This window comes from Sardina pilchardus, chromosome 13, assembly GCF_963854185.1.
Source record: "Sardina pilchardus chromosome 13, fSarPil1.1, whole genome shotgun sequence".
Taxonomy (NCBI): domain Eukaryota; kingdom Metazoa; phylum Chordata; class Actinopteri; order Clupeiformes; family Clupeidae; genus Sardina; species Sardina pilchardus.
Genome location: NC_085006.1, coordinates 18,772,314 through 18,844,402, shown reverse-complemented (window position 1 = coordinate 18,844,402; position 72,089 = coordinate 18,772,314). Strand labels below are relative to the sequence as shown.

Below are 72,089 nucleotides of genomic sequence, written 5' to 3'. Positions count from 1 at the left end.
AAGGCCCTCATCTGTTTTGCCAACCTAAAACAAGTAGCAATTTATGAAATGAAAAAAACAAATCCTGAAAGAAATGAAGTGCGTAGGTCTTCGTCGGACAAGTTTACAGACTTCATGCAAGTCTGCCAGTTGATGATGCTTTTTAGGACCTGATACTGCACTTGAAATGTAAGTCTGCAAGTGTCAGATTCTACAAAGTGAATATGGACTCGCCAGCCATTAGATGACATGATTGAAATCAGCATTGGCAACCAACCATACACATGATTCCAAACTTGTAGATTTCCTTCAGAAGACCCAGTCTGCTTCTAATGAAACCCCATGGTATTTTCTAGTGAACATGAACATGAGGTTGTTTGGCACAGCACCTGTGTTTCCAAAAAAACCCTACATGTGGAATGTCAAGACATAGGGCAGAGGTAGTGTTGGGGAATGCTAATGTCATCAGCCGTCATCACCACCAAAACCTTCTCATGTAATCATAAGTTGAGGCAATGAGCACAAGCTGTGTGCGTTCAACTTTGTTACGTGTGGGGAGCCTAATCAAATCTGACATAATTGCTTCGAAGCAGCAGATGTTATGGTTCACAAATATCGTTCTGGCTTACAGATGAAATGAAACACACATATGCACACACATACATACAGGCACACACACACAGACACACACACATAAACACACACACACACACACACACACACACACACACACACACACACACACACACAAAGAGAGAGAACTGTTTCAATGTTTGGATCATTGGAACATGCAGAGCAACAGTCACCAGTCGCCAGTCGTTGCACTGCCACCACCAGTCCAGTCCAGTCCCTTTGTGAAAGGAACACAATCAACAAAACAAATGGCGTCCAAACCCGCCCAGCGCTCCAAAGCGGCACAATGCTCCCCTCCCTCCTTGTCTTTTCCCGACTCAATTAGAGATGAGAAGAGAATGCGTGTTACAGTCATCCATGGGCGGTATCATACTTACCGGCTCTCGTTATCAATCACCGGACGCGTGCCAACGGAGGCGGTCGCGCAGCGTTCTGACCTCCGGCCGTGCCACCCATTCATCAGTTTATGAGATCATTCCCGCGGGCGCGTGCCCACTGCCAGGACGTCGTTTGTGCCATCCTCCGCCCCGTGGAAAAAAAGGCGCAGCGCTTGGCAGAGGTAAATTAAAAAAGCGTAGCGTCGCTCCAGCCTTCTGGTCGCGCCCCGCTTCACCAGCCAGCTGCAGAAGCCAGATGCACCCTGCGTGTCTGCCGCCATACCGCTTCAATAATTCTCATTACATTAATTTCTGCTTAATGTTTTCATAATCCACTGCTTAGAGGCGACCGTTTACCTTTCTGTAACACCACAATCAGCTCCCCGTGGTCTTGTCGTCGTCTGTGCTATGTGTTTTTGTTTATACGTTTTATATTCAGGGCCATAGCAAACTTTGTATTAAAAAAAAAAAACGGAGGAGTTCACAGAATCCAGAATGTTTCCAAATATCCACGATGTGATAGAATAAACATTAGCCGTTTGCAATCAAAAGCTGTTCAATGGAGCGGAGAGACGTGGAAGTGTATAATGTCACTATCTACTGTGACAGGGGCCCTGCTCCCTGTGGAAGCACCACTGTCTTCACTGGGTATCAGAGCTGTTGCAGAGACCGATTTGGACAGAGAGAAAGAGCCAGTGAGTGAGAGAGAGAAAGAGAGAGAGAGAGGGGGGATTGAGAGAGAGAGGGATAGAGAGAGACATAAGCTGGAGGGAGCAGAGAGGGCGGCCAATGGAGTCTGCATTCCACAGTTAATGAGTCCGTCACATGCCCGTTTGTTGGCAACCATCGTGGGCATCTGGTGCCCAGGCAACCATGCACGCTCCCAGAGTTTACTTACATTTTACCTGAGCAATTACTCAAGATGAGTGATTGCCCACTTACAGCCACTCCTGGGGGTGCTTTTCCATCTAAATAGCCACACACATTGGCGCGTGGGATTGCAAAACTAATTACCCCTTAAAAACAATGAGCAGGGAAACTGACTTGAATTCAGACGGCGGCAACATCCCCGCCAGTGTGTGAGGGAACCCATCGAAGTTAGACATGGCGGGCTTGGATTGGATACTTGCTATGGGGGATGGTCGGACTCATACGAAATTCCGATGTACTGTAAACACCAGTTGGCAGATAAACGGAGGCATGTTTCATCACATTATGTGTATTAGCCAAGCAACTGAGATGTCTCTGTAGGAATAGAGACACAGCACAGGACAATGACTCAAATGTAATGTATATACAAGATGTACCTGATGACTGGCACATCCTTTATTATGCTCCATGAGTCAGCCGATCAGTTGATATGGAAGAGGACTAGACACATCAGACACTTTCACCTCAAAGCTGTCATGAAATTGTCCAAATGTTCCATCGTGCTCTTTATTTCAGCACTCCTCTGAAGAACTTTAATCTCTCTGCCTGTTCCGTCTCTGTCACTGGGGTACTCTTTTGACACTCTTCCCCCCATTAAAGTTCGACTCGCTCCCCTCAGCCCTGGACCATGTGTCATTTGTTTTATGGTTTTAATCGAGGGAACAACAGACCCGATTCCTGATAGATTCTCCCCAGTGCTGTTTTTTCCCCCCCTTTGAATTTTATAATGCCATTGATTCAACAGACGCCCGCGTTTACAGCCGCCAGCCACTGTAGGCACGGATGGCACACAGCCTGGTGATGGGCACCCCGCAGGGCTGGGCAGATTGCTTCTTCTTGTCATTTTTCCAACTGGTGCTACACGTTTTTGCAAACTGTATACACACACACACACACAAACACACAGTCACACGTAAAATGCACACACACACACATGCATGTACACACACAGAGACACATGGCTGTATCTCTGATATGCACAAGTAACAACACATGCATAGACATGGACACAGCGACAAACACATGCAGACAGACTCCTCGCCCCATGGTTCTCCCTCCCCCCCTATCACACACACACACACACACACACACACACACACACACACACACACACACACACACACACACACACACACACACACACACACACACATACACACACACACACACACACACACACACACACACACACACACACACATCCCTTCGTAGCTCCAAGACACATTCAGGCAAGCAGAATCACAAACACTTTTGCTGAGACTGACAAACAAAAACGATGCAGTTCTGGAGACAGATAACTCCCCCCCTCCTCTCTCTCTCTCTCTCCCTCCCTCTCTCTCCCACTCTCTCTCTCTCTCTCTCTCTCTCTCTCTCTCTCACACACACACACACACACACTCTCTCTTCAAATCACTTGCTGTCTGTCTTTATGATTACCTGGAATCAATGCTTTCATCTTTTACTGCTACTGTGACATGTTGTAAAACCGTGATGGACCACAAGACTTTGGAGGACATACAGCAATATGCTGATGTTCACTTGGGAAGCAATATGAAAGGATCTGATTCTAGTAGACTCTGACTACAATAGTACTGACCTTTTTCTTTTCACATGGAAACTTTTCACGTGGACACATTATGTCACTAAGGGCACATTCACTCCAGACCATTTGGTCTGAACCAGAGTTCATTTGGACCGATGGTTCTGTGCTTTGTCTTAGTCCTGACCAGAGTCTGCTAGAAACAGTGGTCTGGGGGTACAGTACGGTTCGTTAGAAGCCATTTTTGTAACATTGTCAAGCAATAATGGTAAACAAAGGCTAGTTTTTATGACATGAATGGACCCTGGTATGTGAAGGGACACCAGCTGAGTCAGGGATAGGGGGGAGTAATCACACTAGGGTACGGTCCAGTTATACGCACCCAGTGTGAAGGTTCAAGTTTCAAGTTTCAAGTTTATGTTTATTGTCATGTACTCATAAAAAATAATTTATAAGTAAATTAAATGCATTGTGCTAAAGTGTCCAGAAGTAAAGTTAAAAGAAAAATAAATAAATAGATACTATACAAAAGAGGGGTTGGGGAGCACCAAGGGACCCCTATGGAGGTTCAATTATGGATGGGCATTATCTGAAGGACTGTGACTGTTCTCCAAACAGTGGAACCCAAAACAAGATCAAGCTTTATGATTTAAAGGTGACACTATCTATTCAAAACAACAACTCTCCTACCAAGACGTATAGCCGTTGGAAAGGACAGATTCAAAGAGCCTTTTTAAAGCACAAATAATATATGACTCTTTTAATGGCAATCTCATTTGATAGAGCATTGTGATAGGTCCCATGGCGCTTGGTGTAATAAAGAGTGGCTATCGACCTCACCATCTGTGAATCAGAATACATTTTTCTTCTTTCTTTTCTTCTCTCTCTCACCCCCTGCTCTCATTATCTTATACATGTATTCGTGCAGCCTTCAACTGTTAGCACACTCTGGCTAGAGCCAAGATGCCACAAGGTGATAAGAATAATTATGGCCGTCACTAGCACAGAACGGTCTGGACATAGGCTTTGTTTTGTTTCACGGTCATATAGGTTAAGTTGATTTCCATTTATTTTCCTTGCTGATTTACTGAGTTTTGGTTAATGACCTCCCAATGTCTGGTGGACTGAAAGCAGTTTTTACTGAATAACTTAGCAACTGTTGCACCCAATATTGTGAAATGTTTTTTGGTATGTTGGTCTCAATGAGGCACATCAACACAATCCATTATTGCTCATTTGTGTTGTATAGGGCTACCTGGTGAAAGATGTAAATGCGAACATGTGGCGCTCTTATTGCCAGTATTTTGTGATGGTATAAACCGTACAAAACCATCTTAGCATTTGTGCATTAAAACAGGAGTATGGGAGTATTTACTGTAATGTGCACACACCGTACACACACACACACACACACACACACACACACACACACACACACACACACACACACACACACACAGAGAGATGTAAGCACAAACACACACTCACAGGCACACTTTCAGTGCACACAAGTTTGTACAGGCACACAAACACACACACACACACACACACACACACACACACACACACACACACACACACACACACACACACACACACACACACACAGTATGACCACAGTATAATGACGTTTACTTGGGCAATGCGGTTACAACAGACAGTAGGTGACCTTATAAAGATGAGTATTTCTTTGGAACACACATTTTTGAACAAAATGTAAAAATACAATTTCTATGTAAGCTAGAGATTGAGTTTCAAAAATGATTGAGCAACCAAGAATACAGCATGTAAGACTTTTGACTTCCAAAGAGTAGGGATTGAAAAGAAATAGAATGAGAATAGCGCATGACATCACCATGTGGCGGTCTAGTTTTATTATTTAGTCATCAGCATTTATTTTACCTCAAACACTTCAATCACACTCCTAAACACTCTTTAACCCTCAACCTTGTTCTCTCTCTCTCTCTCTCTCACACACACACTCTCTCTCTCTCTCTCACACACACACACACACGCACGCTGACATAAACAACCTCAACCTTAAGGCCTGAAAAAAAAAAACTCAATCCCCTGATTACCATCAGTTCCCCATATCTGAAAGCACTAATGTAACACAGAGGCTGCTGAAGGGGAGGCTTTAAGGACGCGACGCTTGCGGATAGGTCTTCAAAAGTCCCCCACTTCATTCAGCCGGCTCTCTGATGATCTATCTCTTTCTATACCCCACTGTGGTTTAATATAGCCGAGAACAAGGGGTAAAGTGGCCGCTTTAACATTGATATGTTAATTCAGGTGTCATGGTGGACTCGGGGTAATTAGCTGTGATGGTAATGACACGTCCTTCATACTTTTGGATTATATCTGAATTAATGTAGCTGTCAGAGATTATGGGGTGATACATGGAGGTGTTAGAAGTGAAATGTGATCAAGAGAGCGGCAACCATTTGGAGGGTCAGTTGAAATAATTCCATCGGCGTACGGACATGACGTTAATGGGACAGAAAGCCAAAGTAATACGAAAAGCTCCGACCGAGCATATGACCTTTACGCTTAAGTCAATTGACATACAAGTATTGTATTGAAAAATACAATGGTAGCTTTGTTAGCGGAGATAGAGTTTAAAGTCACAGTCGGTCACACACAGGAATGATTAACGTGAACCACCTTCTTAGATTAATCGTCAACTTGAGAGGAAAGTGTGCACAAAATGACAGGCACTGCTCTTGTACCGCAAGAAGAGGATTTTCAAAGATGATCAGGGCTTTTCAGGGCACCACTCACAGTCAATTACTCCCACTGTTTGAAAATCCCACCCACTACTACGTTTTAATTCTTAAGATACCCTTAACCTTACAACTTTAAGCAATGTCAGAAGAGTGTGCTTTCTAGTCTAGTCACTTGAGAAAAGAACTCAAAGAGTTCAGCGACTTCAGAACACTTTTGTAATTCATCATATTGTCCATCATCAGCATCTCTGAGTACAACTGCATGCATGTCCTTCCTTTCCCCTTGATTGTTTATGGTTACATATCCTCAGCGTTGCATCAAGTCACAGCACATTAAGTGCTGTAGCCAAAACATCTGATGGTCAGTCGCTCAGAGGTCAACATGCCTCATCTGACATGATGGGTGTGACTGATACCATGTCAGACTTATAATAGCCCCGTATCGACTTTATGACAAAGAGCAACGAGCACGGATGCCTGATATTTCAACCCCCGCCATTAAGAATGACTCTAATGTATTACAAAAAAAAAGGGTTATGGATAATTTATTACATGTGTCCGCATTTGTTGGCTGTCAATTAGCGTCAGTCTAGAATCAGGACAGAGGACACTGGCAATGGCAAGCGTTGAGACATTCCAGTGGCAAAGTGGGCTAGCGGAGAATCCACCAAGGGACTGATTAAGGCTATTATCACAGAGAGAAGACACTGTCACCGCACACGCAGGCCCAGGGGTGTTTTACAGCATTTAAAGACATCTAAAGGTACCGACATCTGGCCCGTTAAACTATAAGATGGAAAACCTCTGGAGAGAGAGAGAGAGAGAGAGAGAGAGAGAGAGAGAGAGAGAGAGAGAGAGAAAGAAGAGATGAGGGGAAGAGGGGAACCCACAGAAGGTTAGTAAGTGAGATGAGATGCCCTGTAGACAAGCTGTAAACAAATGACTCACCTTCACATTTGCTCATGAAAGTAAAATGGGAAGATGGTGTGACTTTAAAACAATACTCCTTGTTCTAATAGACTTTCTAATAAGGACATAAATGCCACAAGGTAACAAGGTTAGGGAGAGACTACACTGTTAGTCTTCACTGTGACATTGTTATGAGTGACTGTTTAAATTATACTAGCCTAGAGACACAAATAAAGAACAAAAAGGACATCAGTATGCAATGTTGTTAAAAGGTCTAAAATCTATGTAAATAATTATAATGATAACATATGGTATAAGTATAACCATATATGACCCGAGGCATCCATACTCATGTTACTGTAATGCACAGTTTATGAATGCATGTTATAAAAAACATGTTTTCATTCGAAGAAAATCATAGCACGTAAGCCGATAATTGTCATCATTCCTCATTCAGAATGAATGAATTACACGGTATAAATAAACAATCCCTTGGCTCCTCTTTCACAGCCATTTGGAACAGGAATGAAGGGAACCGGCAACCGGCCTCCTCTCTGACACACGTAACGCATGACACGACTTTCCTTTTGTGAAATCTCTATTGTTGTACCAGCTGACATCACGGCGGGGCGACTGTTAGTGATGCTATCTAATAATGAAGCTTATTATGTAAAAGAGATTTTTATCTCCAAAGGATAGTCTTGGATGTAATGGTGAGGACATCTAATTAGCTGGGTTGCTTGTCTTTGATTTATATAGCCTATCCCATCATTCCTTAATCAGTGGAAGCCAATGATCCATACAGGGACACTACCCATTTAATTAGCCAGGCTGGGAGCAAAGGCAGAAGTGGCAGCCTCGGAGAGGGGATATTTAAACATCAAATGAAGTTGCCACGTTTCCGACGCTGATAATTCAAATAATTAAGTTGTAATTATCTACTGAGCCTTGTTTAGGGAGTCGTAGGACAGCACGAGGCCGCAGTATTGTTGCATTATTGCTGCCGGGGATGAGAACAAAACGGTAAATTAATCCCCGTTTCCTGCTCTCTGTCTATTTTGCACCTCTCTCTCCCTCTCTCTCTCTTTGCACCCCTATCCCTCTCTCTCTCTCTTTGTACCTCTCTCTCTCTCTGCACATCTCTCTCTCTTTCTCCCTCCCATACACACTATTAGCATAAAACGTCACCCACGACCCAATACCTTAAACTGCATGTTGTTGACACATACTATTATGCAGGAGCTCGGACTGAGACCGCTGAAAGGCTCGCCATGTTTCAAAGCATGTACTGTAAACAATGCCACAAAGCAACACACTAATGCCACAGTGTGTGAGCCTCTCACAAAGGAACTTTCCCTCATGCTTGAAAATGCCTGCTTGAGATTTGACATCACACTTTTGGTGGCTTGATCAACACCAAACCCGACAGCAATAAATACATGAATAAAAAAAAGAAACACGTTAGCTGTTAGACCATTGGAATCATTGGAAATGTGCCTTGCCATGCTGGACCTGTATTACTGCAACGGAACCAAATTATTACTGTGTTCAATGGGAGCGGAACCAAGCGCGTGTTGTTTCATTTTATTTCAGGAACAGAGCCAAGTGGCAACATCGGCGCCTACGCGGTATTCAGCCATCAGACGTACCCATCCAGCACGTTTTGTGGGAGGGAGGGCCAGTGAGTTGTCTATAGAGCTACCAAGAGGCAGTGAAAATTGATTTCCCATTTCCAAATGATGGCGGAGGGTAAGTGTCTCTCTGCCCAACCAACTCCAGTTTGTCTGGTGCACTTTGATGAGGGGTGGATGCTTTCTGTAAACAGACGATCAATCAGTGGCTGTGTGTAGTCCAGCATGTGCAGGTCTACATCCAACAACACCACACAGAGACCTGCAATGCAATCCAGCTGCACAGTGCCTGGGTGTCACTGCGACAGTTGTCTGACTACTATTTTAATATTCAAGGCCATTAGCATTTTGTAGACGAGCCATTGCACTTCACTGGAACTGTCAACATGTGTGTGTGTGTATGTGTGTGAGAGTGTGTCAGAGAGAGAGAGAGAGGAGGGGGACAGAGAGAGAAAGAGAGAGAGAGAGAGAGAGAGAGAGAGAGAGAGAGAGAGAAATATACCCTTATCACAATACTGGTGTGCCAGTTCACAATTTTCCACCGAGATTGCTTCTCTCCGCGAGATAATTTTGTGTGTGGCTCTTATGTATTCTGTGCATTCACACACTAAAAGTCATTTGCTAGTGCTTTGCTGCACAAAAAGGTCCACACACAAAGAGGGGAAAATGGAGGTGAAATCCATTCATACAATCCACTCGTCAGCACAGTGTGTGTGTTCCAGGATAGATTGCACAACTTTGAGGAGTAAGGGTCATTAAATTGCAATGTACCATTGAGGAGCAACATATACATCTAAAATCTCTGCAAAGTGCAGGCGATGCAACCAGTCATTCGCTGGCCTTTTGCGTGTGCGTGGAAAGAGATTTGTGGAGGGCTCTAATGTTCCATTACGCCGGGTGTGAGGCAATCAGTATGAAAGGAAAGCTTCTCCCACCATTACCCCTCCCTAACACACACACACACACACGCACACACACACGCCTGCACACACACACACACACACATACACACGCACACACTCACACACACACACACACACACACACACACACACACACACACACACACACACACACACACACATCCAACCAATTCACCCACACACGTACACACAGAAACACATATACACATACCAACATACTACCATAACTGCCACAAGGATGTGTACTATGGGAGGGACATTGTATCCCATGTTGGCTGTTGTAACAATATTGTTATAGACAAAAAGGCTCCTTGCCAAGCTGTGTGTGTGTGTGTGTGTGTGTGTGTGTGTGTGTGTGTGTGTGTGTGTGTGTGCGCGTGTGTGTTTGTATGGGACTGGAAGTCATGTCAACTGCATGATGTTAATATGTTGCCATGGTGCACAGCTGAATTGCTGTACCTGAGCTAATGTGATTATTACATCACATCAAATCTGAATTAGGAGACAGTGAAGTACCTGTGTCCCAAATGAAGTACCTGTGTCTCAACAAAGAACACTGTAGAGCTGCAATAATACGATTTAATACGATATTACAAAAATACCAAACGAAAACAAAATACTACAATTTCACTACTCTTCGATCAGCCTCTCAAGTAAAGCAATTTAAGATTGTATAGGTGAGGTGAATGTGGCTGATGATTCAAAACCAGATAAATAAATAAGCAATACCTTAACACAACCTGGATTTCAAGCATGTGAAAATGAATGTCTGACACGGACTGCTGACCCTGAGGAATGTATCATCTGTTTTATAACATTAGCATGCTTTTGGAGATGCATATTACATTGGGGAAGTGATACATGCACTAATTGGTTGCTAATCTGGTGCATATCATATGCATTAAGTTAATGTTTTCACAGCATCATACTTTATATCTATTTGCTATTACTTTATTATAATTTTACAGTAATTTACAGTAATTAACACATGCTTAGTAGAGGGGGATGAATCATTAGTTAATGTGCTAAACTGAATCATTATTAGTAGACAAATATGCAGCAAATAATGAGATACACACAAAACCTAAACAATAAGAAATATGGTTCAGTTCCCTTCGATATATCTACTCATTAGTTACTTACCTGGCCATGGTATCAAATCATTTAACCAACTGTGGGGAATCAATTACACGTGTGAGCAATTACGTTTCCAACTCCAAAGAGCCAATGTATCACTGCCTTATAGGAAACATTTAATCATCATTAGTGGTGAGTCTGTACAGGATGAGGAGTGGGCCAGCAAAGTAAGCAGCAGCACTGATGTTGGTCTGTTTTCACCCACGAAGCTGTTGTTTATATTTGACATTCAATTTCACACTAAACACAGAAGTATAAGAATTATAATCTGTTGTCAGATGGCTCTTCCTAAGAGTGAGATCCGGAACAAGTGCCATCATTTTGACACGTTTCTATACATGTTTACACAAAACTCCTCCACTAAGTACTTGACAGTTTGACCTGTCCATTCAGAGCCACAAAAAGCTGCCATGCTGCCTTACTCTATGTAACAACTTTTACTTCACATTTTCAGGTTTCTCCATACTCAAGTGCTCTAGCTATTTTCCATAGAGGCCAAGGAGTCAGATTTATCTTCATAATCCACAGAGCCATCCAGCGTGTCCTATTAAGGGAATGGAAGCGTGTCTCTTAATTAGATCAACACAATTAATTAAGAGGAGATCAAGAACTACTTTAATCACAGAGTTAAATAGAAGGTAAGAAATTATCTTTCCCTTGCACCCTTCAGCCATATTATAATATCATTGTTTGTTCCTTAGATATGGCTAATGCAATTATCTGTCACAACAGAGAGCGCCAAAATACTTCATTGTGCTATTAGTGTCATTAACGGTGAGTCCATGGCACTTGTCATTCAGTATTAAGGATGTGCTTTGTTGCACAAGGCGAAGTTTCGAGTTTTATATAACATGGGACACGTTATCTACGGTAGCTCTCTCACTCTCTCACATATTCAAACTATATTGATACTGTAAACTTGACAAGCTTCTCAAGCTTAAATAGTCTGTATTTTCTTCTTTAAAATATGACCAGTCTACTGGAGTTCTTTATGGATATGTAATTCCTTAATTTAAGCGATCTATTCCAGAGGTAGGAGAGTAGCAATTGGCCTGAGGCCTTGTTTGCTTGAGCGAAAAAAATGACTTCAGCACCACGGACAGTTCCAGGCCCGCGCAAGATACAAATTGACTAACTCAACTGGAAAGTCAGCTTAGTAAGACACTGAGCATCACTCTTTAATGAAGACCTTTCGACCAGATGCTTGGGCCTCCATCGAGTAAGCAGTCATTTAACATAGGAACCTCGAGGAGACTGAGCTAAACAATTTCGCCGTATCTCTCAGCACCACATCACATGCAAAAGAAATTAAGACAGATGTCTGCGTTTATTGCTTAGTGGGGGGATGCAGATACGGATCTTTTTAATTTGGCTGCAATCTGAACTCGGCCAGCACAAAACATGTGAGACACTTTGGACAAATAAACATTACTTATCATATGTCTAGCACATGGAGGACGTCAGCCACAGTGCAACGTTCCCGACTCCGCATTTGCATCCAGCCGTGTAAACACACGGGTGGAGATAAACACTCATTGCTTCGGCCACAAACGGCTTAATCAAACGCCGCTTTTAAATTACAGCAGTGCAGGTAATTGAAGTCTGAGCCACCAGAGAAGATAAGCCTCGGGTCCATGCTGCAGCTAAACAATGGACCATCACGGCATCGCCGCGGCACAGAACCGATATGTGGCTAGCCTTGGCAGTGGGCCAGCATCACCCCAGTGCTTATTCCAGTTCCTCACTGGGCAAACGCTACACTGCGAGAGCAATGCGATGTCCCGAAACCTGCCTTGTTGTCTGTTACCTTCATGTGCACATTAATTCTCTGAAGAGTTCGGACATCAAAAATACGTATTAATATCAGACATAGCAAAGAGCAGAATGCATTTACAATGTAATTTGTAGACAGTAGAGACAACGGCCCACGATCAACAGTCAGAGCAGTTCCCCCATTAGTTTAATTAATAGGCCTAGTTACAAAAGTGAATTAATGGAGAGGTTCTAAAACATAGTCTCGAATGTGATGTATTCTTATGATATAAAGAAAAATGGAAATTAGTCCGCTTTTCAAGAGCAAAATCAAACCGGCGCAAGAGCGCAGCATTATATGAGCTCTTTTAAGTTGTCCATTGGTGCAATTACAAGAATCTTAAGTCCTTATCAGGGGCCTGGGGTGGAACGGAGTTCCTGTCAGCTTCCATTTTTTAATTACAGCTGCCTTTGAAAGGCTTTTACATAGGAACAAACGTAATCAGACTTACTCGCACGTCCAGCCTGTACCGCATGACATCAGTCTTTCTGCCTTTACGAGCTTCCTGGCCATTGGTGGGGAACGACTATTTACAAACATTTCGTGGAATCAATCTAATACCTGTCAGAATCTGTAAAAGTCCTAATTAGTGCCTTGCCGAGTGGTTTGCTCGAGGTCTGTTGTGGTTCACATCGCTCCTTGTCACGTTTGATTTGGATTTGCCTCTAATGCATGTGATGGCATGGATAAATATGGGATATCTGATCATACCTGATTGCCTGAGCTCTCTGATATTCCCAGAATATCGTAATTAGATTAACTGTCAGTCATTCCTTTCACAGATGCATTTAATTATAGGCCTGCATGTGTGTCTCTAGTGATAAAATTGTCACTGGTAGCCCCTATTTCCCCTCATAATTTACAATATTGCATGTGCTGATAGTCGCCAGTTAATCATGTCCTGACATGTTCTAAGTGAGTAGTTCTCATGTTTCCTATTCTGCAAAGATGAATGACTATAAATTCCTGACCATACTAGAATAGCATATACTGTATATCAGAGAGCTAGTAATACCAGTAACCAAGGTAACTGCGCAAAAGCCCATGTTACTAGGGCAGAAAGTTCTGGAGTGGCCGAAAAGGAAGTGATAATGATGTCAGCTTCACAAGGAGGAGCACTGAGCAGTGCATTCGGCGAGGGGAAAAAAACGTAACAACTCATTCTGCATGCTTTTAACGACCACCTGCTACCCCTCAAAAGATCACATTAGGATTCATGGCCTCGTCGGGCCGAGGCTGCGGCCGTGCAGTAAGACTGTATTAATCGGATCTGATACCTCCTCCTCCGGGTAATCACACAAATTCCATGCATGCTAAAACATTAATACTGATTGACAGCTCACAGCATAAGGCATCCCTTACAATTTAATGAACAGAAGGAGTATGGCCAAAAATGTCTGCTCTGGTCCCGTATGTTTTTGATTTAGTGAGCTGTATCTGTACAAAGAGGCCGTAAAAGGCAAAATGCTTTCTGTGGCAAAAAAATGAGAGGTTTTGCAAAGTGCCCCATTTTGTTAGAGCCTGCAGGGCGAAAGCGTTTCTCTTATCAGAGTAGCTTCGTAGCAACAAGTTATCTCTTTGCATAATATCTATATTTGTGATATAAAATGCTGTCATATCATGCTGATGTAAGGCACTTAGTAAATCCCACCTGGCTATTAGGGTGTGAGAATCACATTAACACTAGGAGAAATAAACCCTTCATAAAATCCAACTGCTGTATCACAACAGTAGACAGGCTATGTTACTGTGCACCCTTGGCTAAAACTATTGATTAACAAGAGCAGGCAAGGACGAGCGAGAAAAAGGTAACATCAATCTGAGGGAGAATTTCATATCACAAAGCAGGATGATAACATTATTTAGAAAATAGGCTGTGTAGCTTGTGGTAGATCATACGAAATTCCTTTTATTTTTTCTTCAAAAGGATGAAAGAAGCACATGAAAAGTCACTCATCAGCTGAAGGGGCTGAAGATTTTAAAGCCTGCATTACAAATTGGCTGAAATGAGCACCAGATGAGCACCAGAACCCAACCAAAACAGGAGCAATAACACGGCAGGAGCACTCGTGTTGAATGCGTCATCGGTTGCTTGCATCTGATTGAAATTCTTCTTGCCGGGCCAACAGGGATCCATGCTGCCTTTTGCAGCTCTTTTACGTTCTGCAGTCTGCACCAAACCCAGCAGTTTTCCCATGTTTTGGGGGGCTATGTAGTAGCCGGCACATCTCCCAGTGAAATCAATTAATGAGGTCAAAGACGGTTTCTTTTGGAGTTGAGCACCACCTGAACGGAATATAGAGTTGCGGAAAGGTAGCGGCCGAGTCAAGTCTTGACCGTTTGACGGACGGAACTGCTGGCATAAATGAATTCATTTTAAGGGTGGCTTGACATTCCTCTAGTCTTGGTGTAAGGGTTGTCCTTGACACCGGCTAATCGGAATGCAGACAGAGTTTTTGGAGCTGCAGCAATGACTCGACTGTTATGACATTCTCTCTATCCCTCCATCTCTCTCTCTCTCTCTCTCTCTCTCTCTCTCTCTTGTCTTGCCCGTGACCCTTTGTGAACCTGGGTTCTTGTTCAGGAGAGTGCGGGTAAACAAGCACCGATACAATGTATGTGAAAATATGTAAAACAGGAAGAGCCTGCCTAGTTCTGGTGCTGGACAGAGGGGCTTGGAGCCACAAGGCCTTACAACAACAGCAACGCTGATTCAGCAGAGTCCAAAGCAGGCCAAACTGTGTCATGGGCAGAACCTCTGAGACAAGGAATCTCTCCTGAGGACTCATTAAGTCATGGCCAAGCTGCGGGACCCATTCTGTAAACCAATATGGAAACTAAAAGTCAGTCAGCGGCGCTGATCCCCATTAATCAGTATGCAACCTGACACGTCGCCATTTTGACTGTGTGAACTGTGAAGTATGGCAAAGCACAGAAGCAGTATCAAAACGTCAGTAAAACATCAAATGTGGAGGGGGGGGTTAACCTTTTCAAAGTTCAACAGTGACTTTGTTGCTGTGTTTGTGGTGACTTTGGAGCTGCCACCGCAAAGACCCTCACACCCAATGAGACGCTTGACACTGTGGCCTGGCACTCATCGATATGCACATTAAGAACTCAGCGTGAGGTCAGGCCTCTATCTCCATGTTGACTCTACAGCATACGCACTACAACCAATGAGGCTACCTCTTTAAAGCTACAGTGTCAGTCCTGACAAAAAAAAGAGACATTGACAGAAGACACAACACATGAAACATCAAACCAGGCAGTCATGCAGAACTTTCAAACTAATGACAACCAATGGGTCAATTTTTGGAAAGCTACAGACTTCTTCAATTGATGCCAAAAGGGATCGTAATTCAACTCTATCTGTCCAACATTTTGCCATTTAGGTCCCCTGTGACTGATTTTGCCAACCACACAATACAGAGAGGGTTTCAGTTCTCCTGAGAAGCATCTCAAGTTAACCGACTGCATTTAACATGATGAATATGTCTCTGAGAATGAGATATTTCAGGGCCCGTGGTTCATAATGCTCTCCCTGGGAAAAAAAGCATTGAAAATGCACTCCCTGCAGGGCTGGCTCGGTGTAGCGCTCATTGTTTTATATGTGCAGAGTCTGTTTTCCACTAAATGTCAATAAAGCACATTAATGCGCCTTCACAGCCTAAGTATCAAAGTCGAGGAAATGGAGTATTTATTTGTTTTGGCTATCGGCAGATTTAGCAGCTTGTGATAAAAGTTTATCGATTAGTCCATAATTGCCCCATTATCTATGTAAATGTATGGGCATACTAATCAGAAGGCACAGTCTCTTTCCCTCCTTTCCTCCCTCCCTCTATCCCTCGCTCTCACTTTCTTTCTACCTCTCTCTCTTCTCCCTCCATCTCTTTTCTTGAGCTGCTTCTTTGTAGAGGAGCTTGCGAGAGCTCACCACTCTTCTAATCTATCATTAATTGTTTACCTCTGGTCTACGATCACAGGAGGTCTTCGCCTCTACCCTCATCGTTTGGCCTTGCCGGTACCAAACACTGACTGACACACACACACACACACACACACACACACACACACGTAAGGGGCATAAGGCCAGTATTCGGAGCAATTCCATTCCCTGTATCTAGATGTTGCTATTCTTCAGAGCCAATGAGGCACAACAAGAGGTAGAGGAGCCCAGATTGAAATTCGCTTCAGACCCACACAGTCTGTGAGATCCTCATTAGACTCTGGTATTATATTATGCTACTTTATAGATGTATAGCTTCTTTCTATTATCCTTTCACTTTCAGTTAACTCTGTACGGAGCTGATGACATGATTTTATCTATGACTGAATTGCAAGTACCTCAAAAATCAAGCCAATAAATCCACTTACGACACGAGTTCATGTCTAGCTTGCCAAGTAAATCTCTTCAATTTACTTTGGGTACCTCCTACTGTTTGTCCTTCAACATATTTCTTGTTAATACTTGAGTTGGTTTATTGGTGCTTCAAGTTTTAATTGAAGTTATGGGAAAGTTACAGGACCGGTACCTGGGAAATGGCAATAAAAGCCATTCATTTTCTCAGTGATTGGTTAATGCAGAATGATTACCTCATCAATTAAAAAATTAATTTCTACATTAAAAGCCATCAGTTCTACCAGCTCAGGCGATAAAAAATAGATGAAGACACCCCAAATTAGTTTCCCTCTTCCAGCGGCCATTAACGAACAGCACTCCAAGAAAAACAGAAAACAGTCTCCATCACCTTGGCATGGGACACGAGGATTGATGAAAAGACAAAACTATTCTGTTATTTTTTAATTCCATCCTCGAGATGTGACTGTGGTGGCAAAAACAGCTGTTCGTCATTTGTCTTTGTATGGTCAATGAAGCAGTATTCAACATACAGCTGCTCCTGGAGATGATCCTTATTAGGCACATCTGCTACTCCAACTCCACTGGCACACGCAACTTCCAAAACTTTCTGGCAAAAAGTAGAGACTGGAGGCGAAGTTTTCTTTTTTTTTTATCTAGTTTAATATGTTCAATGGTGTTGCCCGTTGTGTTTGCAGTTAATAATATCATCAGCCTTGTTAATTTCACCTGTAGCTTTGCCATGTCATTAATGAATAAAGAAAATTTGATTTTATCTTCCACAGCTCTACAAAAAAAAAAAAAAAAATCTTCTCAAAGGGCATTTCTCATCTCTGAATCAGACACACGCGATGGCACCAGAAAACAGGGCCAAGCAGTCAAAAATCGGCCATCATTTTCTCCCAGATCCCGGAATAAATCACGTCGGCTGCATAATAAATAGCGTGTGTGGTCTCACCTTCTCTTTGTCCTTGCGCCGAGCCCAGGCTGGCTGTACTGGCGGTGGAGTCCTCGCTTTCTCCTTGGTATCCGTACCCCATTGCGCCTCCTCTGGCTGGATGGACTTATCTCTGTTTGATTAATACCCGTCCCTCTGCATTGTCAATATTGTGTCTCTCTCTCTGTGCGTTATCTGCCGCCTCGTATGATGTATGCATATTGCCAAGGGTGAAATACATTCATTGGATTTTTGCAGCTTCATGCACTGAACACAGACTGATAATTTCTCTGTGTGGTTTAGCGCTTCAGCTAGAAGAAAAAAAAAAATCCTGAATCCATTTTTTTTTTTTTTTTGATATTTGGTTAGTTTTGATACAAGCTGCGTTGTGCTCTTTCTGCCACTTTGTTTGAAGAGGAAAGAACATTGTTGTGCTAGTCTAATGAACGGAAGAATCCAGAGAAAAAACATGACTCTACGGAAAATATAGGTTTTGTGGTGGCAGAAATGTAATATATCATTAATATGGTTTAACATAATGTATGCGGACAGACCTACTGGGACCAGGGATGCAAATGCTGGACAAATTTCCATAAATTTGCATTTTAGAAAATCCAGCAAGGACATAATAAGGCATTGTGTTTCACTGCCACGGTAGCCTTGCTAAAGCGCAATTCACACAACATCTCTGTGTAGATTCTAGTTCAGAGAAAGATATTTTGGGAGAGGGCCAGCAGAGATACAGGTGAAGCGAAAAGTCTACCTTTAAGGTCAGCCAAAAGGTTCAACAACACCCTTTCAACTCTGTGAAGTTAGAATATCCTTGAGAAGGTATTTTTTTGTGGCAGACTTCTAAACTCGGTGAAACAGTCCAGTAGCTGCAACCAAGTCATTTCAAATGTCCTTGTTTAAATTATCCTTGTTTCAAACCTGTTGGGAGAGAGGGGGGGGGGGGGGGCGGAGAAGGAGGAAAAAAACGATGATGTAGAGTACTTTTGCCACTCTTTGCTGCTCTCCTTATTTTATACCCCAGTAACTTCGTTTCAGGAAGCTTCATGGTGTCTGACCTAATTAAAATAAAGCCGCAGACATCTGAATGCCAATCTGCGTATAATTTTCCACCTCGGCGTATAGCCCGTCCCTCGAGATCTAATCTTTAATGGCTCTACTTTAAAGACATACAGTGAAAACACTGTTTACCACCATACATTTACATATTCAACGAGGCCATGACTCTGCCTATCAAAGACGTCAATGGGACTGCTGAGAAAACAGCTATGACAGATACAGAGTCAGAAGCCAGGCCACCTCCATGTCTTTGGTCTGCCACTCACTCTCTGAGCAAAAAACACACACACACACACACACACACACACACACACACACACACACACACAGTTGGCAGCAGTCACTGACCATGATTTAAACTTGACCGACACAATCTTCCTCTCAGATTCCTCTGTGATGTGTATTTACATAATGCCTGATATGCTTGTGCACGCAGGATTTAGGAGTAATCAGCCGCACATTCCCGGCCATGGCTGACCTATGTGTTCTTGTCTGGATGTATCCACACTTCTCAATCTCCACTAAGCGATAGCTATTCTGCGAGAACTCATCCGGGACTCTTTCTGATTCTTCGCGGAATTTCTCTGACGCCAGCCTCATCTTCTCTGAGCTCCGAGGGGGAGAAGTCAGCCATGCCACCCAAGCAATGCAAAGTCTAGTCTATTTCGCCATGAACCCATATGTATTGTGCCTGTCTATTTCCCCATAAAAGCTGCAGCACTTTGCCTCACATGGTTTGGTATGCCTCTCAGCATATGGTTTGTTTCATTTGATCTCCATTTCAGCTACATCTCTGTGTTGTTTACTAACTGTAAATGTCATGATGGTGCTGGAAAGCAAACACCGCTTTTGGAGAACACGGCAAATGAGCACTTTCCCTCAGAGCCCGGGGGTTCCTCGGAACCTAAAACTCGACCAAATTGGAATAACATATTTTTGTAATTACATAAATGGCTCAATACAGATTTGCATTTTGTGCAATAATATCAAGCTTATATTCACAACTTCATTTCCACAATAACCCAAACGAGATCTTCACTAATACCATCTGCCCCCAGAAAGCCTAAACAATGTCCTACAATTCCATTGGGACTAAGGCAGTGCTTTAAAACAATTGTTTCAAAGTGTGCAAATTAGCCAAAAGCTGGTCAGAGACCAATGCTCGTCTTATCAACAATAGCAATAGCATCCCCTCCATCGCTAAAGCCCTGAGCAGTCACTGCAAGCAGAGCTAATCTTTTATATTACCAAATCAGTTTCTTTTTTCCCTATGACATTTTATTTCTGTCTCTTCTCGCCTCCACCTAAGGTGACTAATCATTTGCAATGTCATGGTTAAACCCTGGGCGACGACTCCATATTCATGTGCATCACTGTTATTTTCAAAAGCACTGCAGTGAATAAGCTAATGAGAGGGGATTACACAATTCACTATCCGTGTCTTAGAAGGATTACCTAGAGCAAGCAGACTGGCAGCCAGAGGTTAGAGCCAGGGAAATTAATCTATTTCCGAGAGAATGCCTAGTGTTAGGGGTTCAGTGTTAGAGAAAGACACACAGGGAGGAAGAGAGAGAGGAAGAGAGAGAGAGGGGAAGGCATGACGGAGGGGAAGTTTTTCAAGGCATGCTCATGAAAGGAGAGGCAAACAATCGAGCTGACATTCGTGGTGGTGGTGGTGTGCGTGTCAGAAGCCCCATCGCTGTCATGTAATTGAACTCGGTGAGATGTATGACTAAGGTATGGGAGTGTCAGATGTATGGTGTCGGGGCTCGACTGTGTAAAGTCACACGCTGCAACGGTCACAGCGGTTTCGCGCGCACGCGGCCGTTTAAAGAGGCGTCCGTCCGGACTTCATTTCACGCTGGAGGGTAAAGAATAAATCAAGCTGTCTGGCTGCAGGCTTTTGTCTCACTGACGTGTTGCCAGTGTGTTTGTGCCCCCCCCCCCCCCCCACCCAAACACACACACACACACACACACACACACACACACACACACACACACATACACACACACACACACACACACACACCTTACACCGGTAATACGCGAGGACACATTTTCCGCCCACATCCTATGCTGAAATGCTATTTTCAGCCACTGTAGAAAGCACTGATATCCATACCAGGTTTCTACATTAAAGACTACTCTCCTTTTCCAAGGAAAAAAAAGAAGAAACTCCTGAAGCACCTTTACCACTGAGGTTCAGAAAGGTTTAAAAACTGGCATTGCTGTAGGCCCAGATGCCATCATCCGACACCTGATCCAAACACTCAGCCAGGGATTCGGTTGACAATCTCCTCCATGACATGAAATATTTAGTGGGACGCCATCAGCGGAAAGGGGGGGGGGGGGGGGTGTTTATCTCGCTTCTTTTTATCTCTCACACATTTCAAAGACCCCCCCATCTCACCTTCTTGCCTCTCCCGCTCTTGTGCTAAAGGGAATATCAGATGCTCCCCCAATCAGAGAAGCAAGATGGCTGATCTGACTGGTTTCGTCAACCCTGCTGTGGAGAGCATCAAACGCGACAGGCGGCAGCGACGAAGAAGAGGAGGAGGAGGAGGAGTAGGAAGAGAGGCCCAACCGGTAAACAATTCATTAAAAAAAGAGAAGCTGAGCAGAGGCACTCATCCACCACCACAGTGATCTCTCCGCACTCCAACGCCGAGAGATGCTGGAATAATGGAGACACGAGAGAGAACAAACAAACAGTAGATTTCCACGCTAATGGTCTTTAGAGTAATTTCTTGGACATCAGTCAAAACAGGCCCCAAACAAAGCGCGGGGGGGGGGGGGGGGGGGGGGGACGCGATGACAAAACGTCATCAAAGCAAATAAACAGCAGTGCCAGCAGCGGTGAGATACAAACACAAACACACACACAAACACAAACACACACACACACAGAGATACAGGCTGAGTCACGAAGTAGCAAGCCACGACATTATCATGAGTCATAACAATGCTGTCATACCATGGCCCAAAAGAGGCACAGAGGTCTTTTTCCACACATCCGACACCACATCAGTTCCCTCAACATTGAGCTACAGTATGTGTGTTTCAGCTGTGCATCTGCACAGTGTGCAGCCCTTGACCCAGCTTGGATGTAGATGATCGAGTTGGTGTTGAGTGTAATGGTAGCTAGCTCTGGTACACAGCTGTGCAGTATGTACAGTATGTTAAGTAACATACTGTACATACTAACATACTGTACTTCTTAAGCCAGCCCAAATGTAGAACCGGCCCTACTCTAAGGCTATGTAAAGAGTCCATCTAATACAAAGCCATGCCCATGGAGTCTACATCGTGTTTTCCTTTTTACAATAATGTAGGATCGTCTTTCCCGTTTCCTTGTGTCATTTTGTTATCATGCCTCAAGAGAGGATGACTGTGCAAGGCAGGCTAGTGTTTTCCCGGCAATTTTCTGAACACAGTTTTTTTCCCACTTAACTGAGATCTCACCTCTGCACAGAGTAACAATAACAATTTATGTCTTGGTGTTGGGGGGTTGGGACATTTTGAGCGTTGAGTATTGGGGGTAGTATAAAGTATGCTATGACTACGGCCTCGATGACAATAAAAAAAAAAAACTAAAAACCATTATAATGTACCTAGTACCCTATACCTTAGTATCAGCATCAAATCGGTCTGACATATGTTTTATCAACTATTCAACATCGAAATGGTTTGCATCATTATGGACAGTGAAGGACTCTGACTCATCACTCAAGCATCAATATTGTGGCTCAGGCCACTTACCTCGTTTACACTCAGACGGTGATGCAGACCTCTGTATGTGTGCGCTGACCTCGCTCTCTGCAGGTGGACGACCGCGCGTGCCACGTGTCATATGTGCCCATGGCAAAACAGACAGGACACGTTTGCGCGCGTGACAGCGCTGTGATTCACGGGGACACACAGGGGCAGCGTGATCAAATGCACAACACACTACACAAACTCCCGCCCTTCCATGGCAGGCGAGGCGTCCCCATGCCTGAGAGATCGCGGACTACTTTTGATAAAGGACAAGAAACAAGGTCTCAGGCAGTGAGATAGATCGGGCTTGTTTTCCACTGCGACTCGGCGCAGGGAGAGCTAAATGGTCTCACGCGCCGGAACGCCTCCGTTAAAAGAGTGTCCTTCACCTTTTTCGGAGAGGTGGTTCGAGTAATTATGAGGGGAGAAGTGTATGACAGGTAATGGGATTTTCTCCGCTCTTATAGGTTATTATGTCTCTCGACGGACCCTTGGGTTTTCCTCCTCCTCCTTTTTAAAAGCATTCTTCTGCCCAGAGGGTATGAGGACATAATTTGTAATTTTTTTTCTTTTAATCTTATCCTGGTTTTTAAGAGGTGCTTCATACCCACCGAGAAACAGTTTGCAAGAAGTAATTCCATGAACCAAAATGGCACACACTCACACACACATACAAACCTGAAATATGCTTTCCTTATAGCCAATTTGTTGTAGCCTGTCTAGCAGATTTGTTGTAGCTGTATATGCTATGAGTGCAGTCGTTTTTGCTGTCATTCCCGGGAGAGACATATGCTGTGAACTAATATAAAGACTAGAAGGTCATCAAAAGACTACAAATATTCAATCTCAACGTTGTAAATACCAGACAGGCTTTAAAAATTTCATGTTATTGTTCCTAGAGCTTAATGATGCCCTTGACATTTACTTTACACATCCCCTTGCCAAACAGCATGTGTGTGTGTGTGTGTGTGTGTGTGTGTGTGTGTGTGTGTGTGTGTGTGTGTGTGTATGAATGAGAGAGAGAGAGAGAGAGAGAGAGAGAGAGAGCTGAAGCATAGGCTACTAACATTTGCATGGTGATCAGGACGTGAGCAGAAGTTATGGAAATATAAAACAGATTGCTGCATAAAACAAGACATTATTTATTTTTATTTTCAGTATTTGCCTCTTTAGTAGTAAGCCTATAGCATGATACAGTTCAGACAGACCTGGGGAGGGGGAAGAAAGACTTTTTTATGCGTTAAAATATCATGTATATTTAAATCCATCAAAGTGAATTGCTGTTGGTTGAGCAGAGTGTTCTCTAGACTCAGTTTGCAGTGTTTCAGCAGACTGATGCAAAATTCAGTGGTCCTGTCTGTGAGTGTGTGTCTGATTATGTGCAAAAGTGTAGGAGAATGCATTGTGTATGTGTGTCTTTCGGTATGCTATTTCTGTGTGTATAAAGTGTGCGTACATGTACTTTATGTGAATCTCTCCCTCCTGTCTCTCACTATCTGTGTGTGTGTGTGTGTGTGTGTGTGTGTGTGTCTGTGTGTGTTTGTCGATGTGAATCTCTGTGTGTGTGTGTGTGTGTGTGTGTGTGTGTCTCAGTATCTACTATGTGTGTGTATGTGTGTGTGTGTGTGTGTGTGTGCCTGTGTTTATGAGTGTGAGGTGAAGCAGAGTTGGCAGGTTGTAGGCGTTTGGGATTTGTAGCGTTTGTCAGGGAGCACTTCTCAGCATGGGGAAAGCCTTCCTTCGTCTGGGCTGGCTGGAACTCTCTCTCCCTCTCTATCCCTCTCTCTCTCTCTCCCACGCTCATTAATGTGATCTGCATGGGAGATTTGTGTCAGTCAATTTTTACTGGCCCATGCTGCACTTTATACAAACATTTCCACCAACGTCTTTTTTTTTTATCTGCAAAAGTCTCATGGCAGGCAGACACATATTCAGGGGATTGACGCAATATGCACATCAAAAATGCAAACATAAATACACACACACACTCACTCACACACACACACACACACACACACACACACACAGAGAAATGCACCAATCCACTCAACCCACATCAGAATAGTTGCCCACTCACAGTAGGGGAACAGAACAAAAGGAGAACTAGGTAAAGTGCAAGTGAATATACTTTTCATCCTACCTGAATAATTTACACAAACATTAAGCAGGCAGAATGGAAGGATCCTGCTGCAGCAGACTTCTAACGTCGCCATCACCACGGCTGTATCTTGCAGATCTTCCCCTGTCTCTCTCAGACACCTGCAACGTACTGTACACGCCCCAAGCACCGCGCTCATCATTTTTTTCACCCAATTTATTTGTTTTTAATATCTCCCCGTTCATTTTTGGGAGAGCAAATAGTGAGAGGCGTTTTGAATTAATGTGAGTAGGAGGGCCTTGACTTATCAACGGGTCCTGATGGGTAGGGTTGGGAGAAGAGGGTGAATGGGGGGGGGGGGGGGTTTACTAGTGAGATGGAGAGAGAGAGAGAGGGGTGGATGAAGGTGTGGTGTGGTGGTGTGGGGTACGCAAGGAAGGAGGGAGCAGAGTGTTAAAGAGAAGGACTTGTGAATGTCATGTTGCAGGCGTGCACACAGCGCGAGCTCCAGCCACCCGGGCTGCCTACGCTTGGGGCCACGGAGGAGCAGCTTTGTGGGGGTCAGGCAGGAGTCAAGTGCAGGCCGACAAGCTGTAATCATCGCATGAAGCCATGTGTGATGAACGGGAGAGATTGTACAAAATGGACTGCCCACTCCGTATTCCAAATGCACAAATGTTTGTGGTTTATCACAGTGGAGTATTTTTCCTCATGGGGCCGGTGTTCCGGTGAAGGGTGACTCTCTGTCATTCATCACGCTCTAGAGGAGAGTGGGGAGGTGGTGGTGGGGGGGGGGGGGATCCGCTGGTTGGGAATGTATGTTGAAGTTGTGAATGGCCTTGCCTGGAGATCAGGCTTCAGCTGTTTGTATGACAGCTTCTGGGGATAAATCACTGTGCACCTGCACGGCACAGTTGATAAAGCTCAGCTGATGATGACACCAACATTACCAACCTTATGGATTCACTCTGCAGGGTGTTCGTGGGCACAAGGGAATGTTTCACTTGTACATTTGCACTACACATGCAATCACACATCTAGCAATATAATGGTCTTGCACTTCAAAAACAAGGAACTAGCATATCAACATTCCAAGAACCAGAATCACATGTATGCAATACACAACAGAGTTTTTGTGGAAATGAGAACAGGACATAGTAGTGGCTGTAACTATATCAAAGGTACTATTTATGTCAGCATGCAGAGTCAATTTACAGTAGTTATTCTCTGAAAAATAGGAGTAGTGGTACGGAATGGTCTCAGATCTCCGGAGATATCCGGTATCTCCTCTGGGCTCACGGCGGCGAGCGAGCACGTTCAATAGATGCGCACAGCAGGAATCTATACCAATCTGATTACAATCACAAATCCATCGCGTAGCTCGGATCACATACATCCCCTGGTGAAGCGACCCCCTCGGAAGTTTGTTTACATGGATTAACGCTCCTAGAATTACAATCGCACGTAATGACTGCACATTCATGCATTGCATTTCTTATTAAATTCTTATTCAATTAGAGACAATCAAATTGTATTTTCAGGTCTCTGTCGCTTAGCTTATGCCGTTTTTTTTTTCAGTGAGGAGGCAAACCAAAGCATCAACACTGCCATCATGTGGAGGGAAGCACTAGCAATTTGCTCTAAAAGCAGTTTATCTAATGCTGCACCCTCACCGTGTGGATGGACATCGACTGTAAACAGACAAGAGGTAGACAGGGCAACGGGAAATAAGTGGCAGCTGTTTTCATGATATATTTTTCTCAGTGGTGAATTTTGGCGAAGGAAATATTTTTTTGTTTACATAAACTGGATTTGCGCAAGTACAGTCAACATTTTGCTTTGTCATAGCCTGTAACCTGTAGCCGTAGCCCACATTAGGTCCAGCATTCACACCAACAGGGGGCGACCCTGCTCCAGTTTGTACATTTTCCAACTTCACAAATTTGGGTTGCATTTTCTTGTAATCGTTTGAATTAAATGTGCGAGTTTTAAATCAGTTAACACATCAACAAACACGTGCGGCATATTAAATAGATATCAACCCAATATAACCCTAGCTTACTAGCCAACAAAGTTTTTGGAGAAATAAAGTCCAGCTTTATTTGTGTAGCATAATTATACATCTGTTTGTACACATTAAACTTTCTGTACAATGTGTTCTGATACTACACCACGACTCCCCACCTACCCACCCTTTTCTGTACAAAATCTGAAAAAGTAGACCCTAAATTCAACAAACATCGGATAACAAGGATGTTGGTGCCTGTGTCTATTGCATAAAAATGTTTTAGAATGTCCACAGTAACTTTGAAGAGTCCAGCTTCATATTCTTGCAACAAACAAATATGAAAGAAGGAGATTTGATCATACTAACAATAGGCATATAAATGACAACATTAGGAACATTATTGTTTAATTAGGATGAAAATGGATATGATATCTAATGATGGAATGTTAGTTTGCAATAGAGTATCTTTCCCTTCAATCCTATCTTGTGCGTTAGCATTTTGTCTAGTATATTTTGGGATTTCTGCAACAGGTCTAGGATGTAAAGTGAGCACACATTCTCATGTGTAGAGTCATTTCAACCTAATGCCCTGGAAATAAAAGATTAATTAAAACTTTAAGAGTACATTCTTGCTTTCATTGCACACTTGCAGAGTGGTACTGAGAGGCCATGGTGTCTAGGATTAAAGATTCACAGAGATGATTGTTGTAAGTCTAAACAACTGTCAGAGCACCATTAATTAAAAATGTCATCACAGAGATGTAGCTCCAGCCTTGCTTTGAAGGGGGACTATTAAAACTATTAACTACTGGACTGTAAACTTGGCTTCTTCTTCTTCTAGTACATAGAAATGACACGAAGAAGCATGAGAGGACTCGGACACAACATGAACAGATGTTCAGAAATTGGAACTTAACAGCTTTATATCACTTTTACTGAAAACTTAAACTGAACTGACACTTACACTTACTGAAAAACATGCTGGTAAATAAGAAATGTGATTGGCTGCAGCAAATGACCCCCTGAGATGTGCTTGAAGATCTTAACAAGCACAAACTTTAGTTGACTTGTTTGATACGTTTAACTCTGTTTTAAGTGGGAACATGCTCAAAAATGTGATGATTTACCTTCTTTTTGGCTGCATGAATCAGTGGATGAGTTGGAGTGGGGGAAGGAATTGGAACGTGAGATGAAATTCTATAAACAAGAACACTCTACTACTGCATAATGATGTTCAGAAGCTGAAGCATCTACCTCCATCTCCTCTAAAGCAGAGATGCAGAGGCTCTGCGTTTCCATGGCTTGTGTTATAAAGAGAAGCTCCCTCGCGTGTACCCTGCGCTCAGACTCCCGTCGTACGGGACCTGGGAGCCGGAGCAGTCCGTGAAGAAGGCAGGGAAGGCCAGGCCGCACGAGGAGCCGTCCTCCAGGAGCGCCGGCGCCACCGCAGAGTCCGAGGGGCCGTAGACGCCGGCCGACTGGCCTCCGGGGCCGGTCCTCATGCCCTCGGCGGACTTCTTGGGCGGCACCACGCAGGTAGTCCACGTAGGCTCGGCGGCGTACACGAATCCGCCGGTGACGTAGTTCGGAGAGTCGTACGGCACCGGCTCCAGGCCCGGCGTCGTTGTCGGAACGTCCTGCGGCGGGAGTCGGGCCAGGGAGCCGGGCCCGGCGATCTGGAAGAAGTCCTGCTCCAGGAGCATGTTGCTGTAGTCCGGCCCCAGGAGCTCGAAGAACTCGGACGCCTCCGGGTTCCCGCGCTCCAGGTCCTTGAGGCTCATCCCGGAGGTGGACGTGACCCGGGGGCAGTTGGCCGGCTCGGTGAAGAAGGAGGGGGGCAGGTTGCGGTGGCGCAGGGGGGGTTTCTTGGCCCGCTCCCCGCGGCTGTCCTTGGCCGCGGAGTTGAACAGAGCAGCCAGGCTTTTGCTCTGGAGGTTGGCCTGCACCCCGTCTTTCTTAGGTGGCACTTTGCCCTGGAAAGTTCCCGGCTGTTGCTGCTGTTGTTGCTGTTGCTGCTGTTGTTGCTGTTGCTGCTGCTGCTGCTGATATGGTTGTTGCTGCAGAGACGATGGTGGAGAGCATTGCCTCTTGGCTAGGTCCGGGGCCAGGGGGCTGGCCTGGGTCGAGCTCTGTTGAGGGGGGCTCCCGGGAGCGATGATCCCGGTGCAGCGCTTGATCTGCTTCTGCAGGTACTTTCGGTGGTTCACCTTCCTCTTGGACTTCACCGGCTTGTCCAGGGCCAGCTTAATGTTGCTGGAGGCTGAGTCGATGAAGCTAAGCAGGTCCCGCGTCGCTTCGCGGTAGTCGCCCTCGTCCCGGTCAGACTCGCAGAGCCCGAGGCCTCCGTCCAGACCCTTGTCCACGCTAAACTCCATCCCGGAGCCCGGGAAGCAGAAATTCAGGAACTGCGAGTTCATGATGGCAGCCTGAACAGCCATTGCCTCTCTCTCTCTCTCCTCCACTTGAGCTGTTCACAAGCAAACACCTGCTCCTACGCACTCCATATCCACTCCAACAAACAGTCCCAAGATGAAGGCCTTCGAGTTTCACTTGAGCATTTTCGGCTGTCTTTTTTTTTCTCCAGGCGCTGTTTCTCGCGGTTGCCCCGTATACCTGAACAAGGACTCTCTGCTCCGAACTCTTGGTCCTGAAGTTGGACCGTGTCGAAAACACTCCTCTCTCCCCAGCACTCCAGGGCTACACTGAAGGAGGAGAAGTGTTTTTTTTTTGGTGGGGGGGAAGGGAGAGGGTTCTTTAGGGAGGCAGGGCCGATGATGTCAGGACATCAAAGAGGAGGGGCAGAGGGGCCCCCTGGACTTAACTCTTTGCTCACGCCTGACCACCTGCAACTAAGAGCGGATTTGTCTGAGGTGCCCTGCCGAGGCGCCGGACAATGTCCACTGGCAACTTGGCAAAAAGACTCCCCATCTCTACGTGTGTGTGTGTGTGTGTGTGTGTGTGTGTGTGTGTGTGTGTGTGTGTGTGTGTGTGTGTGTGTGTGTGTGTGTGTGTGTGTGTGTGTGTGTGTGTGTGTGTGTGTGTGTGTGTGTGTGTGTGTGTGTGTGTGTTCAATCAGCCTCTTTTATGAAACTTTTGTCTCACCTAAAACAGCAGTTTTTGAAAGGATTTGGAACTTGTAATGTGCTCTGATCCTTTTTAATATGAGACAAGTTTGCTGTAGGCAAAAAAAATTAGAATGTAAATTTAACAGAATTGTAATTGTATTTGTGAAAAACAGTTTGGCCTGAAGGACAGATATGCCCAATCATATTACAAACTACTTAAGTATCCTTTTTATATTGCACCCTATTAGGAATAAAACTCCAGTATTTAATTGCAGTATTTTTCATGCATACCCCCAGTGATCCTCACAATCATTAAGCTAATTTGTGAATATCAAAATAGATTATTTTAATACAAAATGCATAAAATGTTACAATGTTTTTCAAGTCATGATGTTACTATTTCCAGTATAGGCCTTAATAACTATTGATAGGCTATTTAGACTTGTAATATGTTCTTAAAATGCAAAACTAAACAACTGGAATTGTGGTTTAAATAGTTAAGTTTGTTTTTGTTTCAGTAACTTGGCCATTATATTAACCATACGCTCTTGCAGTGTTGTATAGTTTCTCAGCCACCACGGTCTGTTCATTTGGAAAGTATAATCTAATTTAGTTGGTTGTGACTATAACCAATACAGTATGTCTTAACTGCTATTTCACAGCAAGTCTGCCTATCATGTCTAGACATATTGTGTGATGTCACATGGCATGTCACAAACTACTCCAGGAGGACATACCGAACTGAGGGACAAGCTGAACTGAACCGGCTCCTCTGGTCAGGCGAGTGGGCATCCTCGTCTGCTTGGGTCTTCATCTGCTCATGGTACAAGTAGATTTTTTCTTTCTCTGTCTTTCTGTCTTCTGCTTTTTTTTCTTTCTTTCTTTCTTTTTTTGAGCATTCCCGCACCAGTGGGAATTTCTACCCCGTCCTGACAACTATTATGGGATGTCTTTGACATACAGCCCTACAGGGTCTAAATAGCTTCTATTCTTTCCCCAGGCCATGAAAGGGAGCTTTGTGCCAGAGATTCATTAAACTGCACCTCACAGCCCCCTTCGTAAAATGGGTCTCAATAATGAACAGTCGATTTAACTAGAAAAGCTGCCGGAGCTGTTAAATTAAAGGGGGATAAAGTGCAGTTCAAGCGCAGTGTGCCAAGAGGAATGTTGACCTTAAGAAATCTCCGGCGATGACTGAAAAGTGCCGCAGTAAACAATCGCGCATTTACAGGAAGTTTCTTGGCCGGCCGTGAATGCTGTAACACAGGGGAGGGGTCCAAGTCCAGGAGGGGTTTGGGGGGGGGGGGTGTTGGGGGGTTCATGGGGGTCCGGTCTGATCCCAGTTTAAGTGTTCTGCGGAATACTGTGGAATACTGAGGAAAACTGTTGAACACTGTGGAAGGCGGCGCTGGCTAAAGACTCCAAATGAGAAAGGGATACTGGAACACAGACAGAAGAGGCTTTATGGAAATGAAAGAGTTCTTGAGCGTTAACCCTAATTTTTTGCTCAATTTTCTCCTCTAGTTGAAGCACACAGCGCTTGCAAGCCCTCTGCCTGACTGTTTGTTCTATGTGTGTGTTCTAACTTAGTAAAATAGTAAAAGGGGCACAGTTCTTCTTGACTTTAGGGTAAGTTGAGCACAGTTAACGTAAATCCACACTCAATTTTATGTGCCACCTTTGTTTTGTATGTTGTCATTTGGGCTGAGCTGGCTGTCCAATCACGTGCCTATGTTTATAAGCTGACGGTCTGGACAAGCTGGGCAGTGCTTCACGTTTTTTGTCTCTCGCTCCCTCTCACCCCTTGGGTAAGTGTTTTCCCAGGCCCCCCCCCCCCCTCCTCCCCTTGCTTTCCTAAAAGTGCATTTTAAGGTGAGGCAGTGAATCACGGCAGGGTGGAAAGGGTGGTGGGTGGTGGCGGGTTTAACCGCTTCAGAGGGTCAGAGGGAGGGAGAACGAGTGAGAGAGAGAGAGACAAGAGAGAGAGAGAGAGAGAGAGAGAGAGAGAGAGAGAGAGAGAGAAGAGAGAGGTACCCTTCGAGAAACTGTTATTATCATGTAAATTCCAGTGGAGAAAGGGGGACAGTGAAAGTGATAGCACTGATCTAATTATCTGTAGCCCCAGCGCAGGCCCGGGGCCCTGAATGGACGAGCCCACTGAAGCTGACATGGCCACACAATAAACAGTTGGGCCAACAATGGGGGACGTAGCAACAGTGCACAAAAACAAGCTTTTCCCAGCTAGTTATGGGCCTTTCATCGATATGCCTCTGGACAAATGCCACACATTCACTGCACTTCTGTTGCAGCACTGTGTGTGAGATTGTTTTTTTTTTTTTTTGTTTTGTTTGTTTTTTAAAGACAAAAGGATGGAATCTGGAGAAAAAGCAAATTAGTAGGAAGAAATCATTAATTAAAAAAAATAACGTAATGTTTTTGGTTGTGTGTGATTGGTTTTGGTGGTCGTTCAAATAGAAATACAGGACATTGTTGAAAGAGACCCTTTAAAATGTTTTAGATATATCAACATAGTGAATTTCGAGCGACCGTTTGGCTTGAATAAAAGTGTGTGTGTCTTCTAGTCAGAGCCATTGAAACGTCATGTGCTCTCATCAAGGCCTTTTCTTCCCCTGAACTTCCACCATCAGCCCTATGTTGGCACGCTGACACCAAAGAAAATATTTAGCCGCCTTCTTCTGTCAGAGCTTTTTGTGTTTGCGGGTCATTCACGTCGGAGAGTGAGTTTGACGCGCTGATTCCGGAAACGAGGACTACACAGCCACATAAAGACCTCGGGAGGGAGAAAAAGAGAAGAGAAAAAAAGGGAGGGAGGGAGGGAGGGAAGGGTGGCGACGGGTTGGTGTGCAGAGCAGAATAGACACAGCATCACATTGAATATGCCACAGAGGGGGGAGTTCCAACACACTTGAACTTGTAGAAATAGTCTACAACAGTACTGTAAAGTGACAGCCGAGGGGAAAAAGACTGCCAGCCAAAGTATGAAAAATTAAAAAATAAATAGAGAGATAAATTATGAATGAGCAAATACTGTATTTAAACAGAAAAAAAAGCTCCAAACTCCAAGCTCAAGCTCCAAACTGGTGGTCAAAATAGACACATTCTATTATATTCAGACAGTGACAGATTCACAAGGCCACACAATATATAGGAAGGAAGGAAGAACTGGCCATCTTACTTACTGTCTACAAAAGCCTACCATGAAATGGTCAACTTTGAACATTTGTGAGTGTTATGGTCAAAGCCTGCCTTCATAAAAGCTTCAAAAAGGATCCATCTTTTTCTTGGACTCTCAATATCTATTTCAGTTATATGTGTAAGCAGCTTAGCTTAGACAAACTGGCTGTCGAGAAAGGGCCATTATGTGGTTATCATTACACACTGGTCAACCTACCAAAGAGGGTGTGTGTGTGTGTGTGGGGGGGGGGGGGGGGGGGGAGGGGGGATTTACCAACTCAGCAACCCTCTCACCCTCACCCCCTACATCCCAAACCCTCCACCCTGAGCCCAAGCCTTCACCCAGGACCCCCATGGGTGCTCTCTCCCTCCCCGGCCCTCACGGTCCCCCTCCAGCACCCAGTGGCTGTGTCCGGGGACTGGGGGCTGGGGGAGGGATGGTGGACGAGACCGGGGCTCAGCCTAATCTCTTCCCACTGCTGTGTGGTCTCTGTGTGAGTGGGGTGACACGGCCACCGCCGACAGTGCCCAGGGGTCCCCTGGGTCAGCCCAAATCCTAATAACACATTTGATTGATGGGGAGTGTCAGGCGGGAGAGGGGAGAAAAGGGCCGGAGAAATTAATGACAGAGGGGGGGGGACGAGAGAGAACGAGGAATGGGATCACAGAGGGAGGCGTGGGGGTTTCCTCCGTAAGTGTGAACGCCTCAGAGTTTTCAAAAGTGCTTGACTGCACTGTGGGTTAAAAACACTGACCGCAATAGAATCTAGTTCTCTGAAAGGTAGAATGTGTTGTTTTGTAGAATATCTTTAAACTATGGTTAAACTACAATGGTCACTTTATATACAGTATATATACATATACTTATATATACTTTTATTTTATGAATTTAGTCAGCATATCTATATGGATACAAGTCTCTATTCTTTAGTATCCACGTTGATCAGAGGAATCTATGTCCTGGAATGCGTCTCTCTGTCTCTCTCTTGTTCTCTCTGTCTCTCTGTTTCTCTCTGTCTCTGTCTCTGTCTCTCTCTCTGGTCAGGGGCTATGCTTTGGGTCTGCTGAGACGGTCTCTTCACTGGTGCATTAAGCAGCCCAGGCTCAGGGCATGCAGAGACAATCCCTGACAATAAACCAACACCATTTACAAATGAACACAATGCCTTCCCAATACTCTGCTTAAAGAGGGCTTTTTTAGGGGGGTGTGATGGTGGTGGTGGGGGTACAAAAGAGCCTGGACGTCGTCCATCACCAGTTGCTCTCTGCTTTATTCTTTGCACAGTCACCCCTGCTCAACCTCATCACACACACACACACACACACACACACACACACACACACACACACACACACACACACACACACACACACACACACACACACACACACACACACACACACACACACACACACACACACACACACACACACACACACACACACACACACACACAGTCCGCCTTTCTCCAGCAAACCTCCCCTGAACTCATCGGGCAGCATTAATAATATTACTAGCGGGGGGTGCTCACAACCCCCCCGCAGAAAAAAAGAAATACAGAGCACGGCTCGTCGAGGTACACCAATTTTAAAGACTTTAGTCTGCTGCCAGCCCTGCTGAATGAGAAGTGAGGGGTTGTGCACTTGCAGTGGGTTGAGGACGGGGGGACTCTACATGGGGGTACATCTCCCACCAGCATCTTTATTGAAGAACCCCCCATCCCCACCCCCACCCGTCCAGCACTTTCATTAAACTCACGGCGGCTCAGCTAACCAGCATGTGATGCTGCAAGCCGGGGGGTGGGGGTGTGGAGGAGGAGGGGCCGAATAAAAATGCAGACCACCCCCCCCCCCCCCTCTCAGTTCATGAGGTCATTTACGGTGCAACGCCACAAATAGGTTCTTGGAGATGCTGGCACGCAGCAGCGAAATTGAATGTTTATCACAGTTATAGTCCTACACACACACACACACACACACACACACACACAATAGATAAGAGAGGGGGGAATGATATGAAAGAACATCCAATAACAATGTACTTCCACAGCTTCCCGACAGTCAGAGCAATATGCTCTTTCCAGAACATTAAAGAAAGAACAGCAAATAGCCATTGGGGTAAAAATAGGCAGCTTTTTATCCAGCAACAAAGACAGAAAAGTTAGTCACTCCTTGACATTTTGCGATATTACGTCACTAAGAGATTGCCCCAAATGACTTGTCATTAACTAATTCAATGAAAAGGTCTAAAGCACTGGTTTAAAATAGCCTGTGTGTACCACATAATCTGGCTATGTGACATTTGGGTCCAGCCCTAAAAAACACTTTAAAATCCTCTGGCCAGAGTGCAATGTGTACAGAGGGGAGCACAAAAGTAGCTGTTGCCATTAGTTACAATTCAACAAAGATTGTTTTCAAACATTTTATATATTAACTCAACACTGCCCTTTCGTACTGAAGATGTGTACAGAATAGTGTTTTACATTTGGTTTGACCACAACGTTCTTCCTGAAATTCCCGTCAGTACTAGTATGACATCTTAGCCTAATGTAGGCACTGATTATTACACAGTATGGATGGAAATGGCCTTTCAGCTGACAGAAACAGCTGGCTGTGATAATGGCATCATGACATCCGAAATGTAACTATAAAAAGGCTTCGTAATACCTGATAATTATACCATTGGGCGAAAAGAAACCAATTCAGACCTTTGCCCTCAATAAGGACACAAATGAGTCATTTTCATCATTCTCTATTTTCAGTTAAGCCATCTGGATGCATGTGATCGTTATTATAATCTACTTAAGGCACAGGCAAACACGCCAATCATAGCAAATCATTCAAATGTCCACTTAAAGCATTAGTTTCATTATGTCATTTACCCTTCTGTCAAAGCAAGCTACAGAACTACATCATTCGTTGTTTGGCAATTCTGAAAACAACTTCAAATCGGATCCCTTTTTATTTGGTTCAGTTCCTGATTGTATCGCATAGATTTTGAAAAATAAAAATAAAAAATAAAAAAGGTTTGTAAGCTGCATCAGTGAAGAGGTTTTAAGCTGCATCAGTCTCAAGTAAACATCAAGCCGTTGAAAAACGATGATCTGTTTTCTTCGGTCAGAACCACAGAAGGTTGGGTCTGGACTCCGACACCGGGGACATCTGGTCATACTTGGCCGTGGGCGTGAGCGTGAGCGGCCCACTGCTTGATCCACTGCTGGATGAGGGCTATCTCCTTCCGCCGCGCGTCCAGCACGGACTTCGGGTCGTACTCGTTGTTGTAGCGCAGGTCCAGGTGGTGCGCTCCGTCCGGAATCCACACGGCCACCAGCGAGTCGGAGAGGCTCTGCGTCACGCCGCCTCCGGACCAGGGGTCCAGGCCTCCGTTACTACGCACAACCAGAACATCATTGAGTCGGGTCAGTTAAGATCACTATGGTGGTCAGACTGAGTGCGCCCTAAGACGAGGCCGGCAGATTGAGATTGGGTTGTTCACAAAGTGATCACTGTTTTGCAAAGCTACAGTCATGATCAAATTCTCAGGGCACAGTGAAAAATATTTCTCTTTAATCTTTCTTGTTTCTTTTAAATAAACAGTCTTTATAAATCTTATTTGTTTACATGTTTTCTGTGTTCATTTTCTCATAGGAATGCATGGAGCATACTTCAGGTCGACCCATATCAATTCCATTGCAAAAACAACATATTCCATTTGTACAGTATATCACCCAATGACAAGAGGAATAAATAGCTGACCTGAAGATGATGTTGCTGTGGGAGGAGATGTTTTTCCCTCCGTAGACGACCTCTGCCCAATCGGGTCTCGGCCTCACTCCAAACATGCCGTAGCATTCGTCTGAGAAGGCCTGGAAGTCCCACTCCTGTGGCTCAAACATGTCCTGCACGCCATCTGAGCACATGGGCATCACCATCTCTGTACAGGCCTGACAGACAGACAGACGGACGGACGGACGGACGGACGGACGGACGGACAGACAGACAGACAAATAGACAGACAGACAGACAAACAGATAGACACAGTGGAAGATACAGTGAGCCCTAATCTGACAGGACTTTACATTATGAGCAGATTACAGACTTAAATTTGGTCATAGTATAAGGCATCACTTGTGGGAACATAGTTATTAAATATTATTTCCACCAAGGTTGTTTTCAGTCTGGTTTGTCAATATTTTTGTCTGTAGGCTGGACTACACAAAAAACACCCTAAAATTAGAAATAACCTATTATATCTAGAACCAGAGCCAAATTACAGGGTGATTCCACGAACTTAGTTTCACTTTAGCTAATATAACAAGATAAGGCATTTAGCCTTAGTAGAGGTGTGTGCCCTTCTAATTATGAAACGCAACGCTCGAGTGTAACATAGCAAGTGAGAAAAGGAGAGGTTTCTTTTCTAAGGTTTCATTCTATTGGTGACCTGATGCTCCATTTAATGAACAAATTCACACTTGTGCCAGAGACCCTTCTTCACCTTTAATATATAAAAAACTGCGGGAAAATAACACTTCAGAGAGCAGGCACAGGTGTGACTTTGACAGTAGCTAATGGGGCTAATCAGAGAGGGTTAAAGCGGAGTGAGAGGCGCAAACGTTCGATCATTTCCGCGTTCTGTCTTCGCAAAGGGGAGGGGGGCTAAATCCCCCTTTAAGCAGACCTGTTAACATTCGAACTGAACTGCTAGCCAATCTGACAGAAATCGATATCCCACTATGACGTCTTTGCGACACGCCTCTTTAAGGAACTGGAACTGTTAAAATTTTTCTTCCATAGAGATGCATTATGTTGCTCTATCTTGTCAGTAATTAAGGATCTTTGGGATAATCTGGAGGCTCCTCTCACCTGGTAGAACCAGCCCATCATGCCCAGGTTGCCGGTGGCGGACTGGGATATGTTGAGGCAGGCGGCGTCTCCCGTGTAGTTGTAGTAGACCTTGGCCGCCTGGGCGATGCCGTGGAGAAGCTGCTTCTCGGGCACCTCAGGGCTGAACGTGAGACGCTGGCAAACCACCTGGTGATGCAATCATGCAAAAATAGATTCATTTCCATAGAAGACGGAGCGGACTGGTGGACATGCTGAGAGTTCATTAAATATATTTTACGTATACATAGGTAGGGTAACTGTTCAAAGCATTAACATTCCCTTCACAAACAACATATGCACACACCAAATGCATACATACTATAGGAGATTAGGGAGTATTCTACACTGAGGTGTCCACTGCATGCTACCTGACATAAGGAATGGATACATACAGTACTCTTGGCATGCACTGCACATTCTCATGAGTAGATCTGCTGAGACCTAGTTAGTTAGCTTACAAAAGCCGTGCCAATGTTCACTTTTCCTTCAAAACAGTCTGTCAAACCTGAAGAGTTGTGTGTTCAGTCTGCGCCATTTATCTGAATGTCCCTTTAGAGGTAGAGTGAAGTAGGAGAGGGGGGGAAAGAATTCCTTAACGCTCTCAATGTACCGCCACCTGATTTGCATGTGAAATTGAGTGGAATGGAATCCAAGCTTGAGTAGAATTTACAGCCCTTTAGCTGGCAGAGCTGATTTTGGGGTGTGTGTCTGGGGGGGTGTGGGGGGGTGTACGGAATGGGGAGAAGAGAAGGGAGCCATTTTGGGACCTCACATAACAGCCTTTCAACTACACAACATCCCCAGCAAAGACTAGAACAACCCCCCCCCCCTCTCTCTTTCGTCTCTGTGGCGGCTCCTAAATGCTCTCTTTGAGTCATCCCTGAACTGGGCACCGATGATAAAGTGGACTGTTTTGCGGACAGGACTGTCGTGTTTGTTTGGGTCTCTGGCGTCGGGGTGTGGGGTGTCGGGGTGTGGGGCGGGGGGGGGGGGGGGACAGACGGCACCAGTGCCTCCTCTGCCTGTTCATTGTGCGCCAAGAGGCCAGCGATAAGTTGTTGTTGTTGGGGTGTGTGTGTGTGTGTGTGTCTGTGTGTGTGTGTTAGGCAGGGGGGGGACTTTTCCTGATGTCCTTTTTGAGGACACACACACGGGAGGTGGGGGTGTCAGAAGTGGGGGAGCTGCGGACATGTCCGAGTGTAGATTTCAGACCGTGACAGCGAGCGAAAAAGAGAAAGAGAGAGAGAGTGAAAGAAGGAGGGAGAAAAGAAAAGAAAGAAAAAAAACCTAAAGCATCTTCTCTTACTTTTCAGATAGGATTAGGCTTATACATTCATCTCTGCCAACAGATTTCCCCCCTCTAAGCCCTCAATACCCCCTTCTCACAGTCACTCCCATAATCACATTAGCTTTGTCAAGGGAGAAAAAGCCCCTCTTTGCACCCACTGCCTAAACCGCTTACACCACCTATAGGGGTCGCATACATTACCGGATTGCACCCTAAACAGCCCAAAATGACTCTTTAGCATTTTGTCTTAACCAAAATCTCACCGAAAACATAAAGACACCAGGATACGAGCCCACAATGGGAGCAGTGGAGCACATCTATCCACCCCACAACAAAACTATGAGAAGTCTGATTTGTTTTTGGAATTCTTTGAAAATGTAATGAAAAGCTGACTGAACCTGGCTGAATTATGAATAGCACGTGAGAGTTATAAACAGCTGAATCATACAAGTAAGTGCTCAATGGACTATAAATAAGAACAGACCTGATAGCAATGAATCACAAGAAAAGTGTTGCGGATTCGAACAAAGTCCCTCTTAAGATCGTGGATTAAACCACATTTGTAAGCAGCCCTCATTAGTCTGACGGTGGACACAAATTTGACAATCCAAGGTGAACACAGAGCATTTCCTGTGACTAATGCATATTCATGCTGGCTTTGACGGTGAATGAACTGTAGTCGTCTCGAGGTTGCAAATGTGTTGTCCTATTAGCATGCTGTTCTCAAGTTGCACATGGAGAAGATGATCACCTGACTAATGCATTCTCACCTCAGGATCATTAAACATGGCACACAGTCAGTGAGATTTATAGCACTTTTAGGTGGTAAACAAGCACAATCTGTGTGACACCTGCTGCCGAGCCACACAGATGCTACAAGTGATGGGAATGACACCAGTGTTCGTGATGGATTATATTATTCCGAGGAATACGCGTATAGATCGGCTGCCAGCTCAGGGGCACAGTCGTGCACTATGCCATGTTCGGTTGCCACGCACGGACTCACCGAATCTAAAATGGTAACAACATAGTTCTGTTAAAACATTCCACATTCCACATTTCTGCTTCAGCAGCTCATTGTGTAGACTGCATTGCCCATGACTATCTGCTCTGGAGACTTCCTGCTTTTAAAGCCGTAAGTCTGTACTGTAGCACAAATGGACTCAGTGGAGCAGAAGGAGCTCACAAAGAGGAACATGAAGCTCTGCACAGTCACAGAGATCACACTATGCCTCGGAATTCGTGATCTGGGGTCAGCTTCCACCGTTGTGAACATAATGGTTTCAATTGAGAAACGAGTCACTCACACTGTTCTGAGAGCGTTGCTTAAAACAAACCCCCTGAAGCAGTTTATATGTGCTCTCTCTCTCTCTCTCTCAACAGCCTCACGTGACAAGTGCTCAGAGCACCTCTGAGATCTGAGGGTTCAGTCCCACAAAAGGGGCCCTCTGGAGAAGACTGGAGAGTGAAGAGAGAAAGACCACCATCGGCATCTGTCTTATCAAGAAAGAGAGAGGGAAGGATGGGGAGAAGGAGAGAATGAGAGAAGGAGGGAAGGAGGGAGGAAGGGAGAGTGGGGAGCTACTCCATCCAACCTGCCACCGAGTCCCCTCATGCATATGAATGAGGCTAATTGAAGATGGTTGTAAACAGCCACGATGAAAGCCAGGGGGGCTTGGAGATTTACACTGCTATCGTGGGCAACCTGAAGCTTGAACCTGAAGAGTTTTCCAATGCGTAAATAAAGCCAACTGAGCCATTATAATAAGCAATTCAGCACAAAAGCATGCTGCTGTACACTGACATAGTGAATGCATGTATTCTGCTCCCCCATTCCTTAAACGTTGTGGGATTTCAACTACTCACCATTTGGGATTTGAACGGGTGTAGTGCGTACAAATGCTGGAAATGAGGAGAGAGAGAGAAAAGGAAAGGAATGGAAATATCTCAACAAGGAGAGAGGTGATGTGGTACCTTTATAGGCCAGGCTGGTAGGGGCTGCAGGAAGTTGGCTTTGTACGGGTAGTCCACCATTGCCAAGTTCACCCACGTCTCCTGCAGCCAGCTCTTCAGGCCGTCGGCCCTCGCGAGCGGAGCACAGAGACTGAACTCTCTGGAGAGCCACTGGAGGCCTTCCTCTGTGTTCAGGGCACACAGGGATAGAAATGAGATGCTGAACACACTAAACATTCAACTAAACATCAAACTAAACTAAATACTGAGCACTTAAAATACCTTGAAAGACGTACTGTAAAAACATTAAAAACCTTGCACTGTCACTACAGACACAAGGCAACTACTGTAAGCAGGTATTTTAAACTACTTGTGTTTTAAACTACTCTACTACTAGTACACAGAAAGATGAATGCATTTTGATGCACCTTTGTTCATAGAGACTGATGATTTTCACAATTGTAAATGTGCCATTATGAAGCCAAGCACAAAGCTGGTGTCAGTTTAATAAAAAAAAATATCATATTCACACACCTGTGGAGGCTGCTGTATCGATAGCCTTCCACGACCTCCTGATATTGGCGTGGCAGTTCACTCCGCTCTTAGCAAAATCATCGGAGACTATTTTGTAGAAGACGCCACAGGGCACCATGTCCGGGAACTGCCAGATGGGAGCAGAGGCAGCCAGGGCACTGGGAGGAGAGAGACAAAGCAGCCCATTAAAATGCCCCACAGGCCACAGGGCTGGAGGCTGAAGGCTGTGCAGTGTGGCAACAGTACACTCTGACAAGCCAAGGTTCTTCATGTGGACTTCAAAGAGGTAAAGTTTTCCAGAGAAAAAGCCTTTCCTATTAAAGGTATTGATTGTTGGTAGTTGTTAGTAAAAGAAAAAACATTCTTTATTGCCATGAAAGAGTTCTTTTCAGATAAGCTGCCAAACAGACATCAGAGCATTTCTGTGAAGAAAAACTACATCAAACTAAGCCATTTTCTATGTAAAAATTATTAACTAACTTAGATGTAGCGTGGCCACAAAAATGATTTCCCTATAGGAGTGAGGTTCATATTTTTAACATGTACATATACCATATCAAATTATAAATAAACAACAATTAAAAAACAACATAAACTTCTTACCCAGCCACAACATGAGGATACTTCATCCTGAACCAGGCAGCTAGCATGCCCCCATACGAGCCTCCCACAGCTACCACTGCGCTGTTCTGAGCACCAGACCAGCTGGCCTTCAGATACTTTATGAGCACAGCGAAGTCTGCCAGGGCCTGTTCTGAGCTCAGGTAGTTCAGATGCTTAGCATCCTAGGAGACGGAGACGGAGACACAGCACAGGGGAAAAGATTATTATGGATGTACTGATTTTGGAAACCTCTTGTGTACATAAAAAACCCATATGCAACAATTGCTATGTAATTGAATCATTGTTATACTATGGAATATTACAAATGGACACTTTAATGTGATGGCTTTATTGTTAGCAGGTATACACATTGCCTTGACTGCCTTGACCTGATTTGTTTTGATCCTGCAACAAAAGTTCTTTCTCATTATAGAAACGTCTAGCCAAAACACATTTTTTCAAAGCCATTACAAATGGAAACAAAACAAAAACATTCTCAAGGAGGACAAAAAGCTAGACAGGGACACACGAGGTACTGTAAGATATGGATTGCAGTGATGCATTGTGAAGTGATGTAGTGTGGTGTGGTGTGGGGAGGGGATGAAGTAACATCCTCGCGCTTGTGAGTCAGAGTCACGATTCTTACTCACACTGTAAGACTCAGCCCCAAATGGCATAGATTCTCCATAGTAGCGGTGCTCAGCGAAAACCAACATGGCACCCAGCTCTTCAGCCACATCCCACATAAATCCCTGGGTCAAACAGCACACAATAGGACAATGACAAGATACATGCAATCAGGCAATGCCAAAATGAGAAAAGTATGTGACAGTGAGGGTGTATTACAGGGATGGACATTAGCAATAGTCACCAGCCAAAGGCCAGTAAAATATGAAATGGCTGGTAGATTTCAGTCACAAAGTAATATTTGACCAAAGATCTGGCAGTGGCTGGTAGATGTACACATTTTCAGACTTTAATTTCCATTAATCAAACCCCTAGTTTATATATATAAAAAAGAGAGATATATTTGGTAATAAAAAGGGTGTAAATCTGGTGAGAAAGGGACGTGGCATTCTTACAGTGTTGTTACAGAACCATGCGATGTCTCCTTCATTGCCAGTGTAGAAGAGGATGGGACCGTCATCCTTCCTCCAGTGCTGGCCTGCAACCAAATATCTCTGCTTGAAAGTGCCATTCTCCAGGAATCCAAAATGGTCGATCTGTAACAACACAATAAGAACATATTTTAACTCCAAAAACAACTCACTTCTCACTTTTCAGGTCATTCGAATTTGCACTCTTCACATTTGACCTGCTTTGCCTGCTCATCCCCTCCTTGTCCTCCTCTCTACTCCTACTACCTCCAACAGACCAAGTCAATTAGCATGTTGAAATGAAAACAAGAGCTCTTGGTTTGGCTCCCCGCACTAGTACCTAGCGTGTGTCTGCTGCGTGCGTTGCGTGCGTGCGATCCTGGGCTCGGTGCAGTACAGTAACTGCTGGGGCGTGCTCTCTGGGCCCCTGGCCCACTGCCATCTCATCATGGAGAGGCAGGGCGACCTCGGCGCCGAGCGGAAGGATAATTAGCCTCAATTTGTATTAAAATATCCAGCACTCGGGGTCTCAGGGATGCCACATTAGTTACGGTTTGCCGAGCCCTCCGCCTGTGACATCCTTTCACAGCGAAAAAACCTCTGTGTCCCGGTCCAGCGTCCTTCCTACTTAACCCTCCTCCTCCCTCTCTCTCTCGCTCTCTCTCTCTCCTGCCATCTACAGTTTAGAGAGGACTTATTTATTTATACATCTAAGGCACAAAGCTAAAGAAGCACATCGATGCTCCACAGCTGCAGCTGTTGCTGCTGTTGCCCCAATGGGGCTACTTAAGGGGTTATCCCCATCCTTGAAACCGACCCAAAACCCTAATAAAGAATGTTCGCCTTTGTTTTGCTCTCCCCCTCCCTGCACTCCTTCTCCCTATCTCTCTATCCCCCTCTCTCTGTGCCCCCTCCTTCCCTTTAGTGACAAAAGAGGCAGAAATTTTATGAGGCGATGACAAGGAGCAGATTCTCAGGCTTGAATGATTCATTTATTCGACTGCCTCCAACAGAGTCTGGCATCTGGACAAGGCCGGCCTGAGAGCCAGCACACACACACACACACACACACACACACACACACACACACACACACACACAGTGGAGAGAGAGAGAGAGGAGGGGAGTTAGCCACCACACAGGGCACTTTCATTAACGCCACAGTTATGCTGAGGCAGAAGCCTGTGATGCCATGATAGGGAAATGATTGCGTTGGAAATTGTTTGCCCAATTACTTCATATTTGCTCATCAAATCAGCATCAAATGAACCAAATAACTCATCAGCTTCCAACAGCTCGTGGACTACGTGGCCAATGTAAAAGTTCTGCGACAACCAGACACCATTTTAGTGATCTAGGACACATTTGCACTACACTTGACTGTTATCATGATTAAATATAATATAAATATCTTTATCTCCCAATGAAAAATGATTGTGAAAACATCACTACTGTATTTCTGAATGTAAGTAGTTGGCAGTAGTTGGCAGTTTGTGTCCATTGGCCACTGGCATGATAAGAAGCATTCCTTAACCATGATGTGAACTCCCTATGAAAAATGTCTGTGTGCAGTTCATCTCCAGACATCCATTGCTCACAGTTCAGAGCCCAGTACAGCCATCTAGTGGTAGATTGCCTAATGTTCATAGACTATGTAAAAGGTAAGGTATTTGTTTTCCCCTCATAGGAAAATGGCACCCAGTTGCACCGCAACAAACTCCACAGGACAAAAAGTAATCATTAAAGGTGAAACCATCATCTGGAAAGTACCTCTGAACTAGAACTAAGACATGTGCTTTTACTTCCTTAATTTAATGCCAGAGCACACAATTCAATGCAGAAATGCAGAAGCTGCAACAACTTGTGGTTCTGTAGAAGTCTCCAAAACAGCAGAAGTCACAGTTCATCTCTCGATTGTTATTGTATATTAATCTTGCCATTTTGTCTGGAGTGTTGTTTCATCTTGTCATTTCTGTATAACAAGATAGAAAAAAATGGTCAGGCTAATTCTTCAATGCCAAACACTGCACACAGTCTCTAAACTCCTATTGTATCTATTTTCATTCAGTAGGCCTCTATCTCCAGGAAGGATCTAGCGTGATAAAGTGAGGATGCCCTATGACCTTAAACTCCCATTTGAAGTCCCTCTTATAAGGTGGACATCCTGTCCTCTATTCTCTCTTTTTCGATGGGAACGGCCGAGAGGATTTCCTCCAGGCAACTGTTCGATCGCTTGCTGATCCCAACAGAGCATCCCCCCCATCTACAGCCACCAGTAGGGCAGGAAGGATGATATGAAGGCCCCGCAACAGGATGTAGCCTGGTTTGCATCAGTTACTTTCCTCTGAAACCCTATAGCCATGATGCGATAAAGACTACTTTTATATATTAACAACTCGACCAGTGGGTCTCATTACGCTCTCTTGTTTTTAAATTAACGACCAAATCACACCTTTAACAAACTATTATCGTATTTTACTGCTCCTTTACTCATGTTGATTTGTTGATTTGCCTAGTATTTTCCTGTTTACATTGTATTGTATGTTGTGTGTGGTGTCTTAGGCTGCTGGGACCTTGAATTTCCCCTTGGGGATCAATAAAGTATCTATCTATCTATCTATCTATCTATCTATCTATCTATCTATCTACTGTATCTATCTAACTGTCTTTAGATGGCTCTGAGATGCCACAAAGGAGGGCAATATAAGAACATACGTGGACTAGGTCCTTACTCCTGACGAGCCCAACCGTGGAGGGCCAGTATACTTGGAATGCCAGAGGAGAACTGGTGGTTATAAAATAAACAAAGCCTTGTGACTGGAGTCAAGGTTCACTGAATTCACTGACCTGGAAAGCCAAGTAATGTCCTGACCAACCTATGTGGGACTTTTCCATGTATCAGTGAGAAAATCACATTAAAAAAAATCAAGTATGGAATCCTCAGTCAAACCATACGCAAAGGGCACAAACAGAAGCATCTTCCCCAATCTATTACTTTATCACACACCATGGATGATATAAAAAAAACATATTCCTTGGTGGCAATCTTTATGCCCAGGCGAATGCAGAATGTAAAAATGCAATTAGCAGCATACCCAAGACTAAAAGCTTACACTCAGGGGTCTTTTGTATGACAACTACATAGTAGTAGTGAAGGAAAATAGCAACAGGGCCTTTTCAATTCACTTTCAGCACTCTGCTCAATGAGAAATCCCTTCTCAGGCGCAGAGCCAAGAGGGGATACGGCGCCTCGGGCAGGAATGGGGCCAAACCTCTGATGAGCTTGCCTATTCTTCTGACGAGGCAAAACGGAAAAGCTGATTGTCTGCAGACACAATACACAACGAGCACTGCCGAGATTATGTACACAGAAAATTAAGGAAATCCCCAGAGGAAGACCGGTACTACGCTAATGACTACACCAGAAACTGTTGGCAACCGTGGGCTGCTAAATACCCATTGGATTGTATAAATTACAAAACAAAGTGTATATCACCCTGGGTACCGCATAATACCAAGATAACATTAAATAAAGGTTTCTATTTAGAGGGTATAGGCTACTAATTTAAGGCTTTAAGTCTAAAACAAGCATTATAGGATGGGATGTATGCAATTATTGTGACTGTCTCATATCAGTAGAGTATAGCCTACTGACAGCTGGATGCAGAAAAGACATTATGGCACGATACTGCATTGCATTGCAATTAGCCTATTTGTAGTGATCCATCATTCACACCTCCTTCATATACAGCTTGGGTGGACCAGTAGCCTAGATCTGTAGTAGGCTAAAAAGAAGTTGGCTGAACACAGGCATAGCCTTAAATAGGCTAATCAATAAACACCACAGGCACAATTTCAGTAGGAGAGATTGCAATACTAGCCTATAGGTCAGGCTACAATGCAAAGCAGACACAATAACACAGAGGAACATCTTACCTCTTGGTCAAAGTAGTAGGTTTCATAATTGATGACAACGTCTGTGGGAGCAGCCACTCTATGCCTGAAAAGGTGTGACTTCAAGGCGAAAACATGAGTACAACTCAAAACCAATAGGAGGGCGACGGCGACTAATGCAGGCATGGTAGCTCTGAATCCAGCTTTCATGGCAAACCTGTTCGCTTGTTGTCTGGTCCTTGGTCAAGCCAGACTGAGGGCGAGACTGCTCCACTGGATTTATTTATTTGGCTCGCTGTCCACATGTGCGGAAGGCGGAAGGAAACTGTCAAAAAGGCAAATCTTCGGGTTGTCTGGGCAAATTATGCAACTCAGCACATCACATGCACCGCACAAGATCAAAACCCAGTTGCTTAAGTTAAGGTAGTGGCATACACATAGCCATGGGTGGTGCAACTGAAGTAACTTGGCTTACCTTTACACTTTCAATTTTAAAACACTAATAGCCTACAACAGCGACGGAGACTTAAATATTTGCGTTTTCACCTAACGCTTCGATTACAAATTCGTTTCGTCTACACTAAAATTGAAGATGCTGAAAATAAACAGAGCAATAAAACTGTTCATAAGAGCAAACTACTTTACGTGTGTCGTGAATGCATCAACTATGTCGCAATGGTTCATGGTACTTGAAGTTCTCTCGTAGGAAATATGATGCGGGGTTGGTGTTGAGTGTTCAGAAATCTGTGATATTAGACGGACTAATCTCTGATAGAATCTGTGGCAAGCATTGCACATAGGGGAGACCGGGGCTGGTTGGCACAGGGGCAGGTTGGCACACGCCTATTTTCCAGGCCCCTATAGGGTGCAGCTACAAAATTCAAACACTGGCATGATGCCCATTTTGAGTATAGTTAGTCCACCTAAGTAAGAAGTTTCAAAGTCATTAACTCTTAAGGTGAGAGAAACTTTTTGATTTTGTGACGTCAAAACTAAGAATATGCACCTCCCACTAAATTCATTCTAGAAAGGTGATAGTTAGGGACAGAAAAAATATAAATATTGCAATTGATAGATAGGGGATCTAGCTATAATTTGATATTAAGTTTGAAATCCTGTGGTGTTTGATGCTAACAGGCTAACATGATTTGTGTCAAAAGTTCTGTGCTAATGTGGGCGGGGCAGGTTGGCACACTTATTTCGGGGTTGGTTGGCACATGTATTGAGGCTTATTATTATTATATTATTAATAATCTGATATAATTAAGACATATTTTACATATAATACTAACTAATAATAACAATAATACTAATAGAAACAATATTATTATTATTATTACTACTATTTGGTAGTAGCCTAGGCTAGCAGGTAGTAGGCCTATAGTAGTTATTATGCAGCCTATTAGAATTACCACAAAAGTTGTTGATACAGGCTTATTTTATATCAGGCTTAGCATATGTGTCATTATATGATCAATATATAGATCAATAATAGAAAATAGATTGTATTTCATTTTCTTACTTGTTAAATGTGTGTTATGTAGCCTATATGAATAGACATATAATAATAAATATAACAATATGATACGATTTACTCCCTTTTGACTATAAAATTAGAATTTTCCCTTATCCTACAGTAAATTATATTTTAAAGATTCAGTGTTCAGTTAATATTGAATAGCTTATGTGTTTTTTGATACTATTTCCCACAGAACACAGCAGTTTAAATGTGTGCCAACCAACCCCACCTACATGTGCCAACCAACCCCGTGCTGGGGCAGGTTGGCACAACTGCGCAACGGCCTTTTAATCATATATAAATGAAAACAAGGGATAATTAACCAACAGTGCAAGTGCCTGATTTTTAACTGAGATCTAAACCTTTCATTGTATCATAGTTTCGGAGTTTTAAAGCAATGTATGACAGAGAAATATAACTGAGAGTAAAAAGTGTGCCAACCAGCCCCGGTCTCCCCTATCCGGCACTAAATGATTAGCAAACCATTAATATCTAGAGAGCCATCTACTATGAAAGCATGCAGACTTGTTGGAAATATAGCCTAGCTTAGGCCTATGCATTTTCTTGGCATTGTCAACATGCCATACATTTATTTAAATACTGAATGTGGTGAAAATAAGATGAAAACAGGCCACTAGTAGTGCCATTATTTTATTGTGGCAGCTTAGAGATTTACTCACATACAAGAAGCAGTGACTCAAAAAGAAGTACATGATTAACAGCTTGTACAATAAACAAAAAAAATGAAATTTAAGCATCTTGAATGTATGCCTTCCATCTACGCACTTAGCAGTGTATACTACAACCCCATAGTGTACAGTTTTAACCATAAAAGGTAGGAAATATCAAACAAAATCCATAACTTTATCCATACATGTATTGTGTATACAAGCAACATTTTGGGAGTTGTGTCTTTACAGCACAAAGGATATCTAAAGTTGAAGACGTTAGGTTTCACTAAATAATAATTTTATGAAATAATGGTCCATAAAAAGTCTACTGTCATTTATAGACAAAATTATAAAAGGTTATTGTATGTTAAAAATAGGAACTTTTCACATGTAAAAGCAACCTTACCATTGAACCACATTGGTACAGTATACTCCGTTTTGTTATACACCTGTACTGGCTGTATGGCAACCAAGTAAGGGATAACGGCCGACGAGGTGACCGGTTCGATGGAAATAATGGCTAGGTGGAGGTCTAGAACTCCGGCGACGTGCGAAGCACGGAGACGGAGTTACCTCCGCCGTGCCATTATTTCCATCGAACCGGTCGACCTCGAAGGCCGTTATCCCGCTTATCTCCCGTTTGTATTCATAACCTGTATATTTAGAACATAGTTTTATTCCACCGTTGCGTCCGTTAACATCGCTAAAACTGTCTTGACTGTGGGACTACTTTCCGCCATATATCAACTTTCTACTTGCAGGACAAAACTGCCGTTACTAGTTCTAAAATGGATGGTTGCTATGGCCAAAGGCCAGTCGTTAGTTCTAAATGGCTGGTTGCTACGGCCAAAAGCCAGTCGTTAGTTCTATCTCTCCCGTTGTCAAGCGGCCATATCCCAGGATTCTGATTAACTTTAACTTTGAAAGATCGCTACTTTTATAGCCTACATGGCATCCAACTAGCTACAATCCACCTCCGTCATATGCTACAATGTTACTATGGTTCTGCACGTCTGTATTTCAGCTTGGATGCTACGTGACAGTTCATTTAAACTTTGCAACGAGTTTGGCGAATTAATATTCAAGTGTGTTACGGGAACTACTTCAAAGGTAGCAGGTTATACGAAGTTAATGGCCACCCCATCAGCCAATCAGAGAAGAGAATTCCATTGTTGAGGGAGATAATGACAATTAACTGTATCTACACAATAAAGCTAAATTCTATATCTGGTTCTGAGCGCATTGGAGGCTCCTGTCATGCCACTGCGAATACACAAGAAAAAATATATATACAAAACTATAAAAGGTGTTTTACCTTCAAATAAAACTTGTTAATAGAAAATATATGGCAATTTCAGATTGTGGTCAGGCAACTACAAAGGCATAATTATCATCCTTCTCACTAACAATGTCACATAAAAGAAAATGCGAAAAGGAGAAAAAATGTTGATGACAGGGGACATCTCTTGGCAAATCCCTGGAAAACGGTCACACACACACACACACACACACACACACACACACACACACACACACACACACACACACACACACACACACACACACACACACACACACACACACACACACAAGCTGGTTTTAAAAGGAGCCTAATTGCGTTTATGGAGTGACAAAAATGTTTATAAAAAACACAGCAGCTGTTCCTTTCGCACAGGTTGGTGGCGTGTGGAAACAAGTCGACTACACTATCACTCTATCAAAGTGTGTCAGAAACGGCCTCCATGCTAGCTAGACATTTTAGCAGCGGGTGGTCTCATGAATGAAAACAAATGGGGCGGTTAAAGGACTTTAAAAATCATTTCAAAATACACTGGTGCAATAGAAGAGACAGGAAAATACATTATACTCAATGTAATATGAGTAACCTATAGAGGTACACAGAATTTCACCTATTGAAAATCCCAGGACTGGAGACAGAAAGTCTCACCAAATGCTCCACAAAAGCACCATGCAAAAAAGACATAATGCTAAAACAAACACGTAGCCTACATGGTCTGTTTGTAAAAACGGCAGTTAAAATGGCAGAATGATTGTGCTGTAGATTATCAATACACTACGGTATATCACAGTACAGTAACCTCAAAATGGCTGAAAATAACACGTTCCACCACGTGCACATCTCAAGCACTCTCAACAATGACAGAAGAACAATAACGTAATACAGCGCCAACATAACTAGACATAATGCTTTAAAAATAATACTGTCAAAAGAAGGGGAAAAACAGGGCTGGTACTGATGCTATTGTAGTTGGGCAGCTAATAGTGTTCTTGTGTATGTGCCATCAAAGAACGGACTCCCATATGTCTCTTTACATAGGTCTTCAATGTACAGAATCCCCACACTGCCGTGAAGCAACAGTTGAGACCATTCTTTTTTTTTCTTTTTCTGTTCAGTTTTGAGAATGAGAGCTTCCACACACAAAGAAAAAAAAATCTGGATACATCACATCTGTGTGACAAGTCCTTCGGCTGTTGCAAGTGCCTACAAATATATTTTGTTGCTGATTGATATTCCTGTTAACTAACAAAAGGATGAAAACAAAATGTAGCGTGCATTGACTTCAAATGCCTCACCATCAGTCACATGGTCTGTGTTGTGTGGGAAGTGCATTTGTGGGAACTTGTGTGACTCATGTAGGTGGGTTACATGATGGCACACGAGAGCAAAGACCTTGTCATCGTGCCCCAATTGGGCATGTGAGATCCATGTCACCTATGAAGACACTCTTGACTCATCCTAAACGTTGCAGTCATCATCATGGGGGTGATACTGCTGGTGAAGACCTGTGTTTTTCTGAGATCTCTTGCTCACACTCACACAGACACAAATGAACAATGACTGCAGGTCATCCACTACGACTAACCAGAGGTGCATACAACTCATTCCTGCAACGCATCTCTAGCAAATTTTACTGTAGAATCTCCAAAAATGACTAAATTACTAAACTTGCATTATCTGGCGAAAAAGGCATGGAGTTCTTCCCTTTTGCGTTCAGTTCAGTGGGGGGACACAGCAGCACCCCCAAGAGTCAGCAGCATGAACTGTATCTTCTCAACATTCTTTAGTGTTTACTTTAGGGGTGAATCTAAGGGACGCCTCTTTTTTTTTTCTTGACAGAAACACACCCTAACAGTTCACAGGAGGGTCATCACAAATACATAAGCATACAAACAAGACCTCGGTGGCATCAACAGCACGATGTAACTGGTCCTGCTTGACGGATGTCGTTAGAGAGCACCAACTCTATGCCCCCCCCCCTCCCCCACACACACCCTTCTCCATCCGAGGTCACAGCCAGGAGAACGGTGCATCTTCGATTTTCCTGAGCACCCCTCCCCATCCCACACACACACACACACACACACACACACACACACACACACACACTCTTCAGTTGAGGCTGCAGCAGCTTAGATAGCTGATGCTTTTCCCTTCGCCAGGCATTGGCGAGTTCTCGCTGTTGGCCAGTGTGTTCTGCTTGGCCTCGCGAATGAGCTCGCAAGCCAAGTCCAGGAAGAGCTTCTCAACGTTATCCGACTCCTTGGCGGACGTCTCCAGGTAAAGCATGCTCTGGGCCTCGGCGAACTCCTCCGCTCTCTGCCTTGCGACCTCCCGCTTCTCCGCCAGGTCGATCTTGTTCCCTGCGGCGGGGAGATTTAGTGTCAGCATACAAGGAAGGGGATTAGACTCCCCTCACATAGCGAACAGGCAGTGTTTAAACATGCTGATACATAAATGCATTTAAGTGACGACAGCAAGCTGAGCAGCCTGTCATTCAAACTCACCAGGATTATACTGCAATGCAGTCTTGGCTCTCTCTCTCTCTCTGAACTAACTTCAGCTAGATGTTACAACACTGTCAAGGTCTAACATGGATCATAAAAACAGATTTGACTATTTTGAGTCTATTCAACATGAGTACGGAACATTTGATGTGAGATAGAGCAGTTACTAATACATGGTGCAGTAGATTAGACGTGAACCAGGGAGACATATCTAATGTTGAAACTGACAAATTTGACTACTTCAGTGCCGTGTTACACTGCCGTACCATGGTACTCTTTCTGAAGGCATAAGTGAAAGATCTCCAATGTAAACAGAACTTTATTTATTGTGCAGATTTTACAGAGTAGGCTCATTTAGTCATTGCCAGGTATGAAGCAGTATTTATCCACAGCTGTTCAAATGGATAGATGCATGTACAGTAGAGGGAGTGAAACATATTTTCCTCCAGCATTAAACCCATGACTAAGTCAAGCATTGAAATACACTGCATTTCACTGAACTGAAGTTAAAGGTTTCATTTCACGACTCTAATCCAAGAAACCTTTCCTGCTAATTGTTCTTCACACTCATTTAGCTGTTTGTGTGCATTCCCCCAAAAAAACACAACCTCGAGTGTTCATGCACAGTCCTGGAGGTTTAAATTCAACAAGAACACAGCCATTCAGACTGAGTCACGGAAAGGACAGGTTTAATGTGATTGCCTTTTGGGCTCAAATATCAACAATCTCTAGTTGGAAGGCCGTTTGTGTGCATTTTGTGTGCATTCCAACAAAAACAACCTCAAGTGTTCATGCACAGTCCTGGTGGTTTAAATGGAACACGAACACAGCCGTTCAGACCGAGCCACAGAAAAGACAGGTTTAATTTGATTGCCTTTTGGGCTCAAATATCAACAATCTCTAGTTGGACGGCCTAAAAGCATGCTAATTCATAATTACTGATGTCTGACACAAAACTGGGCAATTCTGGACCTACGTAAGTTTCATGCTCTACCTTGGCACACACACACACACACACACACACACACAGACTTACCGACTAGGATGGTGACAACTTGGTTGTTCGCATATTGTTCGATCTCCCTCAGCCATTCCGGAAGGCAGCGGAATGAATCCTCACAGGTGATGTCGTAGGTGAGGATGAGAGCGTTGGCACTGCGGTAGTAGCTTTGCGTAATGGACCGGAACCTCTCCTGCCCTGCCGTGTCCCAGATCTGAAGCTGCCAGAACCCATAAAGCAATAAGCCATATGTTGTTATGCTACCATAATTGATATGTTACAGGTGCAGTTTGCAGTTGCTGTGTTCCAATGCATCTGGCCATCTTTGATTCCGTTTTTCCTAATGGGAAAATATACTGTACTACTACTACTTGCAAAGGAAATTAAAACAAATAGAGTGCGTGTCTGAAATAAAGAAAAAATATGCATGAAATGCACAGAAAGATTATTAGGCTGTGTGCGGCTTAATTCTAAATAATAATAAAAAAAACTGCATCCATACCACAGTGTGATTCACCAGTCATGGATTAACAATACCATCTCTTACAGTTCAACAGGAAATATGACAGACCCAAGGCATCAATAAATACAATGAACTAGCATATTATTTCATCATTACATAAATGTATGAGAATTGACTAGAAACATTATCAATCATTCTGCCCTCAGGAAGGAAAAGCTTACGCAATAGTGCTTATCTATGAGTACAACAGGACCTCTTCAGTTTGAGGTTTCAAGGAATCACGCGGATGCATTAGTCTCCACAGCTGCATTTCCTCTCTTCAAACACACCAGACATTTGAAAACCCACCAGAGAGACATTAATTAATATTCATAACACCCATCATCTTAGTGCAATTCTGTCTGAGGGGGATTTATCATGTGTACGCGGATGACAAGGCATCAAAGGCAGCACTGGAGCTTCAGCATTCTACTGAGAATGCTGATGATTTGAGCAGTCACAGGGCAGATCTTAGTCAAGAGCCTACAGTAGCATTTTATTTCACTTTGTGTGCAACGTGTTGATTTAACCAACAAGGCAAGTGAACATATTCTACAGGTAGGGTAATAGAAGAACCGTTTTTTAAATGCCATCTGTCACAGTAACAGTATTACAATGATATTACATTACTATTCACAGCGTAGTGATGCACTACGTATTAGTAACACGAGAAGAAGAAACCTTACCTTGACCTTTTCCCCTTTTATTTCCAGAGTTTTGATCATAAAGTCCACCCCGATGGTGGCCCCTTGCCCAGGAGGGAAAAGGCCCTGGAATGGGGAGCAGAGAGAGACAGCATTAACCCGAAACATCTCACTTCATGAATGTCCTCTTTGTCATTAACTGTAACTGCACATAACATCCTACTGGCTGCACAGGAGGGAAAAAAACACACTCCATATTAAGTTTCCCATAGTGTTTCCATTTACAAACTGATAAAACTAACAACACATTAACTACAGCTAACAAAATATTATTGGCTGTGTTATTTGTATTTTACTGGTTGTCATGTTTACATTCATGTCTTGTTTGTGATAACCAACAAAATGCACAAATACTGAAGGGGTCCAGGTTAAACCAGCAAATCGTTTTCTAGCATAAACAGTCCTTGAATGTCAGTGGCATTAGTTACTACTCATAAACACTGAAGTCCATGCTCTGTGAATGGCAAGTATTGCTTTAGCCTTCTCTGTAGAAACATAGTGCTGTCTGTCCCTTTCTATTTTCTCACTCTCATCTTATAACCTTTTACCTGCTGAGCATCTCCAGTCACAACACTGGCAGCTCAGCTACAAGGCCAAAGGGCAGCAAATGCTTCAAACAACATTCTATAAGGGCCTTATAAGGATTTAACCGCCCGATTTATCTACAAGGAAAACATAAAATTGAAACCAATGAGCATTAATACCAACCTGTGTGAACCGCCGGACAAGGCAAGTCTTCCCAACTCCTGCATTTCCAATCAGCACAATTTTGAACAAGTAGTCATAATCTTCTGTACTCATACTCTATTTCAGAGAAAGAGAAAGAGTTGGATTAGACTCATAGTTAGCCCTGCACGTTATCTGTGAATTCAAAGATGTCAATAGGTCTATTTCACAGAATTTTATATTTTTGTCCTATATACATGTTTAGAATTTTGTAAAAACTATGTGTAATCTTTCACCTCTATCAACTCAGTATCTGAATCATGTAGAAGAGTTTTTCATATGCCCTATCAAAAGACCTATTGTCTAAGTAAAACACATTCAGTGTTTCGCTCCTTCCTCTCTCCCTCTCTCTGGAGGGTCCAAGACGTTGCTATGGTAGAGCCTTCTGTGCATGTGTTTTAATGTGCTGGTTGCCAAGGCCTATGGCAAGATACTGAAAGGATTGCAATAAAACCAAAACACACACAAGGGGTTTAGGGAAAGAACGCACAGACAGGAGCCCTGCAACCCAGAGCACATGCATCACACGTCTCAAAAAGAGCATACAAACACACACACACACACACACACACACACACACACACACACACACACACACACACACACATAGCAGTGGCAACATCAGTCAACTATTTTAACTACTAACTTCAACATACAAAATCCTAAATGTAATGTCAAAAAGCTAGAGGCTGGAAGTTAGGCCTTGAGGCATAAGACAGCGCCCGAGTTCGAATGAGTCATAAAAAAAGAGCACAATTAAAGCTGCTTGAAGGTAAATAAACATTTCCTCAAAAGCAAATCACTTGTATAGCCTAAGCCACATGCAGAGGCATGACACAAAAATCACTTGACACGTCTAAATTTAACAACACACTATTTTCAGTGATTAACGTTGTCTCAACCAGACGCAATTCCAATTTCATAAAACCACAGGTTTAATGGGTGAGTATCTTAAATAGTTAAATTAAGCATTTTGGCAACAAATAATGTTGGGTGCGGTGGCCAACATGGGGAACTGAAATACTCAGCAACATGAAATTGACACTGTTCTAATTTATATTCAATGAGAAAAAAAACAGATAGGCTTGCTAACAAAACAGCCATCCGAACAGCCGAACCTTATTGATGCTTGGGCGCTAGCTAACATAACAGGCTAGCTCATATGTAAGGCTAATTTTGAACTAATGCCGAGTATTCACGTCGTAGGTTATAGCTATGCCTAAATTGTGAAAGACTAGGATACTGTCCATCCCTTGAAATTACCAATTGAGCATCCATAAACCAAGAAGAAGAGAACTCGGAAAGCTGTGGCTAACCGCTAGTTTGCTAGCCACCAAGATGCTTGCACTTTGGACAGCATTAACTTGAATAACGGAAATATTTTATGATATTTGCACTTACCATAAATTGGGGGATGGACCCCGATAACAATACTATTTCGTGTGCATTCGGTACTGCCTGCAGCAATCAACGCAATCGGCTTGTATTGACAGCCCAGCTTGGAATATGGGTAAAGCTGCTCCGGTTGCACAATGATTGCAGAGGAGTTTCCTCCGTTTTTACAATGACATCATTCCAGTCAGCCCACCGTGGCTAGGACCACTGAGAGCATCGGGACATGTAGGCTGTGGCCTATGTATGAAATCATATTATATTGTGCTGTAATCGATTTACACAATTTACACGATTTCAATTAATGCAAACACTTTATCGTCCAATAAAAGCAGTCAGTGTCGAAAGTTATTAAAACATAGGCCTGCCTAATGTGCAAAAGAGCTTGAAGAACCGATAGGGACCTACCAAAGTGCAAACTTTACACAGACAGTAAAAAATAAAAAAATAAAAGAGGCCTTTTATTGTCAAGGTAAAAGTTGGTCATTTGGTTGCATACTATTTTCTAAATGTATCATATGGGCATTTATTTCTCCTAAATGTTTTATTTCCTCAGTGTCAGCCAACGCATGGCTATTCAAAGCAGGTTGAATGGCTACATTAGTTTTAAATGGAAAAACTGTAGCAGGTTTGTGAAAAAAGGAACACGGGAAAGTTGACAGAGTTCACGATGCGTCTGACGTAGCCTGGGCCTGGCCTGCTCGACTGTGATGTCACAATGAAATAAATTATCCAAAGTTCTCCTCAGCAATATTTCATTCAGTTGATCGCACATTGATTACAGGGAAGCCCATTTCTGAAAATGTTCTGGTCGAATTGAGACATACCTGATCTATAAAGAATTGTATTCTTTATAGATCAGTGAGATGAGGTAGGTAAATCTCAGCTAGCCATATCCATACTGGGAATTATTTATTATAGATAATAATAATAATAATAATAATAGAAATAACAACATGTCATTTAGAAAGTGCCTTTCAGTGATAAAAAAGCTTGCTATTTAATATCTAGAAAATGGTGAATTCCAGTGAAAGACTGGTTGCTGAGGAGCTAAGTGCCACACATGATGACGGTAAGGCTTTATACCCCCTTCATTCTGTTTTTTAACACGAAATGTAGCCTATGTGTTGCGATATCAAAATGAATTTGTAACCTGGAACCTACATTTGTATTGTTCTGTCTGTATAGCAGCTCCGCTAACACCTCCCTCACCCTCTGTGGAGCAAAAGATGGTGAAAGTCCACACCGTGAGGCTGCCTGAGGGTTTGTCAGTCTGTACCTACTTAAAGGACATGGAGAAAGAGTATGTGTCTCATTTTGTCCTACCTGAAATAGTATTTTATAATTTAATCTGCAAAAGCACTCAAATGACATATTGTACCTCTTCTGTAGGCAATGGACAGCTATTTCTCAAGGAACCATTGGCCCTGTGAGTGACTAATCTTTTTAAAATATGTTACCAAAAATAATTTTAACATACCTAGAAATATGATTACAAGGAATTACCAGTGAAATGAAAACGCATAAAATGCAATGTAAATATGTCAAACATGTGTTGATAGGGTAGACATAGTGGTTGCTAAGTTAAATAAAGTGGTTGCTATGAAGGTTGCCATGGTGATTATGTTAGTTGCTTGGGCAGTTGCTAGGTTGACATGACAGTGGTTGTTTGGTTGTTGCTAGGGTGATTGATATGGTTGCTAGGGTGCTGCTAAGGTAGACATGGTGGTTGCTATGCTGGGTGCTATGTTGGTTGCTATGTTTACAGTATGGTAGTGGTTGCTAAGGTAATTAAGATTGTTGCTAGGGTGTTGCTAGGGCTATCACAGTGTTTACTATGCTATTTAAAGTGATTGCCTTTGTGGTTGCTATGTTGACATTACCCAGTAAGCACAAGAACGTCTGCAAGGCGTCTTGAAGATGTGTTCGAAAGGTCTGCTGGACGGCTGTAAGATGTATTCTAGAGAGCGTTTGCTCATCTGGCAGACGTATCTGATACGTCTTGCTAAGATCTTCAAACAGCGTTTAGCAGCCGTATCCCAGATGCTCATCAATACGTCATAATAGGACATCCATCTCCCTAACGTCTTACAAAGATCTTATAAAGGTATTAAATATGATAAAGATCTAGAACTACGACACGCATTCTCAGTGAGATGCCGCCGCTGTTTGCAAGATCTAAATAAGACGTTCTAAATGGAACGCGATGTAATTAAGCTGTTCAGATCTTGCAGGCGTCTTGGAGACGTATTTGTCTCTATTTGTGCTGACTGGGTATGATAATGGCTGCTAGGTTGACATTATAATGGTGTTTGTCAAGTTGTTGCTTGGGTAATTATGTTAGTTGCTAAAGCAGTTGCTAGGTTGACATGATAGTGGTTGTTTGGTTGTTGCTAGGGTGATTGATATGGTTGCTAAGATGTTGCTAGGGTAGACATGGTGGTTGCTATGCTGGTTGCTATGTTGGTTGCTATGTTTACAGTATGGTAGTGATTGCTAAGGTAATTAAGATTGTTGCTAGGGTGTTGCTAGGGCTGTCACAGTGTTTACTATGCTATTTAAAGTGATTGCCTTTGGGGTTGCTATGTTGACATTATGATAATGGCTGCTAGGTTGACATTATAATGGTGGTTGTCAGGTTGTTGCTTGGCTAAATGAGACGGTTGCCAGGGTGTTGCTAGAGTGATCAGTAATTTCAATACAATATAACAAATGTTACAAAAATGACAAAAGAATAGCAGCCATGTCCTTTAGAAGAACCATTTTTTTTAAATGAAGTTTGTACATAAAGTGTTGAGAACAGTGGTGCTAATCTGAGAACATTGTTGTCATTGTCATTGTTCTCAATACAATATTTCAATACAATATTTTCAATATTTTCATGCACTGCAATTAGTTTCAGAGGTCAACAGGTCATGCAGAACAACCTGATTTATTGTCCTTGTTCAAAATAGGTTACAAGGGTCGCGGTCCTCAAAGTATGCAAAAGCATAGTACAGGTGGTGTCCTTGAGTGCCATCAAGGTTGTTATTCCAGCTGTTATGAGACTGGCGATACGAGACCCAGAGACTCCACTGGCGTCAGGTGCAGTGGACGAACCTGAAGAGCCTAGCAGTGAGACACCAGTCAGATGTGCGTCATCATCATCATCGTCAATCATGTACATCGAGGATGAAAAAGATGTGATGATTCTTAAGCATGGTAACCTGGTGGATATTGTTCCAAAGAATGACACTAGCAGGCTGCCTTCATGGTGTGTAATTGCCCTCAAAGAGACGCCTGTTGTTGAGTTGTCACAAAAGAGGTAGGTTTATGAAAGAATGTAATAATGTCAGTATATATGATACAAAATATGATACTATGACTTTAATATAGTGTATACAGTGTGATTAAGTGTTTTCTCTGTCTGGAAGGTCTTGCTCATCTGTTGGAGCTGCTTCATTCAGTGGACTCCTGAAAGCTAATTATGGGATATCCGTGGCGAGCATCCGGAACTCTGTTCAGAAGAATCTGAGCAAATTAGATGGAGTCGGCCCTGCAGCCAACTCGAACCACTTGAACCATGCCATCGTTAGAGAGGTTGTTGACATGGTCAATTTCAACATTGCCAAGGCCTGCAAGATGCTGAATGGCGCCAAGGAGACCAAGAGCCATGAGTTGGTTCACATTGTGACTTCTCTGATTGATGCTCATGCCATTTCTGAGACAGGCACCATTTTGGCTGTGGAGGAAAATGAAGAGCTGGACACAGCCTTAGAGTGCACTACTGGAGAAGCTATGACTGCTGTTATCAGTGCCGCAGAAACATGTTTTGATGGAAACAAGAAGGCAAAGTCACTGCTGGCATCGATGAAAAGTGCTCTTAGAATCTTGACTGACAAAAGCACTTCTGTTGAAGATACTCAGCTATGTCTAATAGAGGAAAGGCCTTCAGTAAGTGATAAAGAGATTGCCAGTCAAAAGGCTAACCAGGCTCACAGAGAGATAGTGCAGAAACTTAGCTGTGAAGACTTCCATAGCCAGGCAACAAAGGCCGTCAGCGACGTTCTCAGTGCTGAGATCCGGCCACAAAGCAGTGCGGTACCAAACGATGGTCTGCCTTCTCCCACCCCATCTGTCCAAAGCACTGCCTCTCTGATTGTTGATGCTTTTGTGGCTGACATCATGTCAGCAGTTAGGGCCACTCAAAGCTCGCCCATGTGTGAGAAAGAGGGGGGATCTGCTGCTCAGGGCGGAGACCGTCCACAATTCCTAAAGAACCAGAGAGTCGTAGTCACCGGAGGGCTTTATCACAAAGTGCGCGCCATGCTTTGGCACTTTTTCAAGAAGCTGAGTGGAACCTCTTCTGTTCACCAGAGTGAGAAAGTGATGGAGAACAAGTCGGGAGTGATGGAGGATGCTCACAGCTCCCATGACTCTGTGAAAACAGTGCCCTCCGTTGTTAGTGAGTCCGAGCTGAGGCTCCTTGCTCAAAGTGACCAAGCCCTTGCCACTGTGAGGGTGTGCCATATGACCCAGAACGAGCTGGACTCTTGCACCATAGATGTTTTGAATAATGTGGCTTTTTCATACCTGCCCAAGTATTCACGAGAACGGGTTTTGAATACACCTGTTCAAGAGTTTGTGGACAGCATCCTCTCCGAAATCGACAGCTGGTCATCATCCGGCTCATCACCAACTGACGACACCAAATGTGATGAGCAATTGTCTGGCAGGCCAGCAAGCGCATCTCTTCCATGCCTCTCAAACCTAGGCAGTGAAAAGTGTAAGAAAAGAGCTCTCAAGGCAGCGAGTGATGTGATGCTTACGGCAGTTAGTGGCTGCATTTCTTTGCGCCCATGCTCGCCTGATGGCCCAATGCTCAACAAAGATTTGTCCGAAAATCTGCCAGTGGGCTCCAGATGCCAGCTGGAACATGAACAGACCACTCCAGATGTGAATTCTGCAGCCAAACGCATCGTTGATCAGTTCGTAAATGGCATGAGGACTTGTCTTGAGACCCTGCAGTGTGACAATGGGACTCCAAAAGGAGGTTGTTTCACAGGTGTTTCAACAATTTTCCAAAGTGTGGAAGACACCGTGAGAGAGTTTTTCGCCCATGTATCATGCAAGGGCAAAGGCCAAGTTGAACAGCTTGAGGCCCAATCCCTGTGTTCCGAGGTCTCTGCGCACTGTAAGCATCAAAGTGAGGGCTGCAATGGCTGTGCAAAAGCAGTGACGCGAAAGATGTTGATGCTCTTCACGGCAAAGTCAGTTCCAGCTGACTCTTCCAGCTCTGCTGTAGCGTCCGTCGCAGATAGCATTATTCTTGAGCTAGAAACCCAACTGGCCTGTTCTGGCACACGTGATTCTGGTGAGTCCAGCCTTGTGAAATCTGAAATGGCAGACAAACTCTCCAGCGATGAGTTCCACGCTACCGTGACTAGGGAAGTGAGCCAGGTGCTGCTTAAATTAGCGCAAAGTTTTACTGGACCTGTGATGTTGGACAACCCTCTAGGCTTCTCTCCTGCCTCTGATTCCGCTTCCATCGCATCCAGCCTCGTGGGAACCGTTCTAGATGGAGTCCGATGCCTGATGAACTCCCCAGCCCAAGATGCTCTGACTCAAGATTTGAAAGTGTGGTCCGCCACACGTGATATGTACGGTCGCTTGCAGTTGAATCTCAGAGATTTCTTTACGAAGCTGTCAAGCCGCCAAAGGAAGGCTGTGCATTCTGCTTCAGCTAAGGAAGCTATCGGCCAAGTCTTGCTTTGCATTCAGGAGGAGCTCGCAAAGTCAAGCAAGTTCCAAAGTTCTGACGACAACGTCAAGGAGATAACGGTCGTCATTGATTCACTGATTGAAGATGTTGGGTTGGTGGACCGTCACACTGACCTGGACCTGGATAGGCCCCTCTCCTCCTTATCTGGTACCTCAGAAGGAAGCTGGTCAAACTGGAGTGAGGAGAGCCTTCCTGAAGAGTCTGTGGTCATACCAGAGGTCTCCACTGCAGCCCCCATGGCAGCAGACACATTGGTGGCTGTGAACATTGACCTGAGCGATTTGCCTCAAGATGAGGCTTCTGCGTGTGTACCGCACGAAACCGTAGTGAGCGCTGTGAACAGCATCACCTCGACGCTCGGCTTGCAAAATGAGGAGAGCTCCAGCAGGCCGCCCTCTCAGGGTCATCTGACCTCAGTGTGGAAGAGATTAGAAAAGGCTCTCTCCCAGGGACATATTCAGTCCTCTCAGGACCTGATTGAGGACGTTTACCAGATTCTCCTGAAGGGTAGACAAACTGTTGCTGCTGCAAAGTCTGCCTCCGACTCTGCTCTTGTTGCCATGAAACAGGCCCAGGATGTACCTCAAGGAGCCATGGTTAGCCAGATCATAGGCATGTTCGCACAGGAGTGTGTGAGGGATTTATTTCTGCCTTGCTTCCAATTGCCCTCGCCATGGAAGTCAGGTGCAAGGGCCCCCCTGAGGTCGGCCGCTGCCTCAGTGTCCTGTCCAGGTGGCCTAAGCTCCATGGCCAGAAACGGAGAGGACCGCGCCGCGGAATCACCGTCTCAGATTCTGGCAGAGGTATTGCAGGTTGCCATGAATGCGATGGTCGCTGACGTCATGAATATACTCTCCCTGGCAACGCGTTCGCCCATGGATATGGAAGCTTTTCTGAAGGAGTCTGGTTTACCCGGTTACGATGTTGCCTTCAACACACCAGATTTAGGACTCCTGGACGACAAGAGACGTGCAGACAGTCAGGAAGGTTCTACGGACTACTCCAGCCTTGTGTCTGTGCTCATGATCCGCCTGCTGTCAAAGCTACAAAATGAGGATTCACTCTCTGACGATATGCTGGATCAATGCAGAGAACTTATCAACAAGGTGCTCTCTGAGCTCACAGCAGCACTTGGTGTCTCCAAAACTGACTTTTGCCCTGCTGGTGTGAACATTTGCAAAGTATTCAAAGTTATCTACAATAACCTCCTGAGTGAATATGGATCAAAGAACAGTGTCCTGTTGGCCTTGGAGATAAAGGACCCCTCAGTAGAGAAGATTGTTGTGAGATCTTTGATCAGCGAGATTACGACTGATGTGACAAATGATAATGACGCTACACCTAAGAAAGACAAGAGAGGGAGTGGATGCTTTCAGTTCCTTCCAAATATGAAGAAGATTAAGTCTTGCCTGAAGGTAAAATTGACCTTTTTACATTATGTTAAAACACTGTTATGATATGCCACACGCTCAAGATTTGTATAAATAATGATTGACTGCTCTGCCTCTCCGATGATCAGAGAAACAAGTCAGGCAGCCAAAGAAAGGCCAACGCAGATGGAGCCACAGCAATCAGCATCACTGACAATATTGCCGGTAAGTGTACATTACACACACAAGCTTGTGTCCAAGTGGGAGCACCACATGTCCAAAATGTGAATCTATTCTAATTCATAAATTAATATTTTGTATTGCGTGATCGAAGTAGTAATCTTTTTTAATATCAGAAATTCAGAAATTCATCAAGTCACCTTTTCCAACCTGCCTCTTGTTCAGTTTCCCCAGAGTCCTTTGCCTGTTCGGTCTCATTGGATGAGGAGCCATGCATCCCCATTGGCTCACCTGAGAAGAGACGCTCTCTCTTCACCCGCATCAGATCTTTCTTTAAGAGGAGGTCTTCTGCGGTCTCGCCAGTGTAGCTCAAGTAACAACTTGAATGGCCTCAGCTGTGGCGCAACTGGCTGGGGCACCTGCACTGTACGCTGTGACCTGGGTTCGATTCCCGCCCTGCGGTCCTTTCCGGATATTACCCCTGCTCTCTCTCCCATTCACTTCCTGTCACCCTTCACTTCAAAAGGCCCCAAAATCTTTAATCTAAATGTAACTTTTTGAACCTCTGTTATTTTTTGCTCCTGTGCGTCCCCATTGGCTCACCTGAGAAGAGATGTTCTCTCTTCACCCGCATCAGATCTTTCTTTAAGAGGAGGTTCTCTGCGGTCTCGCCAGTGCAGCACAAGTAACAACTTGAACCAACCAAACGGAAAAACTTGAATTTGAATTTATTCTTTTAGAACCTCTGCTATTTTTTGCTCCTGTGCGGCCCCATTGGATGAGGAGCCATGCTCCGCCTCTGGCTCTCCTGAGAGGAGATGCTCTCTCTTCACCCGCATCTTTAAGAGGAGGTCCCATGTGGTCTTGCCAGTGCAGCTCAAATAGACAAACAAAAAACTTGAATTTAATTTTATTCTTTTACTTTTTGAACCTCTTGTTATTTTTTGCTCCTGTGCGGCCCCATTGGCTCACCTTAGAAGAGATGCTCTCTCTTCACCTGAATCAGATCTTTCTTTAAGAGGAGGTCCTCTGCGGTCTCGCCAGTGCAGCACAAGTAACAACTTGAACCAACCAAATGGAAAAACTTGAACTTAAATGTATTCTTTTACTTACTTTGATAGTAGATATTGACAGGAAGTGAATGGAAGGGAGAGCAGGGGTAGGAACCAGAAAGGAACATGGGCCAGGAATTGAACCCGGGTCACCGGTGTGCGGTGCAGGTGCCCCAGCCAGCTGGGCCACAGCTGGGGCCCTGCATCTGATCTTTCTTTCTTTACGACGAGTTCCTATGTGGTCTCGCCAGTGCAGCTCAACTAGCCAAAAAAAAAACTTGAATTTAAATGTATTCTTTTACTTTTTGAACCTTCTCAAGAGGACAAATAAGTCAATAAAACTCAATAAACTATTCATGCATTCAACTGTGTCTCGTTGTCTTTTTTTTTCTGAAGTTCAAGTAGAAGTTTAAGCAAGTCAAGTCAAGTCAAGTCAAGTTTATTTATATATTTCATACACAGAGGTCATTTAATGTGCTTTTATAAACAAAAACCAAACAGTAATAGCAGATGTGCAGTGTCATGTTTAGTAAGTAAGTAAGTAATGTAATGTAATATTTATTCATAAAGCACATTTACAACAGTTCACATGACCAAAGTGCTGTACATAGTATAATAAAATAAATAAATAAATAACAATACTGTATAAAAATTACACATAAAACACAAAAACATCAAATTAAGGGGGAGAGAAAGCAAGGGTGTAAAGGTGGGTTTTGAGCCTTGATTTAAAAGGGGAAATGAAGGGGGCATCATCACGTATTTGTGGTGGCTTTTTGTTATAATCGGGAGTGGTGGATATGTAGAAGACCCTAAGGGAACAGGAACACTGGTACTGAAAAAACAATTCAACACAAAGAAAATTCATCATTCGAGATTATACTGAACAATAATAGATTTGCATAACTAGTACATATTTCAATTGTTTGTGAACGTTTACCTGCTGTGAGCATCCATTTAGAAATAAATGTAGAATTCTAGAAATCCTGGATCTTATCATTAGTAGGCTAGCAGCTAGGCTAGTTAACCGTTACCGTACCCATAGCCTACCCAACTTGTCTGACACGTCCCAGGTTGTCAGAATGCCTGTGTAAACTAAGTTTGTGAACTTTTCGGTTACATATAATATTTATCAGACTAACATGACATCAACACCAATTTAGTTTTACATTTCTACTAGATAATGCACTTACCATGATCACAAAGACAGCAGTCTTGCCCTCTCTGCTTGTCCGATAGAGAGATGTTCCGTTTAGAGAGTGTTCTGTTCGGTTACTTTAGGCGCGTCTGATCTGCGCAGCTCCCGCGGATCCGGCCCACACCCGCCGGGCGGACCATGGAGCGGACTCAGTTAATTTGTGGCGCTTCTGGTCTGCGCAGCTGCCCCGGATCGGCGCCGCACCCGCCGGACGGACTGTCACAGTCAGAAGCTACACACAAGTCTGGCGCAAAGTTGGTGCAGATCCGCATAACGAGTGCGACTCCTATGCGGATCTGCTGATTCGAAAACGGATCCGGCCCAAAGGTAAATGCTGTCTGGGAATTGATTCAAATAAAAAAAAAAGTTTACAAATTGGTTATAGGCCTACAGTTATAAGGTTGTCACTATGCACTCTTTCAGTTAAGCCATCTCAGAGGTAGAAACACCTTTGCCACACCCAATTTCATTTAGGCCTATAGGCAGTCTTCCTCACTGGCAAAGATGTGGAAGTCAGTTCTTGTAGCCTAGCCTAATTGCAATTCAATCCCAGGAGGAAAGCAGATAAAAGCAGAGTTTCACATTTCACTATTCTCCAATCATACAGAGGCAATATAGGGCCATCCAACCCAGTTCATTATCTGCGCCGCCTCCAACTTGCAAACTCTTTGATAAAAATCCACACACTTAAGGCCTGCACCAGACATTTCAAAACACTGACGGTCGATGTCTGCCATAGACTCGTTACTTCACCAGACTTGAACTGAAGTTTACATGTAAGTTACAAGTCTTCCCATCTGACGTTCCTCCTGGAACTCGGAAGACAACTCAACTATAGCCTGCAGGCTTATCAGAATAATCAGCTTTATTGGCCAGGTTTGCATACAAAACAAACAAGTAATTTGACTCCAATTAATCTTTGCTCTTAAAGTACAACACTCAAACAAATAAAACATAAAAAAAACAGTAAGAATAGAATGTGGGCAGTAGAATAAGGCTATGTAGCCTAGGAATAAATACAATATGTACATTTGCAAATAAATATGTGTGGGATAGGGCAAAATGCAATTATAAGAGTCAACGGGGCAGGGCAACACCTGCTGTATCAGATCAGTCATAATGGTTGTCAACTTCATGTAAGACACATGTAGCCGGATGCTGTAAACTCGCTTGAGAAATAAGAATAAAGATGCTGTACAAAATAAACAGTGCAAATACAGGGACACGGTGACAGATACTGAGACTGACCTTCAGAGCAGCCTGAAGATCAACGATCAGTATTTGTTTTTTGGGTAATGTGTTTATTTGGAGTAGCCTACAGTTGCTTTGGCACTTTTTGAGAGGCGCACACTGAGGAAGGCGCCAAACCAAAATGCGTTTTTGCAATAAAACACGGTTACGTATGCAGAAGTGCGGCCTTTTTTCTTTTTTCTGAATTAACATATAAATTTGGCCAAGCACTCTGAAAAGACACAAAAGAGACTGAGTGAAGCCTGCTCCTACCACACAATTCACTGAGAGTTTACTAACAATGGTGATGACTAATATGTTGGCAGTGACAACAATGATGATGATGATGATGGTGGCGATGAAGATGATGATGATGATGATGAGTGTCTGATTTCCTGTTTGTGTATGTAAAAGTTCTGTATGCTTATGAGGTCCTTCTGTGTGTCGTTGTGAGACACTGTTCTTTGTAATCCACAAAGTGTGTGTGTGTGTGTGTGTGTGTGCTATTTGCGTACGAAGATGCCAATGTGACGATTGCAATGGGGGCAGGAGTGGTGGACATCTTTGCATCCATCTATCATGAACGGGATTAAGCAAAATCCACAGATCAACCTGAGAGTGTGAGAGACAGCAAGGAGATACATGAGGGAGAGGGAAACAGAATGATGATCCTTTTGGAACACTTTATCAATCAGAAGATGGTCTGCGTGTTTGTGTTTGTGTGTGTGCATTGTGCGTGTGTGTGTGTGTGTGTGTGTGTGTGTGTGTGTGTGTGTGTGTGTGTGTGTGTGTGTGTGTGTGTGTGTGTGTGTGTGTGTGTGTGTGTGTGTGTGTGTGTGTGTGTGTGTGTGTGTGTGTGTGTGTGTGTGTGTGTGTGTGTGTGTGTTTGTGTGTGTGTATCTGTGTGTGATGGGGGCGTGTGTCTGTGATCTGTGTGTAAGAACCCTGTCTGAACCTTACCCCAGCAGTGTGAGTAGCAAACAGGTGGACCATGCGGCCATGCCGGCTTTGTGGGTGGTGTTGGTGGTGACCTGGTGATGGCAGTGTGGACACAAGGTCACCGTGGGACTGTCGGCCAGTGGTGCAGGCTGAACCTGAACCACCACTACTGGCTGGCTCATTGTTTGGGTGGCAACCATCACTGGAGAAATGAGAATTGAGAGATTTTATCTCTGAGTGTGTGTGTGTATTTCTGTATATGTGTGCACACATGTGTGTGTGTGTGTGTGTGTGTGTGTGTGTGTGTGTGTGTGTGTGTGTGTGTGTGTGTGTGCATGCCTACCTTCTTGATGAATCACCACATTTCCTGGAATGGACAGGACTGGGAATGGGTTTGCAGGGTTACCATGGTGATAGGCTTGTCTTTGAGCAGTATCTACCAAAAAACAGGAAGTAGCTCAAATGGTCAAAGTCTCAAATCAAAGCTGCCACTAATTGGCACTTTAGCATGGAGAGAAATGTCATATTCTTTTAAAAAAAGACAAATCTTTAAAATTGTGAATACTTTGTGCTTGCCATTCATCTCGGTTTTAGTGGTGCACATGTGAACATGTGTAGGCTATGTATTGTATTTCCTAGCCTAAGATATGTTCCGTTACCTATTTCATTGTAGCTTGGTGGATAGGCTCCAGCAGAGTAGGCAGGTGGAGGTGTGCTGGGCAACTGTGCTGAGCTGGGAGGGTATGCACTTGCCTCCAGGTATGACGGGGGTGGGGAAGCGGGGAACACAGCAGTGTCTGTGAATGCTGGATTATCCATCAGCACCTGTGATTTTAGAAGGTAGGGATTAACGGGTGTGTCGAAGAGGAATCTGCCTCGGTGTGTGTAGAAGTGTCTATATCGCCACACACACATATGCACATTCATTCCCAGTAGAAAGATGGGTAATTTAATGATCGCCTCTCAAAACATCACATTGAGAACAACATTATCATTCCATAAATCTGATTTCTGCCCATATCAGTTTATGCATTAAAATAAACCTTGAAATCAGGGGATCAACATCATCATGAGCTGTCCCTTGCAGCCCTCAAATAGTAAGTGAAGGATTTTACGGATTTCAGATTGACCATTGTTATACCAGTAATTACAAGATCACTAACTACTGTGTAAGAGTAATCTGCTTCAGTATGTGTACATGTGTCTACAGTGCTGCTTGAAAGTATGGGAACCCCTTGAACAGTTTGGAGTTTTGTTTTATCGTGTTTTTCTTAGTCTGTCATCGCCAGGTTTCAAATATGAACTGTGTGTATATTTATCAAATGCATGGACTTGTTTAGAGGTAATTGCGTGAGAAGGCAAAAAATCGTGAATCATGGAATTGATAAAGAAAAGTGAGTGAACCCACAGCTGCATTGGTAAAGTCAAGTAGGTAATTGATTAATGCAAAACATATTTGGGTGCTGAAATAATCAATTAAGCATGCTGCACTAATCAAACAGACTTCCTTTGGAAAGGGTTTGAGCAGCCATGATGAAAAAAGAGGAAATCCAGCCGACCATTGTTGTGCCAAGCATAAGCACAGGGATCAATAATGCCAAGAGGAAAAGGAGATACAGTATCATGGAAGTGAGTATAATGACAGCCCAGACCTTGATGGCATCTGAATAGATACTGTAGGTCTAATCAGACGAAACTGGGGGAGGGTTTCTATAGAAGGAAGCCTCAGCTGCTCTCAAGAAACTTTCAGAGGCCTTCTGGAAGTCCATTCTTTGGACAGGTAAGTCCAAAATAGAATGGCCTGGTCACAATCCAAATTGTTACGTTGGGAAGAAAGCCAATACCAAGAAAAGACCCCCTTTCAGCAGTGATGCATGGTGGAAATGTGGAGGCGTGGGACTGTTTTTCTGCTTCTGGACCTGGACGACTCTAGATTTGCTGCCACTAGGGATTGAACACCATGAATTCTTAGGCCTAGCAACCAATTCTTGATCTGAACCTCATGTCAGTAAGGGAGATGAAGCTAGGGAGGAAATAGATTGTACAACAGGACAATGACCCTATTGTTGAATATATAATGAAACTATATAACTTTCTTTTGTTTCTGTCTATTTCTTGGGAGGTCAGCTTTACAAATTGGGGTCTGGCTGTGCATTAAATAAGGTTATTTAGAATCAGAAAAAACAAACAGCTGATGTGTGGTGGTTCACAAACGTTCAAGCAGCACTGTACACACACACACACACACACACACACACACACACACACACACACACACACACATACACACAGACAGAGGTAGTCAGAACACACTGTTCATGCCCAATATGATGAATCATTATTAAATGGTTATAACAATTGATTAATCAAAAAGAGCACTTACAGCAGCTGTTCAATATTGTGCTGTTCAGTATCAAAGTGGATTATCTATGATCAATTTGCTATGATACCGACACTGTCAACGTTGGTTTGTTTTTCTTTTGAAATCCTATGTTTTTTTTTAATTACCTAATGTTAATTTTCAGGGTAAACAGGAACTCCAGTATCCCTGTGTGTCTAGACTATGGACCAGCAGAAAACTTAAACATGAGTTTTGAACAGTACACACAACAGCATGTGTCCTTAGTTTAACACAACAAAGGTGGACAGTCTGCTCATGGTAGGAAATAGTTGAAAATTGCCATCTTTTAGCCAATGAGAC

General features: G+C 43.7%; 4 protein-coding genes across 5 annotated transcripts in view; all 4 read right to left on the bottom strand.

Annotated features, from left to right (window-relative positions):
* Window positions 1-26,770: 26,770 nt before the first annotated feature.
* On the bottom strand, window positions 26,771-29,519 carry LOC134099737 (protein FAM181B). Its single transcript, XM_062552723.1, has one exon. The coding sequence runs from the start codon at window positions 29,260-29,262 to the stop codon at window positions 28,132-28,134; it is 1,131 nt and encodes a 376-aa protein (XP_062408707.1). The 5' UTR covers window positions 29,263-29,519; the 3' UTR covers window positions 26,771-28,131.
* A 5,678-nt stretch (window positions 29,520-35,197) lies between these two features.
* prcp (prolylcarboxypeptidase (angiotensinase C)) lies at window positions 35,198-47,934 on the bottom strand. Of its 2 annotated transcripts, XM_062552135.1 has the most exons (10): window positions 47,813-47,934; window positions 47,380-47,662; window positions 43,429-43,569; window positions 42,997-43,098; window positions 42,347-42,528; window positions 41,744-41,901; window positions 41,231-41,394; window positions 37,948-38,115; window positions 36,841-37,028; window positions 35,198-36,473 (listed from the first exon to the last, which is right to left on the bottom strand). In XM_062552135.1, the coding sequence occupies exons 2-10, from the start codon at window positions 47,545-47,547 to the stop codon at window positions 36,251-36,253; spliced, it is 1,494 nt and encodes a 497-aa protein (XP_062408119.1). In that variant the 5' UTR covers window positions 47,548-47,662; window positions 47,813-47,934; the 3' UTR covers window positions 35,198-36,250. The 2 variants fall into 2 exon arrangements, with proteins under 2 accessions (XP_062408119.1, XP_062408118.1); XM_062552134.1 differs by having other exon boundaries at window positions 47,380-47,919.
* A 4,896-nt stretch (window positions 47,935-52,830) lies between these two features.
* On the bottom strand, window positions 52,831-57,810 carry rab30 (RAB30, member RAS oncogene family). Its single transcript, XM_062552133.1, has 5 exons — window positions 57,668-57,810; window positions 56,249-56,344; window positions 55,523-55,606; window positions 54,371-54,554; window positions 52,831-53,190 (listed from the first exon to the last, which is right to left on the bottom strand). The coding sequence occupies exons 1-5, from the start codon at window positions 57,668-57,670 to the stop codon at window positions 52,940-52,942; spliced, it is 618 nt and encodes a 205-aa protein (XP_062408117.1). The 5' UTR covers window positions 57,671-57,810; the 3' UTR covers window positions 52,831-52,939.
* Window positions 57,811-68,072: 10,262 nt separating this feature from the next.
* The window catches only part of LOC134099821 (lipopolysaccharide-induced tumor necrosis factor-alpha factor homolog), a 4,250-nt gene continuing 233 nt past the window's right edge, over window positions 68,073-72,089 (bottom strand). The window contains exons 2-5 of the mRNA XM_062552839.1: window positions 70,048-70,213; window positions 69,732-69,824; window positions 69,410-69,590; window positions 68,073-69,061 (exon numbers count right to left, since the gene is read on the bottom strand). Coding sequence (XP_062408823.1) covers window positions 68,953-69,061; window positions 69,410-69,590; window positions 69,732-69,824; window positions 70,048-70,207 — 543 coding nt within the window. The 5' untranslated portion in view covers window positions 70,208-70,213 and the 3' untranslated portion in view covers window positions 68,073-68,952. The remainder of the gene's footprint in view (window positions 69,062-69,409; window positions 69,591-69,731; window positions 69,825-70,047; window positions 70,214-72,089) is intronic.

Bases quoted from the DNA above. Each gene is read 5' to 3' on its own strand.
- LOC134099737 (XM_062552723.1), bottom strand. From the start codon at position 29,262: ATGGCTGTTCAGGCTGCCATCATGAACTCGCAGTTCCTGAATTTCTGC.
- prcp (XM_062552135.1), bottom strand. From the start codon at position 47,547: ATGAAAGCTGGATTCAGAGCTACCATGCCTGCATTAGTCGCCGTCGCC. The intron at 42,529-42,996 runs GTGAGTAAGAAT...TCCGTCTCCTAG, and splicing joins TTGGGGCTGAGTCTTACAGT to GATGCTAAGCATCTGAACTA. The intron at 38,116-41,230 runs GTACCACATCAC...TTGCATCACCAG, and splicing joins TACCAGCCTGGCCTATAAAG to GTGGTTTGCCAGCGTCTCAC.
- rab30 (XM_062552133.1), bottom strand. The intron at 55,607-56,248 runs GTTGGTATTAAT...TCCCCATTCCAG, and splicing joins TTGTCCGGCGGTTCACACAG to GGCCTTTTCCCTCCTGGGCA. The intron at 53,191-54,370 runs GTAAGTCTGTGT...TCCCCGCCGCAG, and splicing joins AGTTGTCACCATCCTAGTCG to GGAACAAGATCGACCTGGCG.